Source organism: Chaetodon trifascialis, chromosome 7 (assembly GCF_039877785.1).
Source record: "Chaetodon trifascialis isolate fChaTrf1 chromosome 7, fChaTrf1.hap1, whole genome shotgun sequence".
Taxonomy (NCBI): domain Eukaryota; kingdom Metazoa; phylum Chordata; class Actinopteri; order Chaetodontiformes; family Chaetodontidae; genus Chaetodon; species Chaetodon trifascialis.
This window is the reverse complement of record NC_092062.1, coordinates 23,587,928-23,658,887: the sequence shown is the minus strand read 5'-3', so window position 1 is coordinate 23,658,887 and position 70,960 is coordinate 23,587,928. Positions and strand designations below refer to the sequence as shown.

The 70,960-nt window shown below is 41.6% G+C and overlaps 3 protein-coding genes across 5 annotated transcripts; 2 read left to right on the top strand and 1 right to left on the bottom strand.

Annotated features, from left to right (window-relative positions):
- Positions 1-12,178: 12,178 nt before the first annotated feature.
- thrap3a (thyroid hormone receptor associated protein 3a) lies at positions 12,179-27,766 on the top strand. 2 transcript variants are annotated; one of them, XM_070967021.1, is made up of 11 exons: positions 12,179-12,328; positions 17,718-17,862; positions 20,615-21,514; positions 21,884-22,567; positions 22,838-23,010; positions 23,304-23,415; positions 23,722-23,806; positions 25,199-25,380; positions 25,514-25,694; positions 25,834-25,980; positions 26,090-27,766. In XM_070967021.1, exons 2-11 carry the CDS (start codon positions 17,741-17,743, stop codon positions 26,327-26,329), a joined length of 2,826 nt encoding a protein of 941 aa, XP_070823122.1. In that variant the 5' UTR covers positions 12,179-12,328; positions 17,718-17,740; the 3' UTR covers positions 26,330-27,766. The 2 variants fall into 2 exon arrangements, with proteins under 2 accessions (XP_070823122.1, XP_070823123.1); XM_070967022.1 differs by lacking the exons at positions 12,179-12,328; positions 17,718-17,862 and adding an exon at positions 19,360-19,465.
- A 1,270-nt stretch (positions 27,767-29,036) lies between these two features.
- Positions 29,037-41,354, top strand: sh3d21 (SH3 domain containing 21). 2 transcript variants are annotated; one of them, XM_070967491.1, is made up of 17 exons: positions 29,037-29,178; positions 29,798-29,955; positions 30,070-30,127; positions 30,991-31,100; positions 31,477-31,567; positions 31,678-31,730; positions 31,813-31,849; positions 32,336-32,430; positions 32,827-32,928; positions 33,272-33,323; positions 36,200-36,250; positions 36,348-36,462; positions 37,510-37,678; positions 38,488-38,568; positions 38,699-38,895; positions 40,570-40,633; positions 40,778-41,354. In XM_070967491.1, exons 1-17 carry the CDS (start codon positions 29,175-29,177, stop codon positions 40,808-40,810), a joined length of 1,470 nt encoding a protein of 489 aa, XP_070823592.1. In that variant the 5' UTR covers positions 29,037-29,174; the 3' UTR covers positions 40,811-41,354. The 2 variants fall into 2 exon arrangements, with proteins under 2 accessions (XP_070823592.1, XP_070823591.1); XM_070967490.1 differs by having other exon boundaries at positions 29,058-29,178; positions 37,513-37,678; positions 40,778-40,943.
- Positions 41,355-46,784: 5,430 nt separating this feature from the next.
- Positions 46,785-60,628, bottom strand: eva1ba (eva-1 homolog Ba (C. elegans)). Its single transcript, XM_070966608.1, has 5 exons — positions 60,320-60,628; positions 54,773-54,875; positions 49,542-49,681; positions 47,975-48,069; positions 46,785-47,865 (listed from the first exon to the last, which is right to left on the bottom strand). Exons 4-5 carry the CDS (start codon positions 48,039-48,041, stop codon positions 47,441-47,443), a joined length of 492 nt encoding a protein of 163 aa, XP_070822709.1. The 5' UTR covers positions 48,042-48,069; positions 49,542-49,681; positions 54,773-54,875; positions 60,320-60,628; the 3' UTR covers positions 46,785-47,440.
- Positions 60,629-70,960: the final 10,332 nt, after the last annotated feature.

The following is a 70,960-nucleotide window of genomic DNA, read 5'->3' as shown; positions in this document are numbered from 1 at the left end:
AACTGTAAGCGAAACCGATGACAGCCTGTAATACTGAGTGGCAGCTCAGGATGATAGGGCACCAAAGGTTGAGTGGATTTTCACAGGCACTAATTTTATCCATGGGGAACACAGATAGAAGGTACGCAGCTCCTGTGTTAGCATCTTTGTAAAAAAAAAAAAAAAAAGTGTGAAAGCAGGTCAGGTCTTCGTCTTCTCACCTCACCCACAAACAGCCCTGTTGACTGCAGCTGAGAGGTGAGCTTGTAATGTTTTTTATTGATGTGGCAGATCACAAACTGCCCTCAACGGGACTGAGCCAAGCCCTGGATGGCTCGCCGGAGAGTGGCAGTCTCAGCTGCTCTCCATCATAAAGACCATCCTCTGGGCATCAAGCTGCCCTTTGGGACACCTCCTTTCGGTATGAGAAACTGCAGCTGTGATGGAACCGAAAGTGTTTTTTCTTATGCACCATGGACTCCCATGTGCATTTCGCATACACAAACAAACACATGTGGTGCAGAGGGTTGCATGCACATATACACTAAAACATGAACTGAACCTCTCCAGCTGAAGAACTCTCAGTTATGCCTTGTGCCTTTCCAGAGGCAAAGAAGTAACAGAAAGATAAGGCTCATGCAGAGACCTGATTTGGTTAATTAATAACATACAGACAGTGTGCAAAGTAAAATGCTGAATATCTTTTCTCAGCAAAGCCTTGGAGGAAATTTCATGTGTCAGCTGCTACAAGGGTTGAATCACACCACAACATTTGCTTTATAGTATCTCTGCGGTGAAATGTTCTCAGACTTGCCAACGTGTTGCCATAGTCACCTACACCTAGAGCATAATAAGCACCTCAATCCCAGACAGCCAGGCTCACTGTGCTATCCCTCAGCGGGCTTATAGAATATCAAACCTGAGAAGCTGTAAAGCAGCAGAGGGCAATCGACAAACAGGATCCAGTTCCTGAGTTTGCAAAGTATTTGGGGAGATGCCACAAGAGGTGTCGTGTGGCCTTGGACCTTGACATAGTTAGCTTTCTGGTCATTTATTAGCCATCATTTTCTGCTTGTGCGGCCTTACAAACCACCTGCCGTCCCTTCCTGATGAGTTGAATTACAAATGAAGCCTCCATAAATCGAATCGCATTAGTTGTAGATAGAAAAACTGTGCCTCCACCGTCTCTCCATTGGGCAGTTCACCGGTCATGTATTTGGCTTACATTTTAAGCCCAACATTTTCCACATCCCCCAGGTACTGATTCATCAAAACCTCATACATGGAAACCATGAGCCCCCCAGCAACAATCCCCCACTTGACGCAACCGGCTCTTAGCTGTAACTCCAACTGACCCAGCTGCTGCACTATGTGTGTGAGCAACATGCGCATGGAGAGTTCCTCTTTTATGGGACTGCTGTGCTGCATCATATGGGTAGTCTATTTAAGTCCAGGCTGCTGGCATGGACTCTAAGTAGGGGCTTAAGAACCAAACTTAGTTGAAAGAAGAACTGATGGGGAAAGTGGTCACTAGAGAAGTGTGTGTGGGCAGTCCTTTCGCCTTTTGGTGTTTTTTTTTTTCTTTTTTTTTTAAATCCTGCTCTGAGACAGTGGGAATCTCGGGAGGAGACAGCAAAGACACAGGAGAGAATGTTCTGCTGGGATCTGATCCAAGGGCAGGAGGGGTTCGGTTCCACAAACCACAGCAACTATCTCTTGAAACAAAGAGAAGTTGCTGAGCTCTGTGCTGTATTTTAAGTTTCTGGAACTGAAATTTGGACATGCACAGCATGTTCAGAAGTTGTATTACAATGCGGTTTTCAATATTCTATGATGGGTAGCTGGGAAAAAACTGAGTGACTCAGAAAAGGAAAGTTGAACAAAGCCCAACTTTTGTCAGCTCATCTCTGGTTGATTTGGTAATTGCATACATCTAATAATTTGTAAGGATGCCAGTCGTGATGCTTAAGTTACATACAGTGTGCACTTTAGTCTGGAGGAAAAAAGAAATGTGCAAACTAAATCCAGTAAGAGTAGCTGGAGTTTTCGAAAAAGTGATTTTTTTCCTCTGGATTGTGTGCCCGACATGTGCTTTCAATGCAAATGGTATCTCTGAAACACACTGGCCTCTTTGTTCCAAAACATTTTTTTTTCATGCCCTCGTGTTTATTTCAGATCTAGTAGCTTGATCTCGATCTCATAATACAAAACAGAAGCCTAATTGTCAACTTGACATTTCCCATCTAGGTTAATAAGATTCAATGTCACTTTATTTCAGCAGGAATCTAAGCCCACAGGATGCTTTATTCCCACTCTATATTTTACACTCTACAATATAACGATAATTGCTTTTTTTCTAAGTACCATCCAGTGAACTTACAGCACAGGGGCCATGCTACACTTTCCAAATATATTTTTTAATGGCTGTCCTCCATAGAGTGTCCAGTAAAGCTCTACAATAAACAATGTAAGAAGCAGAAAAAAGCTTTAATTAGGCTTGTTGCCCTTCTGGCTTTTAAATTACAGCACAGTAGAACGGGGGGGACGTTCTAATAGTTCTAAAGAGAAATAATTAGCCATTACGTTCACAGTCAACATTGTTCTGTGGCTAGATCACACAACATTTAAATGGAGCAGATACAATAAAAACAGCATGTGCACAATATAATAATACATCCAAGGGAAAACTAACTCTTTGTGTTATCTTATGCCAAGTCCACATGTACACAGGTATGGTTGAAAATGAGGTTGCCCGCATAGGCACTGTTAAAAAAAGAAAATCTTTGTCCAAATGAAAATACAAAAACACACTGTCGAGAGCATGCCGCACAAACAGGTGGCGATATAACCCGAACTCTCAAGCCATGTTGGCCGATTGGATGCCTGGAAAAAGCTATTAGTGTGAGGGTTCCTGTAACTAGAGGTCCACCCAGGTCTCGTCCAAAACTGCCGATGTTGGCGACGGGATCTGTGCTGTGGGAGTGTTGGATTATGCAGCACATTCTGACGCCTCTGTTCCTCCAAACAGTGGAAAGAAACTGCAAATGTATTTGTAAACATGCAAAAAGTCTGCCATTGCCTGAAATTTCACCTCATATAAACGAAGAAAATAATGTCACAAACCAACGACTGTTTTTTCCGTTTTAACATTTCAAGACTGAAAAATAAGTGTCTGAACATCTTCACCGTGGAGGGAGGTCTCCAAAAAAACTCAGTGACCAAAAAACTGCAGCTTGTGTGTGGATGAGAGAACAAAAGTCACAGAAAAAGCTAGGTTTCAAAAAAAATACCCATGCACGTGTGGACTGGGCACGAGACGTGTTTGGAACACAGGGACAGACTGTTCCTGCTATTTGGTTAAAGAACAACTGCATTCTTGTAAAGCTGTGCAGCATTTTTATGACTCTTTTTCTGTTCCTTTTACTTGTTGACTAATCACATCAGGCTCATAATCAGAGCTTCCATTAAACCTCCTGAGCAAGCGGCTCCAGCTTGGGTTCCCACCTTTCTCTCCTATCACTGACACAGCGTCTGATGGGCGAGGGTGGGATTCAAGCCCCACAGAAACATCAAAAAGGTGATAATAGGCTCTGGATAGGGGTCATGGAACCCTCTGGAGGCACGGCAGCTGTCTTGCTTACGCATCCATCTTGTCAAACTCAATCAGGCCGGCTGTGTTGACAACAAAGAGGACAAGAGAGAGATCCATCTTGTGTTGGGCAGGCGTCAGATAACCTGACGTGAACGGTGACGGTAAAGGACAGTGCAAACGGCGGTGGCATAGCGAGTATCTTTTCACTTTCTTGCCAAATACGATCATTTATAGGGTGGGAAAGCTGGATCTGAATGGATGAACTGAAATGAACTGGACATTAAACCCCAAAATATAATGCTCGTAAACACTAGCTGTATTTGACAGCGATACAAGTGCTGAAGGATTTACAGCTGTTGAAAAGTAACCTTATGTTCCATGAACTGATTTTTCTGTGTATCGCATTATTATGCTGAGCTGGTTGCCAATGGAAGATCTACTTTGCCTAAAAACAGCGCCATGCAACTGTTGTATGAGTGCATTTTCTTAAGTGCTGTAATTAAGTGAAAATTGAGGTACTTTACTAGATTTCAGAGGTAAATATTGTACTTTTTACTCCACTATATTAACATGACATAGGGTTGTGCTGTGTGATGATAAATGCAATAGAGATTTTGCAATACCATTTCCACCACAGGAGCTATCCCTGAATGTCTCTGCACTTTATTTGGCGCAGGCTACGTAACAAACCAGGCCTGAATTCTCACGTGATGAGATGAATGTGATTTGGGCGGCAGGGCTGCTTACCACCTCCTCACATGACAGATGTCAGAATAATGTCAGAATAATAAAACGAGATGAAGTACATATATTTAAGCCATTTCTTAAAAGTTCAGTGTGTCCGATTTAGTTGGATCTATTTGGCAGAACTGGAATATAGTATTCATGAGTCTGTTTTCATAATGACAACAGCAAATTTCATTAAGATATAATCATGTGAACATAAGATTCATTGTGTTTTCATTACCTTAGAATGAGCTCTTTAGATCTACAGCGTGCAAGGCCTCTTCCACAGAGTCCACCATAGTTTCTTGTTTTATTTCAGATTATTATTTTACATTAACGAACATACAGTGAGTGCATATGTACAATGCATTGATACAGATCAAACTACGTAACAGTAACATTATATAAAGTAAATCTATAAGCCCTACTAAGCCCTACTTCGACCCGCTCCAACCTTGAAATGGCTCATATGCATTGATTAATCAGTAGTAACAATATAATGATGTGATATATAACTATATCAGTCACGGAGGACGTTATCTGAAAAATCTGTATTTCTACTTTTGTTAATTTAAGTACATTCCAAGTAGAATTTTTAAGTAGAATTTTGAATGCTTTTACTTCTTTATATTGCCGTATTAGTTTTTTTATTTGAGCAAAGGATCTGAAAATCTCTTCCACCGCCTTCTAAAATCTGAACACAAACCTAACTTATGCAACTGTCTTTCAATTGCCAGACACACTGTTAAGTATTATTTCCTGAAATCATCAAATTCAAAGCAAGAATGTCTCCTTCTCTTTTCAAGTTGACCTTTGGATCTCAATGGACTGCGGAAAAGCTGTAAAAATCCTCCAGTGATTAAATATCAGTGCTTTGTAGAGAGGGGAAGATGGAGGATGTGCCAGGGTTGTAGATCGTACGGAGTGAGTTGACAGTGAGCTTGGAACGAATGTGGGGTTTCACACAGACTCATTCTGTTGACTCATACTGAACGTGGCCATGTGTTTTCACAAGCAGCAACGCTTTATCAGCATGGAGTGGAAAGGATTTGGTTATTTGAATATGGCTATTGTGAAAGACAAGAAGTTTTTGTCTCCAGAACAATCAAAGCTTTATTTGAGATAATTAATTCCCGAAATTGCTACCACGGTGCCACTACAGATGAAGTATACAATGATTCAGCCAACTGCATTATTACAAAGCGTTTGGCTCTTTACAAGAGCTAACCACAACCAGATGGGCTATATCAAAGTAACGTTATGCAAAAGACTGGCAAGGGATGGCCTAACAACGAGTTGTTTGTTTCTGGCAATAATGTCTTTGTTTACCTTGTGGGATTTAAAAGATTTGCAAAAATACATCTCTGTACAATAAAATACAATGCTTTGAAGAGCTATTTTGATTTGATCTTTAAAAAAAAAACTTCAATAAAGCAATAGATCTTGTGAAATCAAGTTGATTTATATGAAGAATAATCGTCCTCTATAAAAAAAAATATCGGCAGTGCAGCTAAACATTCTGAAAATCAAGTTGTTTCTTATGTGTAACTTGATTTATGTGCATTATGTGCGGTCTCTATAAAGGCAGCAACAACATCACTCCTCCACCCGTGGGGGATTTTAGGTGCAGTAATTAGAAGCAACATTGACACTCTGTGAGTTCAGGCATGTCAGCAAGGAGATGGACAGCTCCAACAGGTGGGAGGGATATGAAGTAGGGGGAGTATGAACTCTTTTATCCCAGCACAGAGGGAGAAAGCCGTGTCAGAGGGATTGCCCAAAATAACCTTGTGGTGTCTGGACAGTGGCGATATGATGCAGAGCTAGCGATATGATGGATGGGAAGGGGCCCACAGGAAAAACTGTAGGTGCTAAAGCGGGGCCATCAGAGGACTGGCTTTCAGCAAAGATTGTGTCAAGGTTATAAACAGGCAGGCAGGAGTTAGTGAAAGACAAAGGAGTATTACTCACTCACTTAAATTGACAAAAAAAGAATAATTATAGTGCATTACATTATTAAAAGCAAACAGAGAAACAAGTCTACTAGTGGCTCTGTGAGGCTGTGCAGAGGGGTTGAGCTAAATGCTAACATGTTAACACTGGCAATGCTCAGATGCTGATGTTTCACAGGTATAATGTTTCCAATGTTTGCCATCTTATTTTAGCGTGTTAGAATGCTAACATGTGCCACATCTGAGGATGATGGATGTGTCCTAAGTTGTGATGAATTTTGACCAGATGATGGCGCTAGGTGAAGATTACCAAAGTTGTTACAATTCATTCTTGTTGGAAGTTTCCAAATTTCATGGAAACCCTTCCAATAGCAGTCAAAACATTTAACTCAAAACCACTGATGTCAACCTCATGAAAAATGGCTTGAGAAACAGTCAGGAGACCACCAGAGTCATTAGAGTACATCCTGTGGACGCCATTAGAGTCTGTACCAAACTTTATGGCACTCAGCTGGATAGTTATTGAGCTCCAAGTGAGGACTGACCAACAGACTGACTGCCAGGCAAAACTTTTCTCACATCTAAATATGTTGGTCCACAGCCCAAAATGCACTAAAACTGTGAGATGTGTCACTTTTTTTGCCCTACTCTTTTCTTTTGGCCTGCATCCAGTCACATGACTATCAAGTTTCTTTCTGTGAGACATAAAAAGTGGACATTACTTTTATTCTCAGTGGAAAATGCAATATTTTAAGACAGCTTTTGGATTAAAAGTGCATTTTGAAAACATTTGTAGTGAAATATATGAGATATAGATTCATAATCTCCGTTTAGTGAATGTGTATCTTACAGTATATCTCATATAGCAGCCTATGCATTCCTGTCAGGCGTGCTTGCGGCCTGGTTTCTCCCCGCGATGATAACTGAAGTGATCATAAATGACTTATACTTTGATACTGATGTTTCTAATTTGGTAGTGACTATGGCATTTTGTTGACTACTGGCTGCGGTATTGGCAAAGTTCAGAATAATAAACAATAAAACTTAAGTTCATACAGAAATCATTCCGTTGTGCTGTTTACTTCTGTTTATTTCCACATGATTATCACTTACACAAAAAGAGAAATATATCTGAATATAATGCCTGCGGATGCTCATGTTAGCAGATTACATATACATGTAGTATGCTGCCAATGAAACAAGATATAAGAAGTACATGTGTATCCTAACATACTGTGTTCCAGATGTTTAGAAAAGTGTAGCCACACAACTGAAGGTCCTCAGCCAATCAAGTGATGTCAGATAGTTAACTCGTTTGTAAGTTGTTGTTTACAGCCTGTGTGCTCTGTGAGGTCACCAGAGCCAGAGGGGCAAAGGGGGCAAAGCATGCAGTGCCCTCAGAAACACAGCTTTGTCATTGTTTGCACACTGTATACTTAAGATTGTTGCTATTATCTTAATTAGCTATTATTATTATTTCCATGTGAAACCAATTAATGTGCAATGAGTTGATTCAGGATTTTGCTTAATTCCTGATCTAAAAACATAATGGAAAACAACAACAAAGCCCTAAATGAGACCTCTGGATGATTAACTGATAGACTGACTGATTTATAATAGATAATGCTAATAAAGCACTCTGATGGGGTGTATGTGAAAATGTGCCTGAACTCACAGGTGTACGTCTACATCATACAGTTTATGTCAGTCTCTTTATTAATATGATTCCAAAATGACTGCCGGATCAACATGTACTTTTTGTTGTGTTGTGCTGCATTGTTTAGAATAAAGAACCTCAAACAAATAGAGGCTGCTTTGTCTCATTTCCTGTAGCGTATTGCTTGGTTATGGACTTTGGCACAGTCCTTTGCTGGCATGTAAAGTCCTGTGTGAGAGTCTTAACTCTGACATTATAAACTCAAGCACAAACACACCACTTCCTGCCTAAGCTGCCTTACATCTTCTAACCACTTGGATGTCATCTTTGCCGACACCAGCTGACTTGTTTATTCTACTGTGTCAATTTCCTGGTAGACACATTTTGAATTAATCAAATAAGCACTGCAGAGGCACTTCCAGGATGAACCAGTGGCATGTGCACAACACATTGTGGCCATTTATGGGTGACTGTATTTCCAATGCAAATATACACTGCTCTGTTTGCTATGGAACATTATACCTGGACAGACATGAAGAGATAAGCTTCCTTGACGTCGACATGCAGATAAAAAGTCATAGTGCAATATTCAAATAGATGGATTGTGCTACTGGATCAATTTGCAGCAACTACTCTGTTCCAGAAGTCTATAAAAAAAACAATATAAATAAGTAAAGATGATAGAAAACATTCACAGCTTCACAGAGCTCGAAAAGAATTAATAGTGTATATCATGCACTATATCTTCATTTCATTTATCAACCATAACAGAGAGGCAGTGTGGGGGGAAACATTTTCTCTCTTATTTGAAAAGGGCACTCTGGACACTTGAGAGAGATGCTCCCACCCTGATGCAGACCAGCAACTGAACAGATGATTGTAATGCCACATAAGTCTCAAATCAAGCTTCTGTAAAGCCAGAACAGAAATCTTTCTTATGGCAGCTTTTAAGACTATTATCACCCTGTAAATGTTGTCTGGTCTAAATCAAGATTTATGGCGATCATGAAGAGATCAAAGGCCAAAAGCCAAGAGGATGTCTTCACTTTAAGTCTAGAAATCCCAAAGTATGTTGTTTTTGTAGACAGTGTGGTGGCTATGTCTAGGTAGAAATGATATATGGAAGCCATATTTTTGAATGATATTATACATGTCAGGTTTGATCTTTGCATATAAACATGTCAGGATCTTTTATTTGCATTATCAGGATGATTAAAAACGATTTTGTCCCCAGTAGCACTGTGAAATACAAGTGTCTGCGGGTAGACTCTCTTGTTGGCTACTGTGTACTGCAGACATAATAACAAGAAGAGTTCTTTTATGCAGCACATTCCAGGGTAAGGAAAATAAAGTGCAAACAGCAGCTACATGGACTCTGGACTGTTATGAATGTAGACACATTTATGTTGAGAGCAAGCCAGGGAAAACAGAAGAGATCCTAAAATCATGCCTTGGTGGACTCCCAACTGAAAGACACACTTCCAGAGTTTTATAAGAGTGTCATCAATGGTAACATGTCAAAAAATCAGATGAGTACCATAAAGGAGAGGCTTCACAGAATAACATATAATTCGATTTAACAATTTGACTTATTTTTGAATTTGTCCTCATCTACTATTCCTTGCTCTATGCGCAGGCTTCAATGAAAAGATGAAACAACAACAACGCCTCAATGTATACCAATGATTCGCATCTGGAAATCTGAACACTTTCCTGTCAAACTTTCAAAGATTTCGCATTTTTCCAAGAAATCTATTCTTGGCAGGACGGAAAGGCCTCTGATGCAGATCATGAGCCACTAAAATCCTCCGCTGAAACCCAACCAGTGAAACTACACAAGTGGTACACAGTGTTTGAATTACGCCGTGGTTTTCGGGAGAGCCGCATTTTTCAGAGACGGGGGGTGTGAAGGTGCTGCATGCAGACTCGTAAATGAACGTGCCAAATTTTACTATCAAAACATTTCAATTCATACACACTGAGTATTCAGCCAGCAACAAAGAAGAAGAAAAATTATTCACTGTAGCAAATTACAAAAAAAAAAACCCTCTCCACAGAGACAGTGCGTTAAAATAGGTAAATCAATACAACGCATCACAAATTATGTGGAAATTGTTAAATGCGAATAAACACGCACACTGACCAATGCTTTACTGTGAGCCTATTATGTATTTCAGGAGCCTAAATATATAGGAAAATATAAAATTGGACCCAATGGCACCAAAAAATGTTTTCAGGTTAGTGGAGCTCCCTCATATTTTGAACCCTGGTGGGACGGCAGCAGTGGTAATTATTCTATGTAATTTTATATGGATCATTATGCAAACATAACTTCAAGGTCGCATATACAAGTATTCTGTAACACTCAATAACATTTACATTTTTGTCCGTCTGGTTGTTCTGTGGTTTAGCTGCAGCCTACATCATTTCAGCCCGTTTCACACGAAACAAAGCTGTACTGACCTGCCGTCAAGCCCCAGGCTGCAGGAATACATGCAAACATAATGAAGCTACATTGCATGTTTTAAAGATTACTGCTTTTACTCACATGAAGTCAAACAGCAGGAGATGACAGTTCATGCTAACTGATATTTATTGCATCAGCCCACAGACAATCGGAAACTGCTCACACACTTTCCCAGAATCAAGCACTTTTTGGGGAACTGAAATCAGCAAGATTTGAAAATTCATGCCAAAGAATAATACCAAAGATAGCATGTTAGAGATTGACTCACGGCTAGAATAAAATAGAGTTCAAAGCGATTCAACTTGAAATGGTCTTTTAAAGTAGTGAGCTGTTAGGATAATGTAACATTGGTGAATGTCAGTGGTAGGTTAACATTAGCCTGAGGAATGATGCAACAGAAGATTTAAGAAAGAAATAAACCAGTCATGGTTTTCATGTCCAAGTAGAGGAATAAAATACAACAGTGAATTATAAAACAGTCCTTTTAAATATGGCACAGATGATCTGTAACTCACAAGAATTCAGAGAGTTGAATGGATCTAGCATTTTAGCTGACTTAGTCATAAATACAACTGCAATCTATTAAAAGTTTTCCTTTCATTGCCAGTCAGACGTACTTTTATCTGTTTTGATGAAACTGCGGTAGGCATATTCAAAACAGGATCATCCACAGCTCAGTTGATTTAATAACAAACAATCACATGACAATATTGGGTAATACTATATAAGCTAAGCCCATTTCAAGCACTAATTTTACATTCACATTTGCGCCTTGAAAACAGGTGTCAGTGGGTGGAGAGTTCAAGTTTTTTGGCCTCAGTTGGTCCTCCAGCGTAACTATAAAACACGTTTGCAGGAATGACCATTTAGAGCACAAGAACAACGAGAATGGGGAGAAACGGACTTCATCTTTCGCATAAAAATCCCTCACGTGCACACTGTGAGATGCGGGTGAAAGATCCAGAAAAAGCAAGTAAGTGTTCTTAAGTTAACTTTTTTTAATGTCCAATTTATCTGCATGCATCTAGCAGTCATGATGATCAGACAGTAGTCAAGTGACAAGTACAGTCCCTGCTGAAATATACACTTAGTGGCCACTTTATTAGGTACACCTGATCTGCCACAAAAAGCCTACTTAGTGATGCCTATCATTTTGGTTGACACTCCCATAGAGGTGTTAATGAAACTACATATGTGTTAGCACTGAGGTCAGAGTTAGTGATGGTGCAACACTGGACTGCAATAAACGGCAGAAACACCTCTCAGTGTAATAATGCAGTCCACTACAACAACAACCCACTTTAATACATTACTGAATTTGCACTGACAATGTCACCAAAAGCTGAGCATTGGGAGTAAAAACAGATGTCAAAGCAGGATCGTTGTTGGATTGATAATAAAGTAATAAACCACCTAATAAAGTGGCCACTGATACAAACAGTATAAATAAAACTGGACTTCAGTGTGGTGACAGGGAACATCCTATCCAATAATTTCACCATAGCGCCAGAATAAATGGCACTGTGTGGTCCAGACACAGTAGCTATCCCCAGTTAGCAGCTCCCTCAGGGACTACGGTCGCTGCAGTGTCTTTTCGTCAGGGATTATTATGCTGCCATGACTGAACGATTTCATTATAGGCTTCTTCTCCTTCCAACGCGCTGGTCTCCGCTCCCGCTCACCGCGACGCAACGGAGGCGTTTTGACAGACGGCGGTGAAGGCGGAAGGAAATATGAACCTCTGAGCCTCACGGAGCAGTCACACCCCCTTCCTCTGAACACCGCAGACTCCAGCAGACACACACATACACGCACAAGCACACACACACGCACTTGACATAAGCTGGCCGCAGCAGCACAGACACACGGGAGAACGAGGAGAAACTGTCTTTAGTTCGTTTCTGCAGTATCCATCGTGCCGCCTGAATGTGACGCGCTGACGCTGAACGACAACAGTAAGTAGCTTTTTTTTTTCCTTTTCTTTCCATTTTTGGGGCTATTATTTGATCGACAATGGGAATGAATGTATACAAAATTAAGTGTTTTCAGCAGCACCGTGGAAAACGAGGCTTCCAGTCGTTTAAAGGAAAGCTGCGCAGCGCAAGGATATGAAATATTATTTGCCGCCAAACTCTGACATAACACTGTGGTCAAGGTTTGGTCAGTGAACTGCTTGACCACACAGAGGGATTTAATCTTCAGAAGGAGCTCTGAAAGCTCTCCTGATGTGATTAGTGCGTCTTCCTGATAGATTTGTTAATTTCTCGTATTGACTGATGCGTCATTACGCACACGAGGACACTCCAGGAGGATGCTCGGTCCTTCCCATCCTGGACGTAACCCCGTTCCTCTGATATGCTGCCATTTGGAGTAAAGTGCATCTCACTGAGGGTAGAGAAAATATCTGTGCAGTACGCTTTGAATCCAGCAGCCACAGCCTTGATGAGCTGGCTGTCAGTCAACACCTGAGTCTTGAGTACTGCTTCATCGTTCAGTGATTTCCAAAGGGCACCCTCGGACCACCGGAGGACTGAAGGGGCACCTCAGTAGCACGAGATGTTTAATTTCACCAGTTCTAGGACTGCTGTTTTTAGCGGTTAGCCCAATGACAGAATGACTGTTGTGATTGCAGGTTTCACCAAGCTGTCCCTCCACCTCGTGTAAACAGCCACAATCTTGAACCAAGCCTAAAGAAGTCATATATAGCAACAAGGATCATCTCTTAGACAGGAGCTTCCTGTAAATCCTTATCTAAATGGGTTTTGTGGTCTAACGCTCATTCATTTCTGGGGTCCTGTGATATGGGAAAAAATTTTTTGAAAACGCTGTCATGCAATTTCCTGTTGAGCTACAGGATCCTGGTTGAGGTTGATCCTCTTTAACAAATACCAGCTACTCAAAAGTACACACCCAGTGAAAAGGTGTGCCCGTGTTTAAGTATGCTGGCACATCCTGAAGGAGCACTTTTCACATTTAGGTTTGTTTTCACTTTTCTGTGCTGTCTTTGTGATGATATACAGATCATTTAATCAACCTACTACTCGTATGTGGCTTGAAACTGTTGCTGACATTGAGATATAGTAGATGATGAACACATAAATGCCATTTATGCAAGTAACTCAGTGCATGGAATCAACCGGTGTTTCACCAGAGAGGAAGCTATTCTGGTTATACGACATGCCAACCATAATTAAAAACATAAACACCAACCGTGTCTCTGGCTTTATACAGACTTTAAGGCGCAGGAAAACACGAACAACTGAATACACTTGGAAACAGAACTATAACTCAAACCCATACCCGGGCTGTTCCCAACCGACCAAAATAGAGAGGACCTTCAGCTGATGAGTTCCCTCTTCTATGCAGCTGAGTTCCTCAGACGTGGTGATGACAGACAGCTGAGAAGCATGTCGGTGTGATGATGCCTCGGTGGCACTCGTGTATGCCATTTTCCAGGGCAAAGTAGTCTCATTATGCATTGTGAAAATGTACAGTGCCAAATGCTACTTTAACAAACTGTTGATTGTTGTTGTAAAACAGAAACAGAACTGAGGAATAAAAACCAGCAGAAAACCTGCAAAGATTGGAATGACTAAAATGCCTTACTTAGCTGCAACTGGGATCATGGTATCATTAAACAAGTTCAATGGCAATCTGAATGTTCTCATCTGTCATTGCTAATGATTAGCAGAGGATAGTGTGGCAGGAAATCTCTGCGTGATGCCGCCTGTTTGTCTTTCCAGCATTTGGAGTAGCTCCCTGAAGACAAAGAAAAGTCGGCTAATACTCATTCAGACATAACGGATTGAATGGAGCTATTCAGAAGTTTTTAAGAACTGAAGAAGGAAGCTGGAGGGTTTATCTCGCCTCGAACAGCGCTGCCAGCGGCTTTGCTATCCATTAACCGCGTCAGCATGTGAAGTGTCTTGAGGGGATCCGAAGGGGGACTGCCACATTTCAACAAGCAAAGATTGTGCCAATGACAGTTGCTGTGGCTTTTCTGAAATAGCGAGTGGGGTGTCTCTGGGGCGCATATAGATAGCAAATGTGATTCCAGCTGCCACTGTGGCATCCCAGTCTTAATGATAGGGCAGTTGATTGAGTGGAGTGTTTCTTCCCGTATGCTTTGAGCTTTGTATCAAGTTGCCGGACCATTGTTGATCGGAGCTACTTTTGCTGTTACACGAAGTAAACAGGTGATGAGGATTACACAGCTGTTGCTCCCTACTCCAAAGGGAATCTTAATCATGTTTGCGTGTGCATGGTCTCAAACTTCTACCCATGTGAGAACCATTATCAGTTTCATTTGGTCTTACTATTTCAACCATATTTGTTCACCGTATTCTCTCCGGTTCAGTTCTTTCGGGTTCTTTCCTGCGATTGTTTTCAATCCTACAATGTTGAAGACCTGCTTGTCCAGTTTTGCATGTGGTTCCTGTTAACGTGTTCTTCCTGCTGTCTTTTTAAATAAGGTGACTAATGATGTCCATTAGGATATCAGTTCAAGAATTCCTAATATTTTTTGTGATGTTCAGTTAATTACATTTTGCCAATATTCTCTATTTTACGACAACTCACATACCTGATATTGTAAGCATCAGATCATCAATAGCAAAGAGACTCAGCAATAAAATTCTAATACTGGAGCCAGGAAGACCGAAGTTAGACTTCAAACCATGAAAGATGTTTTTGAAGCACTGTGCTGTCATTTGTGATGGCATCATGTACAACCCTGCTCCCAGAAAAGTTGGGATGCTTTGATGCAGCAACATGTTTCAAACAAGTTGGGACAGGAGCAACTGAAGTCTGGGAAAGTAGTTGAATGCTTCAAAAACACCTGTTTGGATCATTCCACAGGTAAACAGGCTCATAATAAGGGGCATCCTGGAAAGGCTCAGTCGTTCACAAGCAAGGATGGAGCGAGGCTCACCACTTTATCAACACGTGATTGTTTAAAGGATGTTACTACGTGGGCTCAGGAACACTTTGTGAAACTGTTGTCAGTAAACACAGCTCGTTTGCAAATGATTGCTTTCTGTTCTTATTTATGTTTCAAACAGAGGCCCTTTTTGAAATTGTGGTTTTAGGATTTGGTTCACAATTGATAAGGGTAATGGCATTAACAGTTACAGAGTCATTTCAGGGCTGATAAGCAAATGAATGAGGTTGGTCTGTTGATGAAGTGGTTAGGTCAATGCTGCGATGTGGAAAAGGTGATAAAGTAAACATCAGGGTCAAAATGTGATCAACTACAAGTCCTCAAAAGTGTAGCAAGACGTGTGCGTGCATTTGTGTGCATGTATGTCACTAACAGCATTTGTGTGTGCAAATCTGGGAGTGAGTGATTAAAGAGCAGGCTTACCGCAGCCTTTTTGAGGGGCTGAAATCGCAGTGATTAGGCTGCCGACCACACAGTGCAGAGCGGGGACAGCTGCAGCTGGTTATCAATCGAGTGTTCAGAGAGAGGCAATCGAAACAGATCCCACCGTTCAATTCTACTGAATTCTATACAGGAGGCCAGGACAGTGTTTGAGTGTGTTAATAAAGAAGTCATAGCGTAACAGTTACTTCTGCTGGGAAAGTCTGTATAGCTGTTTTGTGTACAGTTTCTGCTGACACCTATTTAAAAGTTTCATGGAAACTATTTTCAGCCATATGAAAATGTCTGAAACACAGATGTGCCGGTTTGAAACATTTTATTCCAGCTATTATAACAAACTGAAAACAATCAATGAGAATGAAACCTCCCCTCAACATTTTCCCAAAGGGGTTACTCATTTGCTGCATAAAGCAAAATTAAGAAGGTTGTTCCGATTTATTTATGTTTCTGTTTAGCTACCACATGCAGGAAGGGGGCACATCTGAGTGCCATTCTTGAAATGTGCACAGTAAGCTAAATTGACGCTCTGTTGAGGCTGGACCGTCAGGAAATTATTCTCCAAAAGCCAAAAACAACACGCTGCCAGGAATGAGGAGAGTGGGAAGTTCATAGAGCACGAGGAGGAGGCGGGGGAAGATGGATCCATTTCAATACCCTCCTAAATAGTAGAAAGGATACACACTGGGACCACCATGTGATAGCGTGCACTGCTTTTGAAATCCCTGTCATGTGTAGTCTGCAATTTCCTCCTTTCAAAGTCCCTGAAGATGACTCTCATAATGAAAGATCAGTTATTTGATCCCTGGCATTTATCGGACTCCGAGGATCATATGTCACAGATAAAGCCCTGTGGACCTTGGAGGGAACTAGATGCTCCTGCTATAGATATGTATTCATAATCTGGGGAGTATACAAGTGAAGCATTAGAGCATTAGAAAAAAAAAAACATCTTTTGAAGTTATAAGTATACTGAAGCCTGAGTGCACTGAGCATGCGGAGCATCTCTCTGGTAGCAGACTGATAGCAGATCATTAACCATGAGAAAATGTGATGTGCAGTAACTAGAGGGAGTAAACCATTCTCTCATCAATCTAGCGGGTTGACTGCGACTGTAAGTATTTAACTTTGGGCTAAACAAGTGCAAGTTTAACAGTAACCAGGGCTTTTAATCATGAATGACGAGGCATATAAAGATTACCAAGTTTATGTCTAATATGGTTCAAAAATGCATTTAGCAGCTTTGCTTTCATCAAGCTGAGGCCTGTTCTGTTCAGCGAGCGTTTAGTGGTCTTTTATTACTTCCTCTAAACGATCATTCCTGTGACATATTTTTAGCCACATCTGTTCGTACCTTTAACTTTCGTACCTTTAACTGTGCTGCCTTTCTTTCAACTCATTTGAAAACTGCGTTGTCGTTCTGTGTGAAGACAGTGACCAGACAGCTGAATCATCATTTTAGCTGATTTGCAATCTTCTACAGGGGAGGAAATTCAGAATGTATGCTCTATCTTACTGATAACCGTTATTTATGTGTTAGCATTTTATTGTGGGTTCAACATTTAAGCAGTCAGATGACTGACCTAAGACTGCCCTCTATGCAAATCATCAGTGACTAAATAAAACTGGATGTGTTCGGATGCCGTACACTTCAACAGATTGCCTTCCTTTTTCACAGCTGTTGTGTGTCTTCACTCAGCTTTTGCGTTACGGTGGCTTTTAAGGCGCATCTCGGATGGCTCATCTCTGCTGGATATTGTATTTCATGGACTTTCCTCTTCGCTCTCTTTGAATTTATTTTTTGTGCGTGATATTTGTTACTCCAGTCGTTGAGTAATATCCACTCCATGCAGCCAATGCCTTGAGTAGGGGATTAAAGAACCAAAAGTCTTTTTACACATGTATTGTTTGCAATCTTACATTTCCTCAAAATCCTAACTCGGTCGTACAACCCTTCTGTGTGACAGTTTGAGGCGGGCTGGCTGCAGCGATGTCCAGATCCACGAAATCCGCCTCGAGGTCTCGGAGCCGCTCCAGGTCCCGGTCAAGATCCCGCTCCACCTCTCGCTCCAGCAGTCGCTCCAGATCCAGGTCAAGGAAGCGCCGCTATGGGTAGAGTCCATTTTAAATAATTCTCCTTTCTGAACAATCTATTGGCTGTACAGAGGTCAAATGCATTTTATTTGTTGTTGAATATGTCCTGTGTTGCCAGACCAGACTATTAAACGCAAGTCTAATTACTGATTCTTAATTACTGATATGAATGAAGACGGTCTTGACTCACCTAAAGTATGAATGACTGTGACCGACAAGTCACTTATCATGCCGAAAAGAGAAACTAGCAGCAGGTGCAGCAGGCAGTGATGCCTGGTTGCACAGACATCAGTGCTGATCATCCTGCTTCCTGCTCAGTTCCTTTTCCACTCAAACCCTGCCTATTAAATCTGAACTTGTCTTGCAGGACTGCTGTGCAATGTGCTGGTAAGATCTGACATGTAAAAAAAAAATATGCTGGTAGTTTGTGACAGTGGAAATGTCAACAAGCTGTTCTGCCTTCTGTTACAGTCAGCATTTCCCGTTAGCTTCGTATCTGTTGATTTCCATCTGCAAGACCTTGTCTTGATCCTGGACTGGCTCTCAAGTGGATTGACAGAGCTAGTGTGGCATTTTAATGGATTTGGGTCTAACTCAAACTTGGAGTCAGCTTCTGTATCCAGAGGAAATTGATGTTTGAGAAAGAGTTTAGCTGCCAGTTAGTGAACTTACTCAAGTTAGAGTGAATATTATTGCAGTTTGCATTGCATGGGAAACATTTACATAGTAGACGACCTCAGTGGCATATGAAAATATTTCATCAAGGGCAGCATTTGTTTTTGGCTGCTTTGCGTAATTAAAAATGCCCTGGTTGTTGGGTTATCTGCCGACTATGGTGTGCATTTGGCAGAAAAAGTCAGGCTTCACTATGCTGCCTGTGCTGTTTCTGGCAGAATGACTGTGGCACGGCAATAAAATGGCAGGGCGGCTCGTTTCCTGGCAGTGTCGCAGCACGTATTAAAGTTAGCATAAAGAAGAGACATGGAAGGAATCTAATGGTTTGGTCTGCCTGAATCCACCTTTCGCATGTGCAAATGGGTTTGTGGTCACACCGGAACTGTACAAGCCTGAATGCACACATTTGCATAAGTTGTAAACACACTCACAGATGAATACCCAAAAAAGCAACGCACACACACAGAAATCACCCATTTCCCTACATATTCAGGGCAAAACATCCCCAACATGAAGAAAGGTCTGATAATGTCAAACAGAAACAGCTTCAATGTGGAGCTTTTCTTGAATTCCCCTCTCACATTCACTGTCTTTTGCTTTTAACACTCAGTACACGCGTTTAATAAGAGAAGCTACAGTATATCTGTCTGACCACACTAAATTGTCGATATCTGTAGTATTTCTCAGTCAGAACAGGAAATAGTGTCTAAATGATGCTTTTATAAAGCCTCAACAAACTGGTTGAGCAGCCCATGTAGCTGGCAAGCACAGTGTCGAAGGATTCCAGCAGATTTTTTTCCCCCCTCATATAGTCCATGTGACTCTGTGCTCCACCAGAGCTAGCCAGAGGAGATGTAGTATCTGTAGCTCGCGCTGTGAGTGTGCAGTGCTGCTCAGTGCGCTGCCTTCTTTAATCACGCTGAATTCCAATGAAAAAACACGATAGGTGAGTCCTTTGCTGCTTTAGCTTTTTGAGATAGCTTTCGAATGTGTTTGCATGGGGTTTGATACTGCTTTGTTCTGTCAGTTTAGAGTATTTTTCTGCAATATACTTGACTTTGTATGTGTTTGGAAATTTCTGAATATACCTGGGCATTTCTACGCGTCTCTATATTATATTTAAGAGGGAAACTGGCTTTGTGTTTATTGACAGTTGTAGAAAAGTTGCTGAAGATGTAGTTGCAGAGAAAATACTTCAAAGAACAATGCAGAACTAGTTTGACGTCTACACCAGATTTGCTACTTCATAATGTCAAAGATGTCAGTGGACAGTTTGGATGTCGTGTTGACATGCGGTCTTGCTTTAAAAGAGCATGTCAGGCTTATTAAATCTTTGATTTGCCAAAGAGAATATACTGTATCATGGTGTTTAAGGTTCAGGCAAGAGAACGACACAAGGCTTTTTATCAGTAGTGCAGCAGAGCCACCATGTGGACGAGTCTGATCCTGCAGCCTGGCTCAGCACCACACTGAAATCTCTGCGTTTCCCCATGCAGTGCTCTTTTTTGGCCTCCTAAAGACCAACATGTGTTTTACCAACTCCAAATGACATAGATTATGGATGCAACTGCATATCTATGTATCATGTGTTCTGTGGTACTGTATGTCTTTTCCATATGTTAGACTGATTCAGTTGTTATGTTTGGAGTCTCTGAAAGAAAATTGAACACACTGGTTTAAGTGACAATCTGCAAAATTGCATTTTTGGTTTGTTATCTTGCCGAATTCTGGTTTTAAGTGGTTATCCCTTTGGTTTTACTTCCTGTAACACTGCTGTTATCATTGTATGTTTAGTCAACATCGAAGCTTTTACATACTGACCAGCCTGAAAAGATATTTGTTATGTTATGAGAACACACGCAGTGGTTGTGTATCTATGTATGCATCTGTGTCTGTTCAGTAAGTGCTGCATTTTGTTGAGATTGGATCAGAGAGATGTTATCTCTATGTTAAGTTTAGAGGCTGTGATTTAGAGTTTCAGGTAGTCTTGTATTGGATTGCATTACTTTTTTTTTGGTCAGGAACCCTTAAAAACTATATTTGCGTTAAGTGTCCATTAACCTAAAGTACTAATTGTGTGCTTTTCTCCCCACAGCTCTAGGTCTCGGTCACGATCAAGATCTCATTCTCCATCTCACAACCGGGAGAAGAAATATCAGAGGGGATACCAGAATAGCCGTGAGTTCCGGGGCTACCACCGCGGCTTCCGGAGGCCATACAACTTTAGGGGCCGAGGGCGGGGCTTCTTCCCACGTGGACGCTACCAGCGTGGTGGTGGGGGTGGTGGCTATAACAATAACAACTGCCGCCCCAAATGGAAGAACTATAAGCAGAACTACAACCCTCAAAAACAGCAACAGCAACAACAGCAGCAGCAACACCAGAACTATTCACGAGGACGATTTCACAACCTCCAGAAACGCTCAGGAAGCCCCCCTCGTGGTCACTCTCACCACTCTGACCGATCGTCCTCACCATTATCCAGACACTCACAGCATTCTTCCTCTTCCTCGCACTCCGCCTCTCCCAAAAGCAGGCTAGCCTTGCTGCCGACTAACCAAAACTCCAAAGATGTGAAAGAGGAGCTCTCGGCCTCCAAGGAGGTCCAAAAGGGAGTGGGGGGAGATGGGGAGCCAGTGGAGAGTGTCGAGGTGTTGGCAAGAGATACCAAAGAAGGCGCAGGCAGTGGGAAAACTGAGGGGAGCTGGCAGAGCCTGACAGGCTGCAGCAGCAGTCCAAAGAGAGCGAGTCCTCTGGCAAGCTCTGCTGTTATTGTTGGTCAGAACAGCCAGACTGGAAACCAGTCTAGTCCCTCCCCTAAAATCACCAATGACATCAGCAATGGCGCCCCCTCCCGGCAGACAGTGTGTAGTTCACCCTCAACAAAAAAACTCCCACATGAAGGTCTAAATCCGATGCTTTCCAGCTTTGACTTCTTCTCCAACGAGGAATACCTGAATGGAGATAAAACGGCAATCTCCATCGCTTTCAGAAAGTAAGACTGATTTTGTTCTTTCTCTCTCAAATTAATTCTGAGGTTTTCTCATGTCTTTTTTAGACCAAACAGTCAGTTTATGTTGGGATTTGCTTGACTTTGCAAGCTTAAGTTTGGTTGTCATAGCAGACTAAAATAAAATGGAGGTATTTGGGGAGTTTCATTGAAATTCATCATGTTTTTATGTCTTTATTTTCATTGATAAACTGCTTGCCAGACACAGCATGATCTGTTGTTTTAGAAAATCTCCTGTGTAGAGGCTCTAAAGTGATAAATCTTATCAGAAAATCAGTAGGATTTCTGTGAGTTTAATTATTGCCCTTGCATGTCCAGTTAGATGCAGCTGTTAATCTCTTTGTCATTGTTTAGGTTTTTGGAGGAGCAAAATAAAAAAGCTAAAACTTGGGAAAATGGCAAGACCACAGAAGCCAATGATGTGGATATGGAAGAGGGCACATTAAATGGCAAAACATCCACAAATATCTCTGACTCAGTGTCAAGAAAGTACAAAGAGGCCATTGAAGGTGAAGTGTCTCTGAACAGCTTTTTGAAAGCTTCTCCTTTTCTGTCTGCTGAGGAAGAGGAGGAGTTGATAATCAAGCCTCATTCAAAGCCACTTCACAATGACCAGCACAATGGGGACGAGTCCTCTAAGCCAAAGAGCAAGGTCATTCACTCAGCCCCGGAAATGTTTGATGAATGCTTTGGCAAATGGCAGAACGTGGCCTATTCACAGGTGGCCAACAGTGACCTTGACGCTATGGTAGAGGACATATATCTCAGCAGAAAGCAGGATAAAGCGGCGGCCATTGCTGCTGCCCTCGCCAAGAGGGAGTTAGCAGGGAAATTTGAGGAACTGTCCCCGGATATGGGTGGCAAAGCCAGGAAAATGGTAAAATCTCCCTCCATCTCATCTCCTACACCACCACCAAGGAGGAACTCTGACAGAGAGATGTTTATGATCAGGAGTGAGGACTCACCTTTCATGTCCTCGAGAAAACAGGAGGCCAAACTAAATGTCAGAATGGATTTCCTTGGAGATAACCTGATAAGGTGAGCATCATCAACATCACCAGATCTTTCCTCAGTGAGCCAAAAGTCATGTCAGTACATCCAGCAGTAGGCTTTACAACAGTAGCACCACTTTTGCTGTAAACTGATGACTTCTTCAGAAAATGATGAAGAAAAAAATGCCTCTTCTGTAATGGTTTTGTTGTTTGAATGTTGTTTTATCTGATTGTAGAGCAGAGACCTCTGTTTTTGGCCGATTTTGGATGCGGAAGAGCATACAGACGATGACAATGTTCATTTTGTCACTTTCAGCTCTTCTGATATTTTAGCTGAGGAGCGACAGTTGTCTCAGGATCTTGTGCAGTCCTCAAAAAAGGGTCAGGAGTTTCGCTCCATCTTTCAACATGTTCAAAATGCTCAGTTACAGAGGAGTCCCTCTGAGCTGTTTGCTCAACACATTGTCACCATTGTTCACCACATCAAAGGTGAGTGCTGCCTTGTTGTCCTCACATATACTATACACTTGTCTCATTTGTTGACATCATGCTACATGCTTAATAAGCTTTGGCCATAAAAGTTACTCAACAAATGACCTTTCAACCTTTCAAATTAGTGAAAAACAACTTGGTTTCTCTGTAAAACAAAGCCTTCCTGGTGTTTCACTTCCTATATAAAATTCTATGGCACATGGGGATGTTCAATTCAGCGTAGCAGTTGGATAAAAGATTCTAGAACTACGAACAACTTTAACAGCGATTTTAACTGTCTCCCTGTACAGCTCATCACTTTCCGTCTTCTGGAATGACTCTAAACGAGCGATTCACCTTGTACCAAAGACGAGCCGCAGAGAAGGAAATGATGAAGCCAAGAAAAAGCCCAGAGATACACAGGTAGAGTCGCCTATTGAGTGACCCTCTCACCTTCAGTGTGCTGTGGCTTCACCTCCTCTTTTAACAGATTTCAGGTATTTTTCTCACCTTTCCTACCTGAAAATCCACAGACTATCTTGGCTTGTTTGTTCTCATGCTCGGTGGAGGTCAGTTTTATTTTCCCACCAATTTTTCTTTTCTTTTTTCTGTTTTATGTCGTTGTTGCGGTTCAGCGTAGTTCATGATTGGTTGTTTTGGCACCTGTACCGTGCTTCCTGTGCGATGTGTATTTAATTATTATGTCTTAAATGTGTTTCTGTCTCACAGGAGAATTGATGTTTCACCCAGAGCTTTTAAGAAACACTCTCAACTTTTTGAGGCGATGAAAAGCTCAGAGGATGGCACTTACAAGGTGACTGAACATTTTGCAGTATGAAGTATGTCGGAAAAACAAACAACAGCAAACGAGTGAGCAAGCCAGATGCCTTTAGACTGCACTCTTAAAGCCTGTGGCTTTCCTTGAATGGAGATGCACAAAGTCTAAGAAATGCAAAATAAGGCACTTTGACTTTGTTGTTTGTTATATATCACCTTCACACATGATTAGACTGTGGGCACAAGCCTGACCGAGGCTAATGAATCATATAAGTTCAGAAATGGAAGCCACTGTGCCAAAGGACTCTAAGCAATTGTCTTCGTAAGTATTCTTTAAAAAATAAGGAACGGAAATAACCAACAGCAAGCACTTTATGCACCTGTGCTTATATTTACATGCTTTCTGAGTAAACCCTTACTATTTTTCTTCATTAATGCGCATGGAAACATACTGTCAAGCCTTTGTAAACACGAGGCGCATATACTTCTAAATACTTTAAACTGAGTAAACTTAAGTCAGCATGAACAGTCCTATCTTCTTCCATTGTTAAAGAACCATACTAGTGGTTTTGCCAGTCATACAGTACAGTAACAACTACTCAGTACGTGTACTTTACAGTGGCTACCAGCTACTGTTTCCCAAAGCATACCTCAATGTTTTTAGATTGGCTTCCCACCTTCCAGGCAGCTATTGCTATCAGTTCACAGTTACAGTATGATATCAACTGTTAGTGACTTGAAACTTGTTTGAAATAGGAAATACATCACTGAGCACATTCAGGGATTGTTCTGAAAACACTTTGTTGGCGACACCTGAACGCACCAAGTTGGCTCTGATGTTCAACGTGTGGGAATCAGCTGCTGGATGTCACGTTGCACATGGAAGACAAACAAGCAAGGATGATGTGAAATATGCTGGTGCTATTTGTTGCAGCAGTGCTGCAGATTCATGAGGCCTTGGATTGTGGACTTTCCCACAAGCACTTGAAGGCACCAGTGAGGAGGTTTTCAAAACGCACTCTTCTGATGATTGACCTGTAGTTTGACACGATATAAAGCTGCCTACATGTTGACGTGATGGATTGCCTATCTGAAACAAAGTTGTTTTGTTTTTTTTCCGTTGATTTTCTTCCTATATTTAAAAAGCTACCTTGGAGGCAGAAAAATCTAAAAACATATGCTTTGGAGAGTGGTTCAGATTTTTAGGTAATCCTACAAACATGCAAAACTACTGGTTTGGCACTTTAAATGCACCAGAAAATTCACTTGGTTTTATTTAAGCCAGCTGGCTGTTACCCAGGACCTTCCCCCTTTACTCTTGGACCTCACTATTTAGTTTTCAAACCAGCTTGGCTGAGAGCAGACTGATAGGACCTACATGCTAATCCAAAATCTGTCCGCGACGTTGTTTTCTGTTTGATTTGCTCAGGATGGCGGGGAAAAAATGAAGGGTGATCCAATGGACCTTCGTTTGGATATTGAGCGCCGTAAAAAATATTCCACCCATGAAAGAGATTATAATCAGGATCGGGGGAGAGATACGGCAGATTCCCCAGATTCTAGTAGAGAGAGATCTGTGGAAAAGTTCTCCAAATGCCACGAGAAATCAAAGTATGTGCAACTGCCCTGTGCTGCCCTGTACTGTTTCAGATCATCTGCAAATACACTGAATACTGTCGTTCTTCTACCCTGATACTAAACAGTTGGGCATGAACGATTTTGCATGTACTATTTCACCCTTTAGGAAAAGTAAGAAGAAGCGCTCTCGCTCAAGTTCGTCCTCGTCCTCCTCGTCCTCCAAGTCCCAAAAGGAGGATGTACCCCATGATAAGTCTGATCCCAAAGATAAAGGCTTAAACAGGGCCCAGCTGGGTCAAAGTGAGTTACCAGGATCAGCTGAAAGAGGGAAGCCACGTGGAGGTTTTGTAAGTTTGGCAAAGGATGTTGGGTTGATGGAGGAAAATAGCTGTGCTAAGATAAACTGCATATTCTCTTTTCACAGTGTGCCCTGTGTCAATGATTTTGCTGCTTTTCAATTCCTTGTCTTTTTCTCTCTGATTACAGCAAGTCCGGATTCGTGGAAGGGGCTGGAACAGAGGCAATTATCGGGGAAACTACTCACATAGTAACAACATGCCAAACATGGCAGCACACCCAAAAAATGAAGACTGGGACCCAGAGTACACTCCCAAGAGCAGAAAATACTACTTGGTAGGGTTGATCTCCTTCCCATTCATGCCTCCAATCTCTGTTTAAATTAACCACATGCCGTCGTTTAGCTCAAGCCTGCCTTGACACACCTGCACCCTTTTTCTGTCAGCACGACGACAGGGACGGGGAGACAGAATTCAAGTGGGTGGACAACCGAGGGCGTGGACGGGGAAGCTTCTCGCGTGGAAGGGCACGATTCATCATTCGCAAAGCCACCGGGGCCCCCAACACCAGCAGCCCCAAATGGGCCCATGACAAGTTTCACGTTAACGGGGAGCAAGGTGGCAAACAGGAAGAGGAGACAGAACAGGACCACGAAGAAGGAGAAACTGATGGAGAGCATACTTGAGCAGTGAAGCAACGTGCTGAAAATCTTAAATGTTCCTCTGTGTTATGATGGGATCTGACTCAGCGATTTTATCCACCACCGTGGATTCAAAAATGCAGATTAAAATGTTTAAGACTCAGCTATCACTAGGAAAACCTTTATGCTTTAATATCAGCACAGGATACTCACTCTGACTTGACGTGACCATTTCCCACATGAGGATACAACTCATAACTAGTAGAAGCACTGTTTCAGGGTGAACTGCTGTTTCTCAAAAGAATTTGGTTTTGTGCTACTTTATTCTTCTGCTTTGTATGGTAAAGTGAAATTTTCAGTGCAGCATTTTGGTAGGTTTTACACACTTCTCGTGAGAATGATTAAAAAGGACTCCTTAATAACACTTACATTTTTAAGTTGCAAGAGAAAAATCACACCTTAGATCAAATCAGCTTGTGCCTTATACTCGAAATGTTTTGTGAGTGGGCTCCACGATAAATAGTTGTACTGGTGAATGGATTAAAATTGACTCAAATCAGCCGAGTTTTTAAAAAAAGCAAGCGTGTTGTTTTGAGCTGTGGATGAAAATGACACCAGTAAGCACACTGTAGTTCATGTTGACGTTGCAAATATCACTGTTTAACCACTTCGGTACTCTACAGATGACCCTGATCTGACAATGGGACCAAACTGTATGGGGTCAAAGGTAGTTCTTAATGCTACATTCAACAGATCTGCGATACTAGCTGGCAGCATAGGACTATTACGAGAACAGTTACTTGTACATTTTTCTTTAAACATTTTGCTGTCAAAGATTTCTATACTTTGCAGTGGCTCTTTGATTGATCTTGGACACCACTCATCAATGTATAATATTGATAGTGATTATACGTTTTCCTCCAAAGACACTCATTGTAGTTTTTGTACCTGGCTAGGCACTGTTTTGACATTGTCTGTAAAGGAGAACATGTTCTTACTGTCATAGATTGTGATGTGTTTTTCATTTTCCAAACTTTTCTCCAGCCAATGATGATTTAATTGGTTATGTATTTTGTGTGAAACTGTGTCAACATTGTGATAAGAGAGCTTCAAAATGAGTGTAAGCTTTAGTTTGTAAGAAACAGAAATACAGGGTAGTTTGTGGGACAAGGATTACAGTATGTTTAATCATAGAATAAGAAGGTTTTTTTCAGTGCATATCTCCAATGATTTTGTTCTTTAAATCGAGGATTAGGCTCATGTCTTTTTGGCAAACTGTCCATATAATTGAATAACATAATTTTTGTGCCTTGCTGTGGGTGCGCTGGTCTTACTTGTACAATACTGAGATTGAGATTCACATGTAATTGTTTAATGGTCACCTGCTTAGGGAATACTGCATTTTTTAAATAGGTGTTGTTACTGTTTTTTTTTTTGTTTTTTTCTTAGAGACTGTAAATTAAAGAGACACTGATTACTTTAAGTTTTGCCTCTTTTGTTGTGATGTGTGTGCTAGTTTGCAGGGACAGAGGAACACTGAACATGTGACCTTGTTTTCTCCCAGAAACACTGCAGCAATTAATGTACATCCATTCATCAATAAGGAGGTACAGTTCATATCTGTCATGCCACCATAACTATGTTTAAGTGCCCAAAATATTCCAGTTTTTTGTATTATTCCAAAAAGGATGTTCACATGGCCAATGAAAACGAATATTCCACTAATATTACCATTTACATGCAGCTGTGTATGTAACCATAATCACTGACCAACCAACACTCAGACCCTCCTTTGGCAGCTCAATGATTGTTTCACTTTATACATAAATAAATGCATCAGCGGCAGAACAAACAACTGCATGGTGTCTTCCGATGACACTGCGATCTTATGTTTCATGACAAACAACTACGACGTTAGCACAGACAACCGTGAAATCCACAAGAATTTTGTCGGGCCTCATCGGTATTTCCTCAACCCTGCAGGACCGCTCACCATGACCTCTTGCTGGAAAGTCATTGGAGTCACCAGGTAGTCTTGATGATGAAACAGTCAAGCAAAGTTTTAGAGGAAAAAAGACTTAACTGAGATGGCTCATTTACTAACATTCAACAGGGAGGCTGACAAAGTACTTGAGTGGACCGGGTCTCCATATGTGATGACTTAACCTCATGACCTAACATATCAACTTGAAAGCGAGGCAGCAGGATTTACTGCAGCTAATATGGAACAAAGTACAGTTTCGTCTTCATATGACATGTATTTAGTTACTTTTCTTTGTGTTATTTCGGTGTGTGAAATTCAGTCTTGCGTAGCCTGGTTCTGCTTTCTATAAATGGCACTCTCAAAAACAACATTATTACAGACATACACTCAGGCAAACTCCTGGCAAGAAGCATAAATAAGGTATTGAGTTTCAAGTGTGTCGTGGTTTGATCCCGTACACTGTAGAGACATATGAATGAGCACAATTAAAGTTTAATTGCCTTCTTGTGAATGCTGACTTTGTCTCCAAATGTTCTCATTGCTGCAGATGAACAATGTTGTCAGGCTCCAGTTTAACCCTCACTTACTGTGAGTTTTGTTCCTTCACTATAAACCTGTCTTACCTGTTCATCTCCATTTCCTCCCTCTCTTCTCCTTCTCTCTCTCTTGTACTCTCGCTCTCTCTCCACACTGTATGACCCGTCCTACTCCTTGTTGTTGACTTGCCTTGACTAGCCTCAGTAAAAGTTGCTCAATGTTAATGTTTGACAAGTAGGAAGAAGGGCCTTAGCTGCCATATCTCTTAGTCTTAGAAAACACAGCCGCACTCTTTCAGTTCTCCTTCTGCTCAAGAGCTTTGTCTGCTGCTTTGTGAAGGAATTACATATTCAAATAAAGAAAGACACCATGGGTGAGTCAGCGTTATCGCTATTTCTTATGTACTGCTGGAATTTTGCGATGTTTAATCCTCTTAGTAGCCTGCGTGTTTGGATTCTGGAAATCTGATGGTAAAACACAGAGAGTGAGTGCAAAGTGATGAAGAAACTGAGTCGTTTGTGTCTGCACAAATGCATAAAAAGTATTCTAATCTGGTGCACAAATAAAGGCAAAGCAGCGGTTTATGGACACGCCTGCATAACTTTGCATAGACTGAGTACATGTGTTTGTGTCTTCTGGAAAATTAGGGTAATATTATTTTTGTACGTACCCACAGATGTTTTTGTCAGTGTGTGCTGGAAAAACCGATGCTGCCTGACTTTTCAGTAATTTGTTGATTTTTCAGCTCGGTAAATTCTCTTAATCCTGCAGGAAACTACTCATATGGAAAATATGCTTTCTGCTTTTAAAGGACAGGAGAAAACTCTATAGTTTATCTGTAATAATCAATGTTTGCTCAACGCCCATATCCCTGGTTATCCTCCACTGCTTGTCTTGGTTTTGAAATGTCAGGACACATTACTTGTGAGCCGAGTGCGGCGGCTTTTGTGCAAAGAATCTAATTTTCTGCCCCATTTGCTGTGGTACTGTAGAGGTGCTGGTGCTGCTAGACTTCAAGGGCACCATGGGGGACGAGCTCACAGTGAGGACGGGGGATGTGGTCAAAGACGTCACCAAGGCCAGCGAGGAGGGATGGCTGGAGGGCGAGCTGAGAGGAAAGAGAGGCATCTTCCCTGCCAACTTTGCCAAGGTCTGTTAACGCTGCATAGCCCACGGTATTCTACCGCCACTGCGCTGTGTTTATGCGTGTCCATGTTTTTCCTGCGTATGTTAAAATATGTCCCGTTTTGGTTTGTCATTACAGGAGGTGCCAGTCTATTTGATAGGTGACAGCAAGAGGGAACCACGAAGCCTTAGAAAAAGTACAGTGCTAAGTCTAAACTCTCAGTGCTTCATTTTCTTGACGGTTATCAGCTTAGAAAGTAGAAAGGAGCGATTCACTCTTTGTTCAAAAAGCACCCTCGTGGAGGGTTTCAATTAGAGACTGTTTGGCTTTCTGAGACAAATATTTTATTCACAACACAGAAAGAGGTAAAACTTAAAAATTATAATAATAATAATAATAATAATAATAATAATAATAAAAAAAAACAATTTTATCTCAAAAAACATAACTTTTTTTGCTCCAAAATTTAACATTTACCCACAATGGAGTCAACTTAAATATAATTTTGCTGGGAAATGGTATCAGTTACATAAAATGATCCATATGTCCACTTGGAATAAAACCCCTCATCTGCAAATAATCCAATCTGTTGTAAACTTGTATGTGTACAAGATACAAGATACATTACATTTAATGTGAACAATCTGCACACATTACAATACTGCACTTAGCTCAGAATGAACGTTGAATATATTTGACCATGCTATTGAAAACAGGCTGGTATTTGTGTTGTAACTTTCATTTTCGAAAAAACACAAGGGTTTAAAACTGTGGTTGGCGTGGTGCATGCAAGGAGCAAGACAGTGCAGCAAGCAAGCTGACTGTAATGTTTACCACATCCTTGCCACACAAATCCTGATTTGCACCTTTGAGGGATGAGACATGTAAGAAACATGAATGAGTGCCGAGTGCTTCGCAGTCTTAGCGCTTTCTTATTGATGTCTGACTTCTCTGACTCCTATCAAGCTAAACACACAATGACTGAGCTCTAGTTTCTCCACCAGCGTAACCGGTAGATTAGAAACTTTACATCGGTCTGCTGATTCTTTGTCTTTCCAGTCAAGAGGATGAAACAGACGAGGAAATGCGAGGTGGTGTTTCCCTACAGCCCCATGAATGAAGATGAGCTGCAGCTGGATGTCGGGGACACAGTAGAGATCATCAGAGAGGTACAGCCCTGTCGCTCACATTTGAACTCAAATAACTGAACAGTGATGCTCAGCAAACAATCTGTGTTAGCCTACTGTCGAGCTGCCAGGAAGCAAAGCATTTATTTCCTGCTTGCTTCAGCTGCCAGTAGCCCAAACTTTAGTATTAAGGGCGTTGGCAAAATGTTTGCTCAGCCGAACCAGCGTAAATAAAGAGCATGCTATACAAGGCCATCAAGTCATCACAGGTCAAATGAGAGATTTGACAGACTGACTGTAATCTCTAGAACGTATACTGGATGAAGACGTGTGTTTTAGGAAAGTGCTGCCTTTAAAATGCTCCCTTACATATTTTCTTGCTGTATTCTGTCTCCCATTGATTCGATCTACACAACAGATTGAAGATGGATGGTGGATGGGGCTGAAAAATAACAGAGTGGGAGCATTTCCTTCCAATTTTGTCAAAGAAATTTTTGTTTCACCTAAAGGTTGGTAAAGCCAAAACTTCTGGGTACTTTTTTGTTCCCTTTTCTGTACATGTAATCTAAACGTTTAAACATAAAAAAACCCCTTATTATCGGTGACACTCTTTTTACAGAGCATGAGGGGAAGACCAGACCCAAGCTCACGGAGGCGGTCTTCAATAAGGAGGTACATAACGCAGAAATAACTTTTCTGAAATGCATGGATTGCTCACCTTTGACTAACGTACTTTGTTTTTGTCTTCATAAAGCCTCAACGGGCAAGTGTGAGGAACAAAACAAGAAATGGTAAGCTGACATGTTCTTTAAAGTCCTAAGCTGCTAGAAAGCATTTGCTCGTTCTTAAACTGTTTGCACAATCATGGATTGAACGCTAAGATGATACCCTGACTTTAGACACTGTGTCTATTTTTAAAAAGCACTCAAAAGCAATTAGACAGGTCTATTTATATCCAGACACACCGTAAACATGTGAGTGTGAAGTGGTAAATCCTGTACTTTTACCTGGTTTATGGGAGGGGTCAAAAGCAAATACTGAGGCTGGATTAATCTTTGCACAGAGTTACGTCAGTGGAAGATCCTTCAGGGATCAAGTTTTACAACATTTATCTCCAGTATCTTACAAGCTCTTTCCGGTTATTCTTTGTGTTGGCAACGTGAAGACTGTACACAAGGGTGATAAGAGAAGTCATCACTGCTGAAGCCTCTAATTCTCGTCATACGTGTGCTATAAAACTCAGTTTCTATGTTCTATCTTATGCTACGTCTCCTCAGTGGCGGAGTGTTGCCAAGTCATGTTTGACTACAAGGCCAAAGCGGAGGATGAGCTGGATCTGAAAAAAGGAGACACTGTTGTGATACTGAGAAAGGTTTGAGCCCACTGTGTTGTTATTTTCCAACATTGCTTCAAACACGTCGTCCCATTATGTCATGCTTTTAAAACAGACCCATAAGACTCACCCTGCGGGTTCAATTTTGCTTCTTACAAGGCAGCTGCAGGTGTATCACATTGTTCATCCGGCCAAACCGGTTGTGTCGCTCTCAAGGAGATCATGTGACACAGCGCACAAAATGACAAACATTTGTTTTAATGAATGAAATCATGTGGAAGCATAGAAAAGATTTGAGACACCTCATATGATAACTTGATGATAAATAACCATGCCTTGCTTGACCGTTCGGTAACCTCTGTGCAGCAATTTCACGTCCCAAAGGGCATCCCCATGTTTGAGCGTATGATGTGACTCTTTAATCTCCATGTGAAGGAAACAGAAGATGAAGGCTGGTGGGAGGGAGAGCTAAACGGACGTTGTGGCTTCTTTCCGGATAACTTTGTCATGCTGATACCACCAATGGACAGTCTGCAAGTGAGTGGACTTAAATACAGTACCGGGGATATTCTTGTTAGACTGAACCATCAAGAACTGACAACCGCGTTGTTCTGCGATGAAGTTACGGACGTGCTTCAGAGTAATTCTTTTCTGCCGTACTTGTTTTATTGTTTTGAAATTGTTCAGAATGGCTGGCTGCCATTTGTCTTACTTTAGCAGCCTGTGTACAGTGAGTCAGGGTTGTCTTCAACATCCTCTGTTTTGGAGTTACTCACTGAAAATTCCCTTAGTGGAAAGAGTGTGTAAAATAGAGATGCCTTTAATTCACAAGGGGACGTACTTGCCAACCTGTTTGAGTTTTCCGTTTCTCCTCCTCTAGTCTGGGACTACAAGCAAACCGCCTGCACGCAACGTCGACAAGACGCCCTCAGGTAAGACAGCAGAGTGTATGTTGCGTTGATCAAACACAGCGGCTGAAGAACAGACACTGTTCGACAGAGTGGGGATTTAACATGCTGTAGAGGTCCTCTGGTGACTCATGACTTCTGGCTGCAGTGGTGTTTAGCCTGGCACAGTGCTTATAGTCTGGACTGTAACAGACTTCTCTTTTAGCAGATGGAGAAATTGGCAGAAAACTTGGTTGGGTTCAGTGTTTGGTATAAAGGCAGCCAAAATGGTCCACTGATCAATGTCATTATTTCAATGAAGCAGTTTGAAGCCCTTTCAGTATGGTTTTCCATATTAATTCACTGCATTAGTTAATCATGCTTCTGTTTCTTCCATTTCAATCTACTCAAAGGTGGAGTACATTACTCATGTACTGTGCATTAAGTACAATTTTGATAATTAGTTCCATTTTATGCTACTTTATGCTTCAAATCCACGGCAATTTGCAACCAAGTATTTTTTTTTTACTGTATTTATCTGACAGCTTTAGTTAATTTGCAGATTCAAATTATCAACACAAAACATGATCAACTAATAAATTATTATGTAAACATATAGATTAATCTACCCATCAGTACACAATGTAGTTACAGTTAGCCCCACCTCTGCACATCAATGCATCTATAGTTGTAATCAAGGGTTGATTCTGAAATGGGCCAATCTGCATAATGAGTGCTTTTACTCTTTGGTACTTTGGACATATTCTAATGCTAATACTTCTGTACTTTAACTTAAGTAAAAGTTTTAATGGAATTTTATTTGTAATTGAGTATCTCTATACTGGGGTATTGCTGTCACTAATGAGGAATATACTGTATTGTCACAACAGTTTACCAGTGTGAAGAGTATTTTCACTCAATGTGCAGATAATCCAGAAGAGTTATGCCAACACGCTCCTGGCTCAGTTATTATGACTACAAGTGTTCATCGTGTCACCATGTCATGAAGGTTAGACAGGCATTGTTTAAACAAGTTTGACAACTTTGAAAATCCCTGTTGTATTTCCTTTAAGGGAAATGAATCACAAAAACAAACACAAATCTTGTCATACTGTGTGATACCCGACACCCGGCAAACAAACAATTTGAACTTTTGGCTCATTTGCATGTGCTGCTGTATATTTTTAGGTTTGTAACCAACTTTGAATCAAGTGAATGATATTTCTGACTTGCAGGTTTTCCTTGTAAAAATTTCAAATGACTTTCAAATTTTCTAAAGTGTTGCTGTCATTGTTAATGTATTCTCACAGTCATTGCAGCCCAAATTTTACTTTTTAAGTTTGGTCATTAAAAAAAGAGCAAGCAAAGTTTAACTTTGAAACAAGAAGTTGTAGAAAATCTGCGAGGCACACTGAGCAGGATGTGGTTTGTTGTCTCGCTTCAGCGGAGGAGTCCCGTCTCTGCTGCAAGGTGCAAATTTAGCAATTTTTTTTTTTTTTTTCTTACCAACAAAACAGCAAAAATGTCAACTTTAGACCTCAAACTCCTGGTTGGAAATCCAAAATGCATTCTCATCGAAACATATGTGGTTACACATGCACATGTTCCATACAAAGTGCTCAGCTATTCAAATATGTCACCTGATCTAACTGGATATCAGCACAGATACATAATTTGTATATGCACCACATTACACTCTTTACAGCACTTTTTTCCACAGTATCACTGACAAGAATTTCACAGGAAGTCTCACACTCAGATGGGGGATGGTTAGATTGGTCATGTGACACAGTTCAGGAGTCTTGGAGGAAACAAGGGGGTGGGGGGACGGAGGAGAGCTCTGTCACAGAGATTTTCACAACCAGCACAAGAAGCAGCACTTGAGCTACTACTGCTGTGTGGATGGTTTGCTTGACAGGGAATGTTGCACAATGCTTTGAACACTCAAGGTAGGCTTCCTGTGTTCTCAATCGGTCCGTTATGCATCTCTGAGTATTCAGCATTATGCAAAGTACTATGCTTGTTTTTAAGGGCTATGCATTAGAGCAGTTTTACTTCTTACATTTGTGCTTATTTGTTATGTAGCTGGGCTGTAACCAGGTTCTTCAACCTCTTGTGTTTGAAATGAGCACTTGACTTGCATGGCAAATAGGAGCTTCTCTCAAATTATCTTCAGTTCACTGAGGCTCCCTAATTCAAGCATCCAGTCTCTCATCAGTCTCCAAAGCAAAGTCCTCTTAGGGGCTGTATTTTTTCTATGAGCTGAGCCAGAGTGACTATCCCTGAGGAACTTGTTGAGACCCTTGGGAACTGTTACTGGAGTGCTATTGGATACAGCTGTGACCTGGTCTGCTCCAGCGATGTGCACAACCTTTTCTTCCCATGCAACTGCTCATAAACTAGATAACAGTTTAATTAAAAGACCAGTAGAATTTCTTCTCCACCATATTTAGCCATAATGCTTTAAACCCACAGCTTTGCACAGGCAGTGTTATAGTTCTAAGTGCTCTCAATGAAAACAATAATTAACACAGAGCGGATAGACTGTATCAGTACATTTACTACAGGAGAGGCCACACCTGCATGAAGTATGAACGCTAACTTTTATTTATCAAAGGCAGATCTGCTGAGCATGCACGCTCCATTTAGCAACGGCCTGCTCTATATTCATACTGTTAAATACAATAACACCCGGGAAAAACCCTGCAGTTTGAGAGCACCTTCAATGTAGCTGCTTAGGGAAACCTTTTTACGATGGCAATGGACCCGAAGTGACAATATTTGCCACCCCAAAGCAGCATGTCAGCATGTAATTTTGCAATTTTATAATTAGTTTAATTTTACCATCTAAAATACAGCCGTTTTACTTCCATATCAAATGCAACTTTGTGGTAATGGTTCTTCCATTGCAACTTTTTCAGTGACGACAGAGGCCTCAGCGATGGAGAGAGGTGGTCCAGCAAAGACAAAAGGTATAAATGGCAGTGGCTTTTACCAAAACATTATCGTGACACCGTCATCTCAAAGATCAATAATGATGACGAGTAAAGTGATGAATTTGCTTTACAGATGAAAAAACAGAGGTTAAGGACCTGAGAAGCAATCCTCCAACCAAAGTCAAGCTGCCGTGCATCAAGCCTAGCCCGCCTCCAGTCAAAGACAAACCCAGCAAGATTTTACCCAAGTGAGTGATGCCAAAACATCTCCGATGTTGTGTCCCACAACTTATCTCATGCAAAACCACTAAAGCTTTACTGGAGAATATGTCTTGGAACTGAGAGGCATGAATAGTGCTTCATTTGCAACCTTTCTAAAGCAAAAGGCCTTTAGGAAATGTCAGGAACACTTTCTCCTCCTTGGTCTGGCACTGGGAGCAGCGCTTTTAGATGTTAAAGGTTTTGGTAGCTGCCACCGGTTGCCATGGCGTCCTTAAAGAAGAATGCCAGGATGCCGACCTTTAGCGGCTCAGTGGAAACTCTGGGATGAGTCAGATAGGGCCTAAACAGACGAGAGCAGCCCATTTCCTGTTTCCTGAGCAAAACACACACACACACACACACACACACACACACACACACACACACACACACACACACACACACACACACACACACACACACACACACACACACACACACACACACACACACACACACACACACAACCAAGAAAACAAAAAGGGCCCTGTCAAGAGGGGGCTGCCAATGGAGAACAAGCTTTTTCTGAAAATTATTTCCAAGCAAATACGTTTGGGAAGGGATATCATTCCAGCTTCCTTAAGAATCCCTCCGAATTTTTAAAAAGATCAATCTTGGAGGCCTTTACTTCAAGGCTGATCATCTCTAGACCTCATATCAGATGTAACAATACACAAAAGGTGACTGAAGTTGAGTTGTGACAGTGAAGATGTGTATCGTTGTATATGAGCTGTGAAAGTGAAACGTGCAAGGACAAAATAAGACATACTCAGAGACTTCATGACTGCAGCTGCCATGCTCTGCACCTGCACTTACCAACAAAACTGGAAACCACATTCAGTGTTTTTTTTTTTTTTCCTGTTCGAGAATGTGAACTACAGCCTGTGCAGCACATTTTTCTTTCTCCAAAGATGTTATGAGGAAATTTTTGGGAGACTCTGATTCATTTCCCCTCTTATGTTCCCAACTTTCCAGTTACTTCAATCAGTCGTGACATAAATTGAAATCTAATAAAATGCCACTCTTATTTTCAGTAGAACCAATGGAGATGTGGCTCCTGTTTCACCACAACAACCGGAGGAGAGAGAGGCCGATCATTTTGATGGAGTGGACGTTCAGACTGAAAAGCTGAGTCATCCTACAGCAAACAGAGCCAAACCCCCACAGAGGAGACCACCATCAGGCCTGGCTGCAGCAGTCCAAGTTAGTGACGCACTCATATTGTTTTATGTTTTTATCTCAACTTTTGCTCTGCTTGAAGTACGAAGTGAGGTGTAACACAATGAATGCTTAAAGCAACTGTGGCTGGAGCCGCTAACAACCTGTCAAACCACATGGGTAACGCTAACCACCATTCCGCAGATGACCTTTGCTGCTTGTGATTACCACAGCAACAATGAGGCAACTCCCTGCTTTATCTTGTGCATACTTGGCAGGGAAAAGTACTTACATTTTTCTCATACAGCGAAGAGAGAAAATGGAACTGAACACATTTAGTGGTGCTTTCTGCAGTCAGTGACATATTTCCACAGCAACGTTATTTTCAGCACAACTTGTAATTCAGTAACACAAATGTTTTCTATGCTAAAAGTGATAAATATTAGAGAGAAGGCGTTTCTAGGCTCTGCAACTACAAAGGATCAGCAGTTACACAACAGAAATCATCATCATCAGAGAGGAAGAGATAAGAGTTTCTGCACTCTCAATAGATCAGAATGCAATGAAGCCACAAGATGTGTTGGAGCAAGAGAAAAGCCTGAATGATATATGAGGCTCTCACATGCCCACTTTACACTGACAAGTTCTGGCCTGATCTCCAGGGATTATCAAAGGGAAAGCAGATGAATGGATTCATTCTTTAAAGTAACCTTCTATGGTTTCTACATGCTGCCTGAAAGACAAGTGGAAAATTGGAATAATTAAGGAATGACAGTTGTTGCGGCAGGTTGTGAGAAATGATTATTAGCAATGTTTGGCATTAAGGCGCGGCTTATGCTTATGCTCCTTTGCAGGCTCAGAGTTCCACTGACGAGGCAGAACCAGAACTATCGCCGAAAAAGTTCCAGACAGAAAAATTATCTGGCTTGCAAAAGGTTTGTGATGCTGCTTCAGTAAAGAACCAATATATAAGATAGTTTACATTTCAATTGTGTGAATCAGTACTTCAGCATGAAGCCGGTGCAGTTTGTACAAGGTCATGCAAAGCCACCTTATTCACTGCAGAGTACAGAGAACCTCCTGCCATCACCTGCTGTGCCTGATCATCGACCCAAGACGCCACCTCCGTTTCGACCACCACCACCCAAAGTAGTCGTGGATGGCAAAACTGTGACCCACAAAGAGGAACCAACTGTGGAAAGCCTGCAGGCTGACATCAAAGAGCTGAGGATGGCTCTGGAGCTGCTACAGACGCGACACGAGTGAGTACTTTACATTTATAATGTTTAAAACCTGAGAGGCGTTTAAAAGACAAGTAAAGCTACTGCATTGTTTAAAGAGGGACTTCACTCAAATTCCCTGATGGAGAGGGCGTAGACGAACCCTCTTATCCCAAATTTCCCAGATTTCTGGCGTTGTTTGTGAACACTAACACACACAGGAAGTGACTAATCAAAACCTCAGAGAGCAATACACACTGTGTACTAAACATAAGCACTCCATCCAGAGAAAAAAAACTAAACGTGAGATCTTTTGCATCTCATCCTTTTGATTTGCTTTTAATATCAAACATCACAGAATCTTGGCTACTAAATGCGAGCCGTGCTGAGTGCAGTTGACACATGATTTCCTGGTCACTGAACTTCTCAAGCCTTCTTGTCTTGGCATCGCAACCACTCTCCTTAGTTTTGTTGCACCTGTTAACGGGTTCAGCCTGTAATCATTCTTATTGGTCAATAGAGTTTTGTGATATCATGTAGTTCCCGGTATGGCTCCGCCCTGCTTTAACGTGGCAAGAGGTTCAATCAGTTGCTATGATCACATCTTGGGCACCCACAGCAGGCTGTAAAGGCACTGACATAATAAAGTGTGAACAAAGCTATTTGTCATGTTGTAGGTGTGCCACAGTTTTCCCATTCTGGACATATATTGTAATTTTATTTTGATGGGAAAAAAAAGGTGTTCCTAGCCTCCTCTTCCTGTCTTGATTGAAATGCACTTGTGAAGTGCACCATCTCTTACTGTATGTTGTCTTTTATATGGTAATATCTGGAACAATCAGACCCTTAAAATGGTAGCATTTAATTTTGTGGCTGATCACAGATTTTGGAGACATTTTCCTAGTATCAACCACTGTTTAAATTATGTTTTGAAAAGTTATATCTAAGATAATCTCAAATTTTTCACAATATTGCCAGAATCCATTTTATTTGTGATCTGACACCCATGATGACCATGAAGTGTACTGTGCCAGATTTACAGTTTTGAATTTAAACCTGCAATAACAGACTTGTTTGGCCACTTGGGGGCAGTAGAGACAAGTTGCAAACACAAGACATCCAGCAGTTATGGAACAATATTATTGTTCATTTGGAGCCGCCAGTCCAATTTTGAGACTTATTTAACTCCATCTTTGGTCAAATCTCAAGGGAAAAAAATCTAGCTTTTTAGCTGCTAAATGTTCCAATATGTTTAGAAGTTGACAGTGTTGTGTTTAGCAGGTAGTGTACAGAGATTTTTTAGAGCATTTTCACTGAAAACAGCTGTCTCTTGTAGGGAAAAGCTACGCTATGACAGTGGTGAGAGTTTAACAAAAGAGTTGAGCTGCAGTCTCACGTCTAAACAATGAGCTGAAATTCACAGCTTCATAAAGCCGAGTGGAGCTGCAGATTCAGGTGATAATTCTCTTTAGGTTCATCACTATGAGCGACCCCTTTCACATGTTACATCATTTGATACATCGTTATTATAAAACGATCAACTATAGCCATCTTGAAGACATGTTAACTGCCAAACCTTGAATCCTAACAGGGCAATTTCACAATGTATTTTTCACTACTGGTGCTTAATTAAATTTGACTTTGGCTTGTAGTGTGCATCTTGACCTATTTAGACATCTGCAAACTCCTCTTTTTGTTTCCGTCTCTTTTGATCAGGCGAGACATGCAGGAAGTGAAAGAAGAACTGAGGGAGGAGAGAAACAAACGAATGGCACTGCAGGTCAGTGATGCATGCTTTGAGTTTTGCATTCATTCGTACTTTGAGCCTGCCGCATACTGCCACAGGAAAGAATGCAGAAGTTGTGGTTCTCAAGATTATGACTTTGGCATAATTGATTGTTTAAAAAATGTCTTTCCCATCCAGGAGGAAGTGTACAGTTTGAAGATGAAGCATTAATCCCAACACAGACTGTGACTGGACTCCCTGTCTGACGCTGTACCATGCAGGCTCTCGTACTGCAAATTTAAACAGGATGAACATTTGTCTGACATGGAACGGGGATGGAGAAGACAAGAGAGCTCTCCCACTGCGGACACACAAGCGAGGGCTAAAGCAGAAAGCATAGTTGGACATAGGATCAAGCCAATCCTGCACTGGTCTGGAGAAATTTGACCCTTCAAAAGACCTTTTAATGAAGTACTGTTAAAATATTTACATAATTGAATGCTGGAAATCATAAATAGTGGTCCTAAGTGGGTTATGCTTTGTTGCAAATTAATGTTTTACACTGTTCTGGTTCAACTGTCACCTTCTATTGTGTTTATCATAGGATTTACTGTACTTTTAACATTTACAACTGATGCCTGGGCAGGACATGTAATATATGCAGCTGTACATAGGAGGAAATACTGTGATGTCTTTTGCAAAGGGATAAAATATCATTTTAAGTCATCCAAAGGGGCATTGTTACCTGAATGTTAATACAAGAAATAATGCTGTCAAAAACATGGGCTGTCATGCAGGTGTTTTTTTTTCACCAGAGTGTAATGCTGCATCACACCACTGGGGGGTGCTGTAAGACAACTCCACATAAAGAGAGGTGTCCAACTTTTCAGTGAATGCAGGAATGGTGGAAGTGACCTAGCGCCAGTGACCGCATGTTAGAAAATGCAAAACAATTTATTCAGAAGAATAAATGTTAACGAATAGTGATTTTATGAAAGAAAATCTCTGAAGAAATGCTTTTTATAATGCTTCAGGAGTCACACAGAGTTTGTGGTCAACTGCATTTTTGCTGTTAAGAGGAAAAAGTCATCCTGTGTCACTCAGAGAAAAACTGACTCACTCTGAAAACTCTGCACACAGTGAGTCATCGCGATGGATGTAGAGAGCGGGGGCAGAATCAGTGAGAAATTCTTTGCACCCACCATAGGGAGAGCTTTTACTCTTGACCATAATGTGGACCACGCCGTCATCAGAGTAAAGCGTATAGATCTGGTTTTGGCTCCGAAAGGTGGCAGCGGCGGCAGTGGTGGTGTGCTTCTGTCTAAGCCTACTAGTGTTGCCCACTTCAGAGCACATCTGGACAACATCTGGAGCTCATCAGGGAGCGGGTGCTTCTGAAACTGCCATGGGAACATACTATTTTTAAAAACTGAATAATGGTCATTAAGGGCACATTCCCTGATGGACAAGGGTGAAATAAATGAAACTAAACAAACACAGGATCAGCTGATAACGAGACTTTTCTGAATTTTTGAAAGATAAGAAAATAAATTCCATGCCAAGTGAAGATTTTACTTTTTTACTGTGGGAAGTCTAAAATATTCAATAATGTCAGTGATGACAGGTGCTGTTTACTCTACAGACACTCCTGTGATGATGGTAATGCACAGCTTGTATGAATATTTGAGTCATTAGGAAGAAATATAGTACTGTAGGTCTGTAGGACAACAATAGCACAGTGCAGTGCAGCCAAACAGAGGAGCGATTTAAGACAAGTAACATGGAACTGTGGGGACTACTGAAAACTGAGTGTTGAAAACTGAAGCAGTTTGGAGCTCAGAGGTCAAATACCGAGAGAAAAAAAAACCCCTCTGAGTTAAAATTAGAAATAGAGAAAGAGGAGCTAAACTGGCAAAGAACAGCTCCCCTCTGTCAAAGGAAGGAACAGAAACAAATCGTATGCAAAGTGGCAATTAATGTGCCACATATTAAAAATGCTGTTTTAATATGAAGCCTTTTACTGTGAAGAATCAAAGCCAGTCCCAAAGCACTGCTTACCCTTAGATTTATACTGTTTGTGCAGTTTTAGATGCAAAAATGTTTCTAATTTGGCCATTACAGTAAAATGTGATTAATTGAACTTAGCATCATGAGTGTAGCTATAGATGTCATTATCTGTAGAGGCTGGTTTCGGGTAGGACTACAAAACACAGTGTGCACTATGTTTGTCTTTGTAGAGATCTTTCCCACGCCATGTTGTGGTTCAGATTCATGGCTTTGCCTAACTGGATTTCCCTCATGTTAATTTTACTGACGTATTGTTTCATAGCTGCATAATTACCATGAAGCTAAAATATGTTGCTTCTAATTACATGTGATTACATCGTATAAAACGAAAACGAAGCTATTCAAAATACTGAATTGTGGGTCTAGTAAAACATATTTGGGGTCTTATGATTTTGAGGTAGACGCCATTCACAAGAGGTTTATACAGATATAATTACACAGCTGCTTCAAGGAGTCTACACCATCAACGCCACTGATTTCTGAAAGCCTGCAACCACATGAGAGGCTTTTCCAAGACCTCAACAGAGAAGACTTCAGTGTGGGCTCCATCTAAAAACAGAGCAGGGCCCAAGGCAAACCTGGAGCCTGTCTGCTCGTCCAGCACAGTTTGTACTCCAACGGAAGTCCTTGGCCTTCCTCCATGTCCAACCAAGACCTTCCCCCAAGCAACGCTACACCAGCTTCACAGCATGGAAGTAAGACTAAAGTTTCCTGCTCCAACAGAAAGAATGTGGACACACGCAATACACAAATGATTATTTTGTGTATTTTCCCTTTTGTATGGCTTTAGTGATGTGCCAAGAATTCATACATGACAGATAACTTGTAAATCACCAAACCACTAAAGATTGGCTTGTGCTGATGTCCGCTACAAAGATTCGTCGAGTGTGGGCAGTTCATCAACGTTCTGCAAGTGTTCATTGGCAGCCAAGCAATATTTCAGTCATGTGGAACAGATTTATTAAGTGAATACAGAGTCGATATTGACCATCTCAGCTCGTCACTCGCTGCGAGGATGCACCCAAGCCATAACAGCAGATTTTTGGGAGTGACATCAATACACTCCCCCCAAAAACCACATTAGAGAGCCTGACACCAGCTATTATGTGGAATCTACTATATGTGGGCTATCCAGTCCCTTGCAGATCACCACAGACAATGAAAGGAGTATACTGTCTAGCCATTCCTAAGCAAAGCACCTCCGATCTGGGAATATCTGACAACAATTTAGCAAACTGAGATGGTTCTTCTTATGAAATGATATGTCGCAGTGATGACAGCAGATTACCACCACCCAGATGAAACATTTTTCTAACTAAGACAAATATGAAGTGTCAGAAGAAAATATGAAAATGACCTAACATGACAAAAGCCCTGCTGTGTTTGAAGCCAATATTACAGTGAAACAATAATGTAAATAGGCTGTTAGAGGGACAACACTCATTTTTACATGCCAGAAGCCAGTGAACAAGCCAGAAAGCCCCCTCAAAGCAATGTCAACAACACAGAAGGAAACATGCCACAGAACCAATGAAGCCCCTATCAAAAGCATCAAAGCAACATAAAGCACATCAAACAACTGAGAGGGAAAATGAATGCAATCCAATGCACATACTGCACACACACACACACACACACACACACACACACACACACACACACACACACACACACACACACACACACACACACACACACACACACACACACACACACACACACACACACACACACACACACACACACTGTAATTATCAACAGCATCAGAGCAACAATTGGCCATCAGCGTATATGAAAAGCACGAGAGCAGAAAATAACAAACAACAGAATTCAGCAGCATAAGCAAAGAAATTAGCAGCCGGCATACACAGCATTAACAGTATAAGAGCAAATTCAGCCAGCAGCAAATATCAACAGCATTAGAGCAGAAGTAAGCAGTGAGCAGACTCGAAGACATGCCAAAGAGAGAGCAGGACCAAAAGACAGACAATTTAACTCGGCCTGAAGTTTAGAGCCATGCTAGCAGCGCACCCCCAGATGTTGTTATGTCCACAATCCAAAGATGTTCAGTTTATTGTCATAGACGAGTGGAAAAAAGAGGAAATTCTTCACATTTAGGAGGCTGGGATCAGAGAATGTACTCAAACTCATTATCTATTACCAAAACAGTTGCTGATTAATTTGATAGTTGACAACTAATCAATGAAGCATTGCAGCTCTGATATTAGTCAATACACTCAAAGTACAGCTATGGCTGATGGGAACAGCATTAGTTTTGCAGCTGAATTATTTAATACGTGTGTATAACAGTGTTTGATGTTTTGGTATCAGGCTATTTAAGTTTAAGTTTTCATGCCAAACATAATGAAAACTTATGGTGCCCTAGAAATTATAAGGTTAAGTATAATTTCAATTAATCATTTAAGTGATATATGTGCACACAACCAATCACACATCAAAACAAAGCTAAATTTGGATGAATTATAAAAGCCATAAGTGGCACTAAATTAAGAGCTGTTTGGGAGCCCAAAAGAGCCAACGACATGCCAAATAGTGATTGTCTGCCAAAAGCTGGTTCTATTGCCCATTTCAGACATCTACAGCTGCTTTTATCTGGATCAAACAGTCCTGACTTGCAAATATACAGACATTTATGTCTGTGGTATGTTTTTGTGAAACTTGAATGTTTGTTGTGGTCGTATAATTCCAATACTGGCCATACTTGAAGTTTACAGCATAATCAGGTATGACACTTTCGGGATTAGGCAATACTGCACTTATTGTCTGCAATGTTTAACATGCATGTTACATACTTGGGCCTCTATTTGGTAACTAGACTGCATTTAACATGATTTATGGATGGGCTGTGTGTAAAATAAAGAGATCTCTTGCAATTATCCTTATGGCTCTGCATTAATTCAGGTGCATTATTTTACCTGGTTGGATCTTACCCATTTTTTTTTTAATCTTTAAAACTGATGGCAATAGGTTTTGGCTGAAGATCACTTTTTGGCATTCCTATCAGTATTTCGCTCAAAACCAAAAATGCCAACCTGATGGTGGGGCAGGAGATGCCAGTTTATGCCAATCTCTCTAATAGCTGAAATGTTTCATATTGGGTGGATTGACTAAACGATCTGTGTAGAGCTTGCTACTAGCATGGCTAAAAACATTTACAAGCACATAAAAAGCCCCTTAACACAGCTAAAACATCCTTCACAACAATTGGCTGCTAGCACTTAGCTTGGTGAGGGGAACTAGAGAAGCGTTGCTGCTAGCATGGCTACAAACATTTGCTAGCATTTAAAAGAGGAACTTAACACAGCTAAAACATCTTTCACAGCGATTGGCAGCTAGCACTTAGCTTGGTGAGAGGAACTAGAGAGGTGCTGCTGCTAGCTAGGCTACAAACATTTAGTACCACTAAAAAGAGCGACTTAAACAGAGCAAAAACATCTTTGACAACAATTAGCAGCTAGCACTTAGCTTGGACGGGAAGAAGAGAGGCGCTGCGTTCTGGTTGTCAGGGAAACTCAGCCTTCCGGGTTGAAGTGGTATATGTGGTGAGATGATAGAATCAACCAAATGGCGGCGACGAAAATGCGCATTAATATTCCGTAAAACCGTCATTAAATAATGTTGGACAAAGCAGCAACTTTCTTAAGGAAATACTAGAGCAGTAGACGCAGCAAACTAGTGAACAGGTGTGGAGTTTAAATGGACCGCCTTTCCATGAAAGGTGCGCTTGATATAAGTTACAGCGTATCCCGAGTTGTCTACCTGAACTGAGGGTTTTTCCCCTTTAAAGAGGACAGGAAATTAATTTCATTCTAAGTCATTACACTCTTATCAGAACATCTTCTTTTTACAACTTCTTTTTTCTTTTTACAGCTAATGTCTGGCTCCCCCAGAGACTTTTGTTTTGCCAGACATTTTTATAAGGAAACTGTAACAGGAGACATTGTGCAGAAATAAGAAATGACAAAGAATGACCTTTCCAGAGTGTTATTAGCAAGTTGAGGCCCTCGCTCTCTATCTTGATTAGAAATCCATAGCCCACAGGTACGCAGACAATGAGCTTTGTTGTATGTTTGTCTGACATCTGAGCATTGTGAAGAAAAACAATAGTAAATTATTTCGGTTTAATACTTTAATTCTTTCATTTCCTTTGACACTCATAAATTAAAGACACCAATTTTAATTGTCTTTACATTATACTGTAAGTGTAATCTGACCCCCCCATCCCCTCAAATTGATTGATATGTGCTTGTTTAAACCATATAATTTCCATTAACAGTACTCATGAGAGTCTGTTTCCAAGAGCTGTTGAGATTTCCCCATAAACTCACCAGTTTTTGTCCTTGCTGCAAATATTCTTCATTGCAACATACAGTACATACATTGTCTTTACAGATGCTTTCATCTTTCACTTATTACATACATTAGCCTAGTGTTTGTGTGCATTTCTGTCATTAAGCGCCAAACATTTTAATAGACCGATTACTTCAAGCGTCCATCAGTTCCCACATTCATACTACATCTTTTCCACATGGTTTAATCAGTCTTTAAGACACCTTTGGGTTTAGATTCATAACATTGCTACAAAGGAAGTGCAATATCCCATAGTTCAGCTCTGTCAGAGCCAAGTATTGACATATCAATGTGTCACATCACTGCTGTCCTGTAGCCATGATGTTGCATTAAGTCTAACACTCTCAAGTCTCACAGGCTTCCAGGACATCGGGCCCAGCCAAAGGTCTCTGTCAGAGCTAACAGTGTTTCCCTTGAAGCCTCTTAGTAGTAATGCACTCTTCCAATTGTCCCTGTTCCTGTCCCCAGGATATCAGGCTGGCCGTTCCTCCAGATCTCACGTATGATTCGTTCCCTCTCCTCCAGTCGCTGTGCCCGCTCCAGCTCCTCAGCGGAAGTAAATACGTTTACGCTCAGTGTCCCATCTGATGGGCTGATATGATTACCGACAGGGATTTCTGTGCTGGGCAAAGGGACAGGTGCCTCTACATCCTCCCCGTCTTCATCTTCATCATCCTCACTCTCCTCGTCGTCCTCGCTGATGTCCTTTAAGTGTTTTTTCTCAGGCGTGGACGGAGCAATGTTGGTCCGCGGCTTGCAGGAGATGCGGATGACGAGGAGGCAGAGCGTCAGCACCAGGCCGAAACACACCCCGAGCACAAAGTACAGGCCGAAGCTCTCTGGGTTCGCTGAGGAGAGAACAAAAAAGATCATAAGATGTTGTTGCTTGATCTTTTTGGATAGAAATCACAGATACAGGTGGATGTAGGTATTGTGTTGGGCTGCGGTGTGTCTTACCTTTGATGTGTGCATATGCAGCTATGCTGTTGCTCAGGAGGTCCATTTCTTTTTTCTTCACATCCATGGTGATTTTGACTTTGCTTTACTCACACCTGAAAAACAACAAACACATAAAATTTGTTTTTGGTGTACACTACAGGAAGAGACCATGTTAACGCTCTTTTAGATGCTGAAAGTTAGTTTCCCAAGCGCACTTCTTCCAGTGTCAAGTCCTGTGTGGCGCCTGGATGTTAAACCCACTGACCACGGTACTTTTTCATTTGCCTTCGGGTGGGTGGGATGAGGCCTCCAAGTGTCAAACAAAAGCTCCTCTGTGTCCTCCTAAAGTGCTGGCTTCAACTGGGATCATCATAACGCATTTGGCACATGGAACTCTGCCTCTGCCGCTCTCTCTGAACCATGACAGCCCTCTATTAAAGAGGTCAAGTGTCAATTTTCCAACTAGCCACCAAGAACTCCTTCCTGCCTGATGGGAATCCCAGATCAATTTGTGAAGTTCAGACTGAAAGGCCACTGTGTTGTTGACCTATTTGTATTGTTTGGATGTTGTGTCCCTGAAAACTGTCTTTCCTCCCTGTTTCCTGTTGATCTGAGCAGCTCTATTGTGTTTTTAACCATCAATGCAACAGTCCCGATTCCGAACCCTCCCAGGGAAGTCTTTCCTTAAGTAAAACCAGTGGAGCTGTGCACCAGATGAGATGCAAGAACAGTTCAAGTTCATTCTCCTTAGCAGTCTGTTTTTTGTTTTCAGCAATTATCTATATCCCGTCCTCTGTGTTACCCTCATGCTACCTCCTCACTCAGTAGCTTTCAAAGAAACAAGCCTGTTGCTCATCTGAAAAAAATAAAAAAGAAATTGCCTTCATGGAATACCGAACCATGCAGGGTCGTGTCTTTTCTGCATTTCCTCCTTCAACCTTCCCCAGCTCCCCTCTTCTACCTCCACCCTGCGGCTCTTTCCTGCTGACTCTGGCTTTTTTCCTTCACTTTGTGAACAATTTCCACCTCCCCGGCTTGATGACATCATGGTGTTGCACCATGAGACACATTAAAGTGTTGATGGCAACAGAGGAGAGAGCAGTTCAAAATAAAAGGAGGAGCCTTTAATCCATCCAACTAGTGTTAGCACTCCCCTGTAACATGTGCTTTGTGTTGTGGCTGGCGGTGGAAAACAAACACTCTGTTCATGTGAAATGATGACGAACTCCGAAGCGCTCCACTCTAACCTGTGCGCACTGCTCTAAGTCAAACCACATGTCCCTCTGCCTACACATGGCTCATATGGATGTCCTCAAATTGCACAACCCACATGTTTGTGTTTGCATTTACTTCTAAATTGTAGCTGCCGATAACCTCAGAGCCTGATTTCTATCACGATGTGAATACCTTGCTGATTTATGCAGCATTTGAGCTTATTTGTTTTCAATAAAATTCAAGCATAAAACCACACATGTGTAAACCATATGTAATGTGGCCTGCTAATAAACTTTCAAACACAGCAAACATTCTCCTGTAAAAGCAGAAGTAAACAGAGAGAGGAGTTCAGATAAAGCAGAAAACTTACCAAAAAGAAACTTTAGCACACGTCTTCAGTCCCAGCTCATAGTGAAAAGAGATTTTGGAGAATGGATGCAAAGTGATCACGCTCCCCTCTCTTTCTCTCCTGTGCTGTTGGATCAGGGCCTGTGATCTTTGGTCCTCAGGCTAAACAGACAAGAGCAAACACACACACACACATACAGACGTCAAGCTACATTAGATCCAAACTCACTGAGGCGTCTGCAATGCAAACAACGGCAGTCCTATTGCAGGATCCAGCCAGAGACTAGAGGCAGGCTTTTCATTTTTCAGTGGTTTCAACTGTGCTGTCTTGTCCTCACTTGGTATAAGACGCACACAGACTGCAAAAACACAGGTCTGTCCAGGCTGTATGTTGCAGTATGAAAAAGCAAAATGGCAGAAATAAAAATTCATTTTTGCTAAGTAACTGTATACACTTGATAATACAGTAAAAACTGTATTGTTAAAAAGAAGAATGCTTTATTGTCTTATCCTGTTGGTTCTGACTGATGATGTCAAGTGGAATACAAACTTAACAGTGCAATGGGTCCACTCAAAAGCTGAATGTTGTAAAGGGGCAAATACAGACATACTGTACACATAGTCAACCCTGTGTGGGCTTTTGTAAAAGGGGGAAAATGCCTTCTATCAGTGTTCATTGGCTCATGGGCTATGATTTGCTAGAGTCTGTAGCGCTCCACAGAATTTGACAGCTCATATCGTCACAAAGATGACTTAAGGCGTTTTTGCACAAGGCTTTTGAAAAGGGGCCTCATGTGATTGAGAAATTACCCCTCATTTCTGTGTTTTCTGTGGCCCATTCACACGGCATAGGCAAAGTCTGAATTTCACAGATACGGCGATTTGTACGATTTGCATGTGACTAATATTACCACATGATGCCTGTGTTTGGTCATTTGATAATTTACAGTGGAAATTAGACTTAACAAATTACAGACATTGCAGACTTGCATGGGATTAAGATCACAGACAAATTCTGCAAATGATACTAATCCAGGGTAAAAAGGGCTTTTAAGCTGTTTGACTTGTCCAAAATATGTACAAATTATAAGTGGAAGAATAAGTGGAAGAAAACATTCAAACACAGTAACAGAATCTGAAGTTTTCCAGCTACAACAAAGTCCCTAGCAACTCAGACCATGACAATCTTTCTAAAATCCAACAACAAGAGCTCCAGGATCACTTTCCTTTACTCAATAAAAGCCCTGTAGCTTGCAGGGGGTTAGTGATTTACATGCCAGGTGGGGGGACTGAGGCCTGTGAAAAGTGCTGCGCTGTGAAGTTTTTAAACTTGCAGCCCTGTTTCAGAAAAAGCTCCTCTGCCAGCTGCAGTTGGTTTAGCAGGGCCTCTGTGCTTTCCAGGGCAGATTTTGATCTTGCTGACTCTTGGCAGATCCTATGTACACTACAGAGCGCCTGACTGAGACAGCACTCGGGGGCTAAGTGACAGAGCGGTCACTATGGCAACAGGCTTTCCAGGCCACCCCCTCGGCCCGCATGGGAGCGAGACGATGGGCCTTTTGTTTCTGCAGCGCACCGTGGGGATGGACCTACGCACTGTCTTCCTGTTGAGCTTCCTTCCTTCCTTTTCAATTATGAACAAGTTCATCTCCTCCCTCCCGCTGAGCCTAATCCCTCAGTGCTAATGGAATCTATTCATCATTATCCACGCAGAGCTGAAGAACATGGCTTCCAGTGAGATATTTTGTTTTTGTCTCAAGGGTAATAAAGCGAACGGCTCGAATGACTGCAGCAGTTCTTCAAGCCAAGGTCAAAGTTAATGATTGGACACCTACAGTAGAGTAACCGGCGTCTTCTCACACTGGAATGCAGCAAACCTGAGCTTCTTCCGGACTCAGGCAACTGTTGCTGGTGGTTAATAACAACTGGAAACCTGTTTAAATCCCATCTAAACACTAATTATCCTGCCCTGTTGTTTTGTTGTGTTTTTGTTTTACCCTATGAAGGAAATTATTAACAGACCTTCTCCTCCACCGCGATGTACCAGCCCATGACTCAGCTTTCAGACATTTTCTCCAAGTGACCCAATTTGCTTTTCAGATTGCAGATGTTGTCCTGCCCTGCAGCCTTCAGAATCAGACCTTAATCATAACAAAGGAGTCATGCATTTGGGATTTGATTTATCATTTTGTCCCATCATGTTTTACTCAAACTTCAGTTGCATTATAAAGTGCCTGGTAAATATTATGAATGAAAACAACAGTCCTTGAATTATGACTCCTGACGTGATCAAATATTGACAATAAACACGTCAGCTCAACTCAAAATAACAATTAGAACTCCTAATGATCGTTATGCACGTACGCAAAAATCAAACAAATAAATCTTTGCACTTCTCACACTCTGCTGAGTGGTGTGAGCATCTGCACCAACTGTTCTGCCATAGAAGTGAGAATATCTCAAGAATCAAGACCCCATATGGTGTTATAATGTGGCAAACCTGCAAAAATGTAAGTTAATTTTATTGCTTTTAATACAAACTTTCCACTGGCTTTCATTATTTAGTTAGAAATAATAGTCATATATCTTGAGTCAATTGCATAAAACCAAACCTGTGCCAGCACGTGTCTTTGTTCCACGTCTGAGCTCCTGTGACGTCAATGTTTAGTCCCATTTTTTGTCCCTGCTAGCTTATGGTTCGCTCTTTCCTGGCCTCATATCCTGAGGTCAAACGCTCAGGCATCCCCTTCCTGAGTCTTTTGCACGCTCCTAACTATTAAATAATCACTTAACCCATCCTGACATGGCTTTAACTGGGCAGGAAATGTGTGCCTACATGTCTTTATCTCATATTAAATCAAAACAAAATATAATCCCAGTAACAAATGATAAATGTCGCAACTAGCTCAGCTAATTCTTCCCACAATCTGTCCATCAGCGAGTTATTTATGTAAGGTCACAGCAGAAATTGTGCTCAGACTGAAGCCAGCATAAACAAAGTATGGCGTTGTGGCCATGTGAGGTCAAACACTATTTCTGACCGAGTATTGTTTGCTTTGGTTTGGATGGAAGAGCTGAGGGGAAGAAAAACTCCCAACTGTCATGTAGTGTGATATTTTTGTTGTCATCCACTTGAAGATAACCACAATGGCCTTTCCTTCCCACAAGGTTTGTCCCTTTCCGCAGGGACAACATCCATACCAAAGCCTTCTTTCAGCATCATCGTCATTGTCTCAGATAAGTATGTTAAGACAGAATGACGGAGCTGTCTCCTTTACACAGATGTCAAGTGGGTGATTTATCAGCTGCCTCCTAACAGGGACGGACCTCCGGAGTAAAAGTTTGTCACAGAATAGAAACACTTTTCCCTCGATGCTTAACCAGTAATACTTATTTCATAACCCATCCAACCACAATACTCCCCTTTCACAATGAAGAAATCATGTCAAAGTCAAAAACCTTCAGTGGAATTTATGCAGGGAGTCAAGACACATTTGATTTATACAGAGAAGATGAAAAGGTCAGATTACACAAGGGACCGAGTCGGTGTTATTTACTCATTGTAATGACACACGCCAAACCGCAGAGGGAAAGAAATATTTTTAATACCTTGAATTTCTGTGCAGCCGCAACAATTCCTGGCACATCGGACGGTCTTTCTGCGGTTCGCTTGGGACAAAGCTTCACAGGCTGAAAATGGCCAGATTTGAATTTAATCACATTTCATTGTTTTTAATCTCGAGTCCACACGCAGGCGCGCTCTGGTGAGGGAGATCACAGAAGCTGCCTTTAGAATTTATAGCATCTTACATAGTATTTTTTCCTCTTGATTAAGTTCATTAAAAAGTTCCTGCTTTGATTCTGTGGCTGCTACTGAAAAAACAGTCTGGTCTTAATGATGCACAGCATCAAACAAACCAATCTGGGTAATTTATTCACTATTTTCAGCTTGCGGAGCACATTCTGAAACTCGTGCGTGTTCCCCTTAAATAAATACACTGAATCAAAGCTCAGTCTTGGCTCACTTATTCTCGCACACATGAAAAAATTCTTTCAGTAGCTGATGAAAGGTTAACAGCAACCTTCAAGCTGCCAAAGAATCTGAAACTGTATCACAAAAGTGACTGCTGGATGTCTCTACAAGCCATTCATCACACACCTGTAATCAAGCCAGAAAACTGACTCCAAGTACTAAAACATAATGGAACTTCAAGCTTCCCCCAGAACAGCAGAGGTGCAGGCGATCTCTTTCCACGCAGTAAACAGAAACATTGTCCAAACCAACATCTTTGTTCACAGGATCTGTGAAAGCACTCAGGAAGGTCCACAGGGTGAAGGCAATTTCTTGTGGAAGCCGCAGCGAGCTTCCTTCACTTCCAACAAGGTTGCAAAGGACATTTCTGGAGAAAGTGAGGGTGCATTTCTTCCCAGTTCCTCTTGACATGAAGATCTTGGGTTTCAAGCTGTGTGAATTGTTAGTGTTGCTTCCCCCTTGTCAAGGCCTGCCAGAATATCTGACTGAGAGGAAAACTGTTGCATTTGGAAACAAGACAGGCATGTGGTTGCCATCATGGCGCACCAGGTGAAGTTGACCTCAAACAGACCTGGGTCACAGAGTATTTGCAAATACTTATATAGTTGGTCTGACTCTGTTCATGCGCTGGATCAGTGAGACACAGCGTGTCACTGACAATATGATGAAGTAAAACATTTAGAAACAACCACATATGGGTTTTTGAAAGTAAAGGTCGGAACAAAGTCTGATGGCTCCTTGCATACCATGTGAAAAGAGCCAAGTTGGAGTGACTACACTGAGTGGACTCATCTACAAGACAACTACAAGCTAGAGGGAGATTGGAAAGTACTTGGGGAGTTTAACGGGCCACAGAAAATAAATATTGCAATTCAAATTAAAACAAAGGCAGCACTTCTCCTGGTGAGTCAGGAGTACTGGCTGCACCACTGTAATATTTCTTTGGTTGGGCTTTGTTGTTACGACTCATGCCATATGACAGTGAGGCCCTGGTTTGATTCTGGCTAGAGAGCTTTGTGCCATCTCCCTTTCCCTCTCTACTGCTTCTTGCTTCTTTCTACCTGATCTAGTAAACACATAATACAAACATCTCTGCCAAGCGTTATCCAGATCTAGATGCCAGTTTCAGTTGCATGTCAGTTACATCTGCTCAATGCCAGATGTAAAGAACAGTTCATTATTGGCCTTTGAAACAGAAGTTGAAAACAAGCTCCACTCACTTGTTTGCTCCGGAGCTCTCGACCATATCACACTATCTTCATCAGCAGATGGAGTTTGCTCACTTGTCATGGAACTCTGGGTCTTCTGTTGATGAAGACAAGCCTAGAAAAAGCAAGCGAGAGGTCCTTGAGTTAAGACTGGTTCATCAACTGCTTGTTTTGTCAACACCTGAAAGCAGCTTTTCAGCATTTTCAGATTGCAAAAAAGCACTCCAGAGACAGCATATATTGGCCTTTATTTTAGGAGATTATGACACTAAATTAAAAAAAACCTCACCCGTCTATCAAATCATATTTGACCCTGATCTGAACTTCAACGTGCTGTGAACTGCAGACAGAAACAGCTCTAGTGGATGCAAAGTTAGAACTTGCCCAACTTTTATTGAGTTTCCTCTTCAGCGGGTCTGGACTGGAAATAAATTAAGATCTAAACCTGTGTTATTTGTGCAACATTGAAACATTTTGTTCCATTAGATGATTCAATCTCATCCAATCTTCTTGAATACAATTCAGTGTTTCATAGAACTAAAAGAAGGCTTTGTTTTTTTTCATGTTTTGATGTACTGTATTTGGCTTTGGGCATGTGCTTTATTTGACGTGCACTCAATGAACAACAGCTTTTCTTTCAAGGACAAAACCTTTCCAGGAGGAGACACAGAATCAAACCAGTCAGGCCCTGTTGGCTAGTTATTTGACTTAAGACACTCCACTTTTCAACAAGGGTAGGGCTGCAAATTCAACATGACTCAGTGTGCCAACATGACGCCAGCTCGGCTGGAGCAACTGCAACCCATGGCCCAATGAATCCCTGTGTATCCTGGTGTCATGAAAAGTGAACCACAGTGCACTGCTTGTCCTGTGAAGAGCACATTTTGTGGACTATGGTAGGTAATGGGAGGGTAATGGAGATATGGGACTGAGCTGGGGGTTAGGGCAAGTGGTTAATCACAGCCAGATGTGTTCCTGATGTGAGGTAAAGTCAGAATGCTTTACTATGTAAATGAAGAGGATATATCCAATGTACCATCTTCGTACTGACGTTATCGAGGTAACAATCAAGCAAATCAAGCAACGCTCATGGCAGTAGGAAGCCAAACTGGAACCACAGCTGTGTGCGTGTGTGTTCGCTGACAGAGTTCATTTATGTGTGTGTACAGTATTTGTCTGCATGTTGACAGTGTCTGGTTGTTTGTGTATGTTCCTGTACGTTGAAACGGATTCACATGAACATTCCTCCACGATTCTCGAAAGCGCAGAGAGCTTTAGATCAACCTCAACTCAGAGCTCCAAAAATAGAGTCGTGATCTCACCCTTTTCATCGATCTGGGCCACCATCCAGCAGCACGCCAACACCACATGCTGTATCAATTACATGGACCCAGCAGATTACTCTGTGACACAAAACACGTGTTTGCCCTTTATATGATTGGGTCCGTAGCATTTACTCTATAGTGCTTGGGAACATGGTGAGGCTCCATGAGATTTAGGAGGCTCAGAAATGTTGTTGTGACAGGAACTGAGTTTGGGTAGTAAAAGTGAAGGCTGGTGCCTGTTTTCAGATATTTAAAAGGCGTTTGAGAAGCCTACATAACTTTTAATGAGCTCTATTAGGAATGAGCAATAAACACAAAACGTCAGCGTTATTCTCATCTCCCATGGTGCCCCTTGAATGAAAGTTGCAAAATTTTTACTATGGGGGTGAGTAATTACACCCCTTAGAGCAGATCCAAGATAAATGTCTACAGAAAAGTTCCTTATCACACAAGAAGATGAAGTAGAGGTAAAATAAATACTTTGTCAATTGTTTTTTGTGGTAAAGAAATTAAATGTCATGTAGGGATGTTGGATTGTGGCACTGGAGGATTGAATAGATTTTGTTCCAAAACAAAGTACGGTCCAGAAAAAACATCTCTGTGCTGTTTTGTCATTGGCTCTGATCTTCATAAAGATTTTTTTCTGATTGTCTATTTAATGCTGCCTCCAGACTGTGACTAACTAATCTTGGCTCAGCTCTCTTCTACTAATGTTGTCTTAAACAACAAACTTACCAAAAACATGGGGTTCTACTCTGCTGCATCCTGTTTGACCAAATATTCACAGACAGTTTAAACCAAATGAAAGGCCACCACTTCTGTGCATGTTCAAGTGCTTTTTTATGTGTGTTTAGGTTTCTGTGTGCCCCCCTGCCTTTGTATGTGTTTGTATCTGAGAGACAAGGCAAACCTGCTGGACTTAGCATGTCAAACATCTGCCCGAGCCTGAACTGGGGAGTGTCTTGACCAGTGAAGCTCCTACGAGAAAGCAATAAGCCCTCAGCCCTGTGAGACATCAGTGGTTGATGGGAGCTTTGCTAAACACAGTTTCTGAGACACGTCATTTAGAAAACACAATTTTCTCTCTAACTCCAGAATAGCCTCTTACTTAGGGAGATTAGAGTTATCTTCATGCAGATCTACTCATAATGTCAGCTTTCACATCTGAACAATGAGTTTATGAACAAGACCAAGTCATCACTGTTAAAGTGCACTTTGTAATCCTTTAATTATCTATGAACTCTGCCATCTGATGACCATAGCACTGTATGTTTAGGGAACAACGTGGTTGAGGTAAAAGCTGAACTATTACTTTCGTCCATGGCAGAGACTGCTGGGGTGTGTAAGTGAGCCAGATGTGGGCAACAGTTTTGTTCATGGTCGGGTTCGGCTTTAAAGGTACAAAACAAATAGGGGGCAGCATATCACCAGAGTAGCCACTAACTGCTGCTCATTATACTCGTTACTGTAGCTACTAGCTGCCATTAGCAAGTTAGCTCACTTAGACTGAGTCTGTCCAGACCAGGAGCTCAAGGAATGAGGGAATTATTGCTGTTTACACCACGGGCAACTGAAACTTAGCATCCTCCCGGTAAACAAGGCCGGACCGGGACTGAACAGAGGGAATACAGTTGATTTTAAGCATCTCCGAGCAGGTCTCTGACTCCAGGGACAACAAAGACACGGCAAGCCAGGACAGGAGAGGCATAAAGCAGGAGCGAGAGGTAGGTCATCAGCAGAGGGGATTTTCAGTTCAGTTGCACCAAACCAGAGCTGGTGATTTTTGGGACAGTCGAAAGACAAACCACGATGGCTTTGGTGAGTTCTTTTTTGTTTCTGTCAAAATGAAGGTCATCTTTGTTCACTAAACGAGAGAAACTGGAATTCAGAAGGTGTATGGTTGTATTTTCCTTTTAAGGAAAATAGGTGTTAGAATTTGTCCTTTCTTTACATTTTGAGAGTTTCTTTAGTTTATTTATTAGACTAAAAAGCTCAGAAAGCTTGTGAAATGTAGCAAACTGGCTACTAGCCTGAGCTGTACTATTGGACTACTGCCTCTTGAGGTACAATGTGGAATTGCAAGCGAGGACAGGCTGGGGCTAGCTGGTTAGCATGCTAACTATATCAGATATCTTGGCAACAAAATACACGGACATCTTTGACATAATATCAGAGGTCTTAATTCTTCGCATTCTGTTCTGTTCTTTTCTTTTTTTTTTTTAATGTTTTAAGCTAAAAGTCTGGCCATATCTTTCACACTGCATTTCTGTTTGTGTATGTTTAGCTAACTTTGAAAAAGTTTGGGAAAAGAGAGTAAACATGACAGCAGAGCTGCATGATGAAATCATAACTCATTTTAATTTATGGATGTTGAAGCTTTTCCTGACCAGCCAACAGTGAACTGTCGATGCAGAATTTTCCAATTAAAACTGGGACATGAGAGACATGTTAAACTGTATGTATATACATTAAGAACAAAATTGCTGAACTTGCAAATGATCTTGTTGTTATTATTGTGCCCTGCAATGGGCCAACATAATGAATTTTTTAATTTAATGGTGTTCTCCTCAAGCCATATATTAAATGAGAAACTGAACATTAAAGGAGCTGCTCTATGCACATGACTGGGAGAACACCTACTGGGACTATTTTGTGATTAAGAATACATTTATTGTTTAATAACAGACAACTCTGCTATAGAAAAAAACCCATTTGTATGCCTGCTAAATCAGCTAAATTCATTGTCTGTTGGGTAGCTCCAGGCTTTCTGCAATGTGGCATCATCACATGCTCTGGTTTCTGGCTTTAAGGAGATATTTCTTGTTCATCATCATTGTGAAAAACATTGAGAACAATCGTGAATAGCACACTTTACCCCTTTTATCACAAGGGGTTGTGTTTATTTCTTGCTACAGTGTAAAACTGTGGGGCTCCTTTCTCTTGACTTATCTCTGCTGTGTGCAATGTGAAACCTTCTGTATCTCCCCTACAAATGGATTGGTACCCTGGGAGTTTAGACAAGCAGTTAAAATCAGACTCCGACCTCTGACCTCTGGGTAAATAGAGTAAGTTAACAACCATCCTCAAGACAGATAAGACAGGTCGACTGATAAGCAAGTTAGTGGGTTTTGGGAAAAGGAAAGTCTCCTGGCATGATTAGCTTGGAGAGGTCATACAGAAGTCAACTCTTCCCAGCCAGCCTTGAAGGGGTTACTTAACAAAGCATTCACACGTATCCTATGGAAGGTTATCTGATTGACTGGAGGAGGCACAGCTAAAGTGCTGCCAGCCCACTCAGATAGTGTAAATTAAAGGAGACCGCTGAGACCAGCCCAGCCCAATTCAGCCTCCACCCATTGCCTCCTTTCTCCCTGATAAGAGGTGCTGACCACACGTCCAGTGGAGTGAGAGAGCTTTGGGAGCTGAAGCAGATGGTTGACTGCTGCTGCATGAATGTTTCTATCAGCCCATGTGAAAAAAAGGGAACAGCTGAAAAAAAAAACAGAGCCAGATGCACCATGTGCAGACTTTTCATGCCACATTTTTGAGATCTCTCACCTCAGTTGTCTCTGATTATGTGACGTCTGCTCTTTCTGGACTAGACGAAAAGCATAAAAAGTGAAAGGATGCAGCAAGGTGGCAACTAATTAATCACTGCAAGGTTGTCCAATATTGTGCAGCTGCACAGGAAAGCCATACCCGGTCACTCCTGTGCTGTCTCAACTCAAAGTGCTGCATCAGCTCCTCTTTGGCAGCAGTTCATTGAATGCAAGCTGAAAACATGACAGTACAAGGATGGATGTGGATATTTAGCTTCATCCAGGACTGATAATGACACACACACTGTAACAAGATATGGATATTAGTGTAAAAAACAGTCAACATCATGTGTAAAATAGCTTTACCAAGGTGCAACTCATTCACTTTCACCAATTTAACCCAGTTTATCAAAATGCAAACAATCACACAAGCAACTCGTATTTCATGTGAAGTAAAAACTTACTAGAGCTGCTGTGATGGAAACCAGATATCAAACTTTATAGCACATGGAAGTTTTCCCAAACACACTCACCTCTAAACAAGCCTGCCAAACTTACATTTGCAGAGAGATGCAGAGGATTACAACTGTAGGCACTCAACTAGTTCATCCATTGTAAAAGTTCAGTGACAGTGGAGCTGTGGTCAGTGGGATTCCTATGGGACTCTACATACACTGTCAAACTGTCAAACTCACCAGTCTGTGATGACAAGAAAGATGCCTCTGAAACTGCTCAGTCCAAACAGAAAGCTTCAGGCAAACTGCAGATTTCAGCCCTCTTTCCCTCCAAATTAAAAAAACAAAACAAAGCACAGCATTACAAGCAGTCCTCCCTGTTTCAGTTGATTCCCTGTTGCTGCTGTGGTCAAGTCCTGAAGAGTGTGTGTGTCTGCCTGAGCGTGTGTGCACAGAGTCTGGGGAAGAGGTGGTAACTTCCTCTCAAAGTTGGAGGCGAAGTGAGTAACAGAGTTTTCTCTCTCCCGGCTCCAATCCACAAGAAGCAGGAAAAGCTGTCATACTATCCCCCTTTTCAGATGGAAAAAAAAGAGGAACAGCCTAAAAAGGGCAAGCTCAGAGAAGAGGGGAGGGAGGAAAGCAGCGGTTGTGTGTGTGTGTGTGTGTGTGTGTGTGTGTGTGTGTGTGTGGTGGGGTGTGATGTGGTGCTGGTGGTAGAGGCTTGCCCTCTGTTGTTAAGGAAACAAGCAGAAAGAAACTCCAGGCAAATTAGCTCAAGTTTTTCCATGCATGGTCCAATGTGACAGGAAAACAGCAACAACAAAGACACAGTACTGTGCAGCGCTGGTGCGTAGCTGTGTGTGCTCTCACAAGCTGCTTTGTCAGTCTTATTTGTTTTCGTGCAGAGAGTTTGATGAAAAGATTGATACCATTCTCACATTAGTATGCTAAATATGAAGCTAAAGTTTACAGTCTTTAGGATAAGCTAGGCTAACTGGCTGCTGGTTTTAGCTCTAAATTATGCTGGATTTGAGTAGTTTTGAACTTTGGTTTCACAAAATGTCAAGCTGTTCCTTTAAAATGGATATTTTATCATGCATACATTTAGAAGTACATTAATTCTGCATCTGTTTAGTGCAGATAAAAGATAAAGCCTTTAAAGTAAGGAAACATGTTTATCCTCCTAGTGATATTATTCATGACTTTACATATTCAACACCCACTCTCAAAGTGTTTTCATGCAGTATAAAGTACAATGTGCTGACAGAAAGTGTCAGAAGAACTTCTCCAGGATGTCAGACTTTGCAAGTGTACTGCGAAATGTCTCAATGCTGGTCCTCCGCTTACAATATAATGGAGAATCTCCAAAGTTTTATGTCACTTTATATTTTGAATGTCTGTTCAGAAGTGTTGTGAGCATTTGCAACTTATTACCGGAGTCACGTTCCTCCCAGAGCAGCAGCGCGCAGATATAATGAAAAGGCTATATGGCTCTGGTGAAAGCTGCCTCACACAAAACATGGTAAACATGTAATCACAATAATATGTCAACTGAAGGAGTTGACATACTAATTGCTAACAGCTGCGAGCGACAGGAAAAAAAACTCATCTGGTAGATTGCATCAATGATCGACCACACAACTGTTTCAACATTGGCGAATAACGCTGTTTTATATGTCACATGCATTTCAGTTCACAGCACACACTCTGAACTCGTGCTTGTCATAATTTTGGAAGCAGCTTTACTACCAACATTTCCTCAACTGTAAGAGGTGTACAACATCTCAGTGGGCGTAGCTGTAAATCCTCGTTGCCACCAAGCTCCATCTTGACCAAATTTTATTAAACCCATACGCTCGGGAGGGCATAGTGACATTTTTCATTAGCGTTACCCCTACTCTTCATCAGAAAATAGGGAAGAAAAGCTGAGAGTGGTGAAATCAAGTGTTCATTTTATTCTTTCAGAGGGTCAGCGTTAGAGCAGAGCTGTTATTGTGCTACACCCTGCTGGGACTTGAAAGAACATTGCGGTCTCTATCCAGCATATTTGACTCATTAACCCGCTCGCTAACCTGAGCAGGGTGCATACGAGTGGCTGCAAAACCCTGTGATAGGCTCACTTTAGTTGAAATTGCATATTGCACTCACTGGGCTTCCAGGCTCATCACTCCAAATCAAACATCCTTCCACTGCCTCTTTCTTAAATTTCTGCTTGTCCTTATCTCATTCAAAAAAAAAAATCCTGGATGCAAACAAAACAGAAAGGAAAGCAGAAGGCACCTCTCCAATGTCTCTCACTGTCAACTCAATCAATAAAGATGGAGTGTAGGAGTTGGAGCAGGAGTTTGGGGGAAAGGCTGAGTCCCTTTAGTGCCAGGATTTAAATGTTTCTCTGAGCTGCATCAGTGATCACATTCCTGCCTGGATCTCCTCATGGCTGGCAGATGTCCACCTGTCCCTGGGGCTGATTTATACTCCAGCACTGGGTTGGTCTGAGCAGGGTGGATAAGTTAGGGGTATATGCAGAGAGACAGAAGGAAGGAAGAAAAGAAGAAAGCAAGAGAGAGGAGGTGAAAATGAGGCTTAAAGAGAAATGAGAGCAGTAATTACAGGGCACCTATGGCTTTCAAGGCAGACTTTTCCTGGATCATGTCAGACAAACCTGAGCATGCCAGTGTGCTGTTCAGGGTAAATACACGGTATATCACGGTAATCTGCTGCAGAGGCGGAAGCAGGGAGGGATATGTGACTGACGGCTGGGAAGGGTCTGTCTGCAGGTGGGAAAGGATGAAACGGCAGTGAAGGTGTGTGTGTGGAGACAGAGGGGGGTGGGGAGATTCAAACAAGATAGCACTCGCTCTCAAAGCTCGCTGGCGGGGTGAAGCGAGGCGATGTGCTCCAAACAGGAACAAAAGCTAACTACCGTCTTTAACCTAGATTAATATTTGCAGTGTGTTTCATGAGAGTCGCCTCACCCACTCATTTTCCAAAGGTTGCCACACAGAGCCTTTGTTGGTGATCTGCACAGTAGGGAGGCTGTGCGAATGAATGGTGCATGGAAACCTCTGTGATGTTTGGTTGGTAAGGGCAGATCACAAAGCAACCAAAATCCAGAGAAGAAACATTGCACTTTGGACTGCGTCAACACTCTGAAAATACGAACATAAGACAATCCACTGAGAAGAAAGCAAGTGTTTTTTTCCTCATGAAAGCCATTAATCTGATAATTGACATGGAAGAGTAATAATTAAAGTTTAGTCTTTCTTGTACAACCTCAGAGAGAAAAAACCCCACCACCCATGGATGACTCACTGAACACTGAAATTAATATCCTATGAGGGCGCCCTGAAAGAATTAGCATTGTTCTTTCTTTAATCAAAAACATGCTGAGATATCAAACTGCGAACACATGCTGCTAAGAACCTAAGCCTGCATCAAGTGACAATGCTGACGAAAAAATAACATGGAAAAGCAGACAGAATGAGTGAAGGTGAGAGGAGGGAAAACATTTTCTCTGTCAGTCTTTTTTAATGGGGGTTATCATCAAGCTTGTCGAGGTATAAACACTTTGGCATTCGCAAACTGCTTATTGAACCTTCTTTGGCAAACCTGCAGATGGATTTGGTCTAGGTTGTTACCTTCAGGTTCACTCCACACCCTCTTTTCCAGTGCATGAAAACACATGTCTCTGTCTTTGGCTCCTGGTGCCCCCCCATAAAAAACGTGCACTAGAGGCATCTGCCAGCAGTAGCTTCTTTATGGGACAGGTGGGATCCAAGAGCAGGGAGCTCCTGTGCACGGGGCTTGTGTTGTGATCATAAGTCTGATCTCCTTCCTGCTGTGATTTTCCAGTCCCTCGGCATGCGTAAATAATAAATCACATGCACATATACAGGCACATAGAAACACACTATCACACATGTATAGAGACATATAAGCACATACTGTTACGGTACATACTGACCGACTGTTGACTCATAGGGCTTGTTAATGAGGGAAAGTGCCAGTTGTTCTGACTGCTTGAGTTCATTAGCTTTGTTACCAACAGGACAATGAGTTCATTGCGATGCATTTGCACCATGAACTCCTGTCTCATAACTGTCTGCAAACTGTTCTATTGTGGAGCAATTAAAACATCCAATGGACGAGGTTAAATTAAGATGGATGGTGCATCACAGCTAATAAACTACTATGGCTTCCTGTTCTGGCAAAACTTGCTATTGGTCGACTATAAACTATAAATACATAACTTTAAATATAACTATATAATTTCACATGAAGAAATCATGTATTTACTTTATTTGCTGCTAAACGTTTCAAATATTAAACACCAGTAGTTTCACACTATATCATATTATCTAATATCTCAGCTTTTGGAAACATGTCAAGAAACAGGGTTTAATACCTCCCTTCCGGCACACCCATGGTTAATAGAAAGGATATTGAGGGAGAGGTCTGCCTAGTATTAGGCGGGAAGTACGGGACAGGAAATGGCCCAGGGTTTCACAGAGATGGTCCATCCAGGGAGCAGGAAGTGATCCAAACACCACGAGGGCTGGGATAAGGCCCTAGTGTTCACTTTGCAACTCCACCCCACTCTTTGTTCCTCCACACAGAGGGGTTGACAGAGGTTGAAGGAGTGGAGGAGGAATGGAAGGATTGCAGAATTTGAGGAGAAGTTTAAGGGGTGAGATTACATAAACATATCAACACTACGGCAGCTCGTTGTGGCTCTCCCTACTGTACCTCAGTTCATGACAGTGAGTTGCCAAAAGTCATGAGGATTCGAGCACTTTAGGTGAACCTTTCACATTCCTCCTGCTCAGCTTATCATGATGATGATCCTCGTGTCAAGTTAGGTGGTATTAAAAAGAGTGAGGTTTCATTTATTTAAAATGCTGAGCATTCCTTCCAAAATAGGAGACAGCGTGTCTGCAGCTGCGTGCTCTTATGCTCTCGTATTATTTACTTGTGGCCCTTTTCTGCCAATGCACACGTCACACGATTTTTGCAATGCTAGCAGCTTAGCTTTAGTGTTAGCAATAGTGATTCTGCGTTCCAGACAACGGCTGGATAGACTGCCATTACATTTTGTACAGACATTCATGGTCCCCAGAGGATGACTCCTGCATTGACTTTGGTGATTACTTTTCCTCTAGCGCCACCAGCAGGTTGCATTTGTGGTTAGTAGAAGGGGTGAAATGTCTTAGCAGCAGGAAAGATTACACTGATGCAGTCACTCATGACCTTTGGTGATCTTGTCCTCATGTAAAAAAATTAAATTGTCCAATAATTTGGTGTATGACCAAATAACTTAATGATTAACATTAAGGACTGTGTTTTGAGAAAGAACTAATAAAAGGGTGTTTGGAGACTCAATGAAAAGTAGAAGTGGGGGTGCCAACGCAGCACTCAGCTCCTCCTGTTGAGTTGTTGAACCAGGCTTAACTTTTGCTGCAATACAACACCACATCATCTGCCAAAGTGCTGCTTTGGTCTGTTACAGTGCATACATGCATGCCAGTAAACATTCCTGGTAGATTACTTTATAATAGAACGCCTTATTTCTACTGTTTACTGACTAAAAGATAAAATAGTTGCTGCCGTGATAACTTTCCAGGGTTGTACAATCCTGTATGTGAGTATTACAAACCATTGTGCAGCACTTTGGCAGATGATAAGCCTTTAAACACATTAATCTGTTACTCAAACTGGATGTCATGGATCATATTTCAAGGTCTCTGCAGTATACAACAACACAACAAAGCCCCTTGCATTGTTTTAGGGCAGGGCTGTTTTCGATCTGAATGCCTGTTTAGTCTCGTTAAATATAGCGAAGCATAAATGCGACATGAAAACATTACATAAGTGCATATGTTGATCCAACAGAGGACTGGCACATATCACTTAAACAATGTTTCTATTGCTGAAGCTGTGCACATCTGAACAACATTACAAAGACCGTGCAGGAGGGCACAACTGAAACAGCTCTTTTACAAACCCCGTCGTCTTTTGCATATTTAAGAATAGCTCTTTGTGTGCATGCAAGTATGTACTACATGGAAACTATGTGACCGGCCAACTTCCTTCAACAGCCTTGAAATGCTGGATTTAGAGGATACAGTGGTAAAGCCCCGCAGTGAATTCCTCTATAAAGATAAGGTCCAAAACAACAGGTTTATTAACAGCCAGTCCGATTAATTCACTGTCAGTCAGCCGAGACCACAGAGAGAGTCACATCCAGCAGAGAGAAAAATGGTCAGCTGCACTCCTAAATAATGAATAATTATTTCCACCTCTGGCCACTTCTGCAGCAGCACCACTCCTAGCAACACCAAAAAACCCCTTCTGTTTACACATCAGGCATAATGATGGGCTTTCTTTTTCAGGCAACTGTAAAAGATGCTAAGTATATACCTCAAAATAAATGTGAACAATGTTACACTGTGTTTATGGCTTCCTTCATAAAATTGCTGAAACCTGATTGGTGACGCTCGTTCGCTGAAAAACTACTTTCCATTTTTGAGATGGAGAGCAAAAACACTGGAGCTGTTCAAGTTCTATTGGCTTTTAAGTCATGAATAAAATCCATCAAGAACATAAAACATTTTACAACAATGCACCATCATGTCAAAAAGAGGTGAAAGAGTTGTGTGGTTGCTGTGGTCATCCAGGCTGACGTACATCCTCCTTATAAAGGCTTTGAAATGACTGGAGGAAATGATCTAAAATGCTTGCACTAAGAAGTATTCACAAAACTTTTACATTTCACATGACACATAACACTTTGCAGTAGCTCTGCTGGACGTCACTGAAATGAAAAAGTTGAGCTGCTAAGGCAGGAAAATTGCAGCCAGCATGTTTGGAAGATTACAGCTGTTTTTACAGAACAGCAGAGAATATTATGGGGCACAACCACGGCCACTAACACTTACACAGTATCAGATTTGAGGCTGACACTAAAAACAGCAAGAGTAGTGATTATGGTTTGATAAAGGCATCAGTCCCAGAGCAAGCTGGAGCCAGCTTGCTTGTCTCTCCTGCACACACACACACACACACACACAGACACACGCACACACACATATGGAGAGTCACAGTGATACAGAGGAATAGAGACAGCAGCTGTTGACTGTCAAAATGACAATGTCGATGGTTGGTCGCCACACTCAGAATATTCAGCTTCTTTGGCCCCAGCCTGCGATCCGTAGCCCTGCCGCCACCCTCGACCTGGCCTCCAGCCCTGCATTGCTTGTTTGTTAGCTCTAGCATTACAAAACAGACACTTTCCAAACACTTTGATGGATGGATTCTTAAGAAAAATAGAAAAACAATGACAAATCTATCAGTGTAGGCCAAGGAAGAAAAACAGAGAAAAAAGAAAAATGGACCAGAGCTCAGGTTTCTCTGCTGGCCTTTGACATCTTGTATCTTAAATTAATTCAATTCATGCGGCATCAGATCACACAGGGAGTTCATCAACAGCCTGACGCACATGCGTTTTCTTCTTCTAAGCTTAACATTGATATGTTGACAGCATTGACTGGATTCTCAGTTCAGGACGTGAAAATGGCTCCACCTCTCCCACATGAAAACATCAGAATCTCCTGCAGGTTTTAGATATAGCATTACACAAAACATTGCATCTTCACTCTTTCCACGCCCTCACACTCTTGTCCCCACTGAAGTCCAGGCACCAGGCGCTGTTGAATGCCACACATTTGGCGAGCAGAAGCTCCAAACTGCAGTGTGGGTGCTGCAGGGCTTTTCAGAGCTACCAATTTGGTTTACACATGAACAATTCAGACCAACTTACAAGACTGCAACTGCTGTACTTAGCTGTTTCTGGTCCACAGTGGATAAACACACTGGAAGCAACTTATGAGAAAGAAAAGAAGAGAAAATGAGTGAGAACAGTTCAGACGCCTCTCGTGTCTTCATCAATATGGAAATGACCTACACGTTTAATCAACTAATGAGGTCTTTGCGCATAATATTTATTTATTATTGATTTTATAGTCTACTTTCACTCATTTCAAACTATTCTCCCGCTTGTGTACCACAGACAGATTGGGATTGATTTATAGGAAGGTATATATGTGAGTAACATGATTTTGTTTAACTGATAATTATGTCAAAGTGTTATTAGTAAAACCTACAAAAGCACAGTACTTACATTGTCCTGTGGGCATTGGTTCACTGCATAAGATCTTGTGCTTTTATCAGGTCCTTCATGCGGGGACCAACTTACTTTATCTAAGGTCAGGATCAAAGGATTTTATATTTTATGGAGCCCATTGGAAGAGCAGTGCCGCCCAGTTCACAGTTTCTGGAAAAGAAAAAACTTGTTTGGTTTCACAATCAAAGAGTCACATGTTTAAGTGCAATGACCCTCATGGAGGCTCCGGCCTAAAATAATGTAAGCGTGTCATTAATTCATTCTGGCAAATGTCTTTGTAGCTGTGAGGGTCTCATGATGATGCACAGCTAATGGCACAAACAGACCTCTAATGACTGATTCTTTCTTCTTGCAGAAAGAAAGGAACATGGATTTTCTCTTGCGTAGCTCTGTGCACAAGGGGGTCAGTCAGTTCATTTTGAAGCAAGCTATGACAGAAGGAAAAATGATGGTAGCAAGATTTTTAACATGCCTCACTATGAAAACAGACAATATTTCTATCCTCAGTCACCCTGCCAGTCGAGCCCTCTGGCCCATAGTCACTCCCCTGGGGTTCAACTTGCCAGTTAGGTGCCAAATAAATCCACGCAAACCCTTCCCCTGTGAGCCTGAGCCTCCACGGTACACATCCCCAAGTTCCCCAAAGGATGCCCAGCCTCACAGTCATCCCCATTATAAAAACATCTACTCCTGTCCTTGCATGCACTACATACACTCAAACGGTATTAGACTTTTTAGACTTGAGCTTGAACTATCCCACAGACATGAGCTAAAAATACAAGCCCTCACTGGTATTCATGAGTGCTGAGAACAAGTTGAAGTGAAACGCCAAGCGGAGATGTGGGGGTAGGCCGGCTATTCGGTTGTAGACCACAAACAAGACAGCACTCTCAAAAGACTGCACATAATGACATAGAAACTGGCATTAATAGTATGTCAACAAGCCGTTTCCATTCATGCCTTTCCAACAGTGAAGGGCTGAAGATGCCACATGCATCAGGCTGCAAAACGCATTGCAAAATGCATGCAAAAAAATGCTGTGTGTTTGTGGGTCTGAATCTGTGTGTGGAGATTTTTTTCAGCAGTGCAAACCCAAGGTGTGGCTATTTACAGCTCGGTTTACACACTTGCATGTGCATACCATTTATATGTATGAGTGTGTGTGTGTGTGTGTGTGTGTGTGTGTGTGTGTGTGTGTGTGTCTGTGTACAGTGTGTGTCCAATGATGCAGGCCAGAGCCATTAGATGCTGTCTTCTTCTCCTCCCTCTCATTAAGGTGGAGCTCAGAGGAGTGTGCTGGAGGAGTGTAATCGAGATAATAACACGGTTGCACAGACAGCTGCTGATGGGGACGCAGAGCTGAGCCAGGTTGGAAATCAACACTGCTGAAAGTCAGAGTGCAGGTTTGCTTGACGCCACATTCTGAGGACAGGAACCGACAGGCCGGGAGACGGGAGCGAGAGCAGATGTGAAAGGTGGATGAAGCAGTGCATCATCTGCATCACTTTTTGTGCACACGTAAAGGACTATTCCACAGAAAAACATGCTGGATTTGTTGCTGCCTGTAGGCTCGAAGTTGGCTCTGACAAATCTCTAGCTTTCTCCTGAGGATGGCAGCTGAATCCCAATAATGACGAAGACTCACAGCAAAAGCACACGTTAAAACCTCTCAAACCCTTCACAATGCTCCTCTCTGCCGTTCATCCACATCTCCAGTATGTTCTAAACACTCCACAACATGTAGTTTCACCACAATAGAGCTAAACACATCGCTTCCATGTCACGCTATCACCCCTTCATAGCTTCAAAGCTTTGTGAGAAGCACCATACTGCTCAATTTATCCTCACTGCAAAGGCTTGTTTAGAACATACTGAACATTTCGGTCAACAGCCGAGAACTGTTAGGCTGCTAATTCAGTAAAGTCAGACAAAAAAAAATTATATGTTGCTCGTTAGGCTTGATTTTTAGCCGTTTTATCCATTTGCACACCAGTAAAGCAGTTTGATCTGATCCCATGCTGTTTAACCCTGAGAGTGTTAGCTGTTCTCCTAGCATCCGTATTCAATGAGTTGAATTTCAAATGACAAGACTTGAACTCATGATTAGAAGCTCTGAATGTGATAATAATAATAATTTTTATTATATATTGCACATGTATTTATACTTTTTTTTTTTTCAACAATATCTTTATTGAATTTTCAGAAAAACAAAGAGCTAACAGTGTGACACAGTAGTGACAGTATGTCAACATGTAGTGTAAATTCTTGTAGGACAGGGACAATCATTAAAGCAAAAAATATTAAAACAGTGGATTAAATTATTCCCCTATTGTACACATATGGTCACTATAACAATACAAACAGGATGAGACAAAAAAAAACCCAGGAAAAAACAAACAGGCAAAGAAACAAAACAAAAACATGGCGGATAATAGGATGTTTCAGTAAAGGTATAAGATCATGAGTTCACACAAATATTATAGAAGGTATATTTATTCTGTTCCAGGTTCATTCAGTAGATGAGATAGATCATTGTTTTTAGTGTATTGGATAAAATGACCCCACACTTTTTGAAATATCTCCTGTTTGTCCTTAAGAATGTAAGAAATTTTTTCCAGAGGTAAGCAAGAAGATAATTCCCTAAACCACATGGCAATGCCTGGTATTTATACTTTTTAACTATTTTCAAGCCTGTGTTGAGC

Excerpts from the sequence above, each read along its gene's own strand:
- thrap3a (XM_070967021.1), top strand. The coding sequence starts at position 17,741 with ATGTCCAGATCCACGAAATCCGCCTCGAGGTCTCGGAGCCGCTCCAGG. Across the intron at positions 17,863-20,614 it reads TCAAGGAAGCGCCGCTATGG|CTCTAGGTCTCGGTCACGAT; the intron begins GTAGAGTCCATT and ends TTCTCCCCACAG. Across the intron at positions 25,981-26,089 it reads AGAGCAGAAAATACTACTTG|CACGACGACAGGGACGGGGA; the intron begins GTAGGGTTGATC and ends TTTTTCTGTCAG.
- sh3d21 (XM_070967491.1), top strand. Across the intron at positions 31,101-31,476 it reads CAGTAGAGATCATCAGAGAG|ATTGAAGATGGATGGTGGAT; the intron begins GTACAGCCCTGT and ends TCTACACAACAG. Across the intron at positions 31,731-31,812 it reads AGGCGGTCTTCAATAAGGAG|CCTCAACGGGCAAGTGTGAG; the intron begins GTACATAACGCA and ends GTCTTCATAAAG.
- eva1ba (XM_070966608.1), bottom strand. The coding sequence starts at position 48,041 with ATGGATGTGAAGAAAAAAGAAATGGACCTCCTGAGCAACAGCATAGCT. Across the intron at positions 47,866-47,974 it reads TGCATATGCACACATCAAAG|CGAACCCAGAGAGCTTCGGC; the intron begins GTAAGACACACC and ends TTCTCTCCTCAG.